General features: G+C 38.0%; 1 protein-coding gene and 1 long non-coding RNA gene across 17 annotated transcripts; both read left to right on the top strand.

Moving 5' to 3' along the window:
• Nucleotides 1-36,215: 36,215 nt before the first annotated feature.
• LOC145012622 (uncharacterized) lies at nt 36,216-36,907 on the top strand. The gene is made up of 5 exons (XR_013664602.1): nt 36,216-36,283; nt 36,389-36,454; nt 36,542-36,600; nt 36,667-36,712; nt 36,780-36,907. It is a non-coding gene; the product is annotated as an uncharacterized LOC145012622 (long non-coding RNA).
• A 239-nt stretch (nt 36,908-37,146) lies between these two features.
• On the top strand, nt 37,147-40,300 carry LOC145012513 (glutamine synthetase, chloroplastic/mitochondrial-like). Of its 16 annotated transcripts, XR_013664551.1 has the most exons (8): nt 37,149-37,575; nt 37,658-37,720; nt 38,052-38,074; nt 38,859-38,962; nt 39,182-39,235; nt 39,312-39,349; nt 39,488-39,771; nt 39,907-40,300. XR_013664551.1 is itself a non-coding variant. In XM_078971312.1 (6 exons), the coding sequence occupies exons 1-5, from the start codon at nt 37,275-37,277 to the stop codon at nt 39,549-39,551; spliced, it is 234 nt and encodes a 77-aa protein (XP_078827438.1). In that variant the 5' UTR covers nt 37,150-37,274; the 3' UTR covers nt 39,552-39,618; nt 39,907-40,300. The 16 variants fall into 16 exon arrangements, 3 of the variants coding, with proteins under 3 accessions (XP_078827438.1, XP_078827439.1, XP_078827437.1); XR_013664547.1 differs by having other exon boundaries at nt 37,147-37,575; nt 38,859-39,235; XR_013664554.1 differs by lacking the exon at nt 38,859-38,962 and having other exon boundaries at nt 37,150-37,575; nt 37,658-37,753; nt 38,052-38,094.
• The last annotated feature ends 31,789 nt before the right edge of the window (nt 40,301-72,089 follow it).

Raw genomic sequence — 72,089 nt, 5'->3', positions numbered from 1 at the left:
CTCGATCTTGGCGGGGTCAACCATTATTCCCTCCTGGTTAACAACATGACCCAAGAATTGGACTTCCCGTATCCAAAAGTCGCATTTGGAGAACTTTGCAAAATGCTTCTCCTTCTTTAACACCTCCAACACTTCTCGTAGATGCTTGCCATGCTCCTCCTGGCTTTTCAAGTAAATGAGAATGCCGTCGATGAACACTATCATAGATTTATCGAGGAATGGTTTACAAACCCTATTCATCAAATCCATGAATGCTGCGGGAGCATTGGTTAGTCCGAATGACATAACCAAGAACTCGTAGTGTCCATATCTTGTTCTGAATGCAGTCTTCTCAATATCCTGCTCTCTCACCTTCAACTGATGATATCCTGACCTAAGATCGATCTTTGAGAAGTAGCTCGAACCTTGCAGCTGATCGAATAGATCATCAATTCTCGGCAATGGATACTTGTTCTTCACCGTTGCCTTATTCAACTCTCGGTAGTCTATGCACATCCTCATGCTTCCGTCCTTCTTCTTCACGAATAACACCGGAGCTCCCCAGGGTGATGAACTAGGTCGAATGAAACCGCTGTCCAACAGCTCCTGAAGTTGCGTCATGAGCTCCTTCATCTCCGTCGGTGCTAATTGGTAAGGTGCCTTTGCTATCGGTGTTGTTCCTGGTAATAAGTCTATACGAAATTCTAATTGCCTATCAGGTGGTAATCCGGGAAGATCTTCGGGAAAGACTTCCGGATAATCGCACACAACCGGTATATTCTGCACCTCTTTCTTTTCTTTCTTAGCATCGATTACGAATGCCAAGTACGATGCACATCCCTTGGACAAACATTTCTTGGCTTTCATCAAGGAGATGATTCCAGAACTCACTCTGCGTTTGTCCCCGTACACCATAAATGATTCCTTTCCGGGTGGGTTTATCCTAACTATCTTCTTTCGGCATAATATCTCGGCATCGTTGGCGCTAAGCCAATCCATACCCAAAACGATGTCGAAACCGTTTAACTCTATGGGTAATAGTTCCTCCTGGAATGCGTTTCCGTTTAGGTCAATGACGATGTTCCTAATACGATTACTAATAGGTACGAATTTGCCACTGGCAACTTCTACAATTAGGGCGTTATCAAGTTTTTCTACAGGTAATGCTAATTTCGCACTAAATTTATGCGACACAAAGGAGTTGTTGGCTCCGGAATCAAACAGTATATTTGCAGGCAAACCATTTACAAGAAAGGCACCTGAAGCAACGTCTGCTACCTCCTTTGCAGCCTCGAGCGTCATCTGGAAGGCTCTCGCCTTCGGCTTTGGTGGTATGTTGGGTCTTCCTGCCTCCTTCTTCTTCGGGTAGTCCTTCAAAATGTGCCCTTCTTCATTACACCCATAACAGGCCTTCTGGTTGAAGGTGCATTCATTGGCATAGTGCCCAGGCTTTCCGCATTTGTAACAAGTGACCCCTCCATCACACTTCCCAAAGTGCTTCTTCTTGCACTTGTCACACCACTTTGCTTCTGATCCTCCTCCTCTCGAACCAGGTTTCGAGAATCTACTCTTCTTGTTGGACTTCGAGGATCCATCGAACTTCCGTTTCTCACCGACCCCAGCCCTTTCCAAACCTCTTTCCTTTTGTTGGGTCTCCACATTCTTAGCTGCTCGAACAGCTGATTTCAGAGTGGTTGCCATCTTGACTGTTGGGCCAAATTCAGCCGGCAGTCCGTTTGCGAATTTGTCAATTTTAGAAAGTTCGGTTGGCACTAGGTATGGAAACAACTTCATCTTTTCCGTAAATGCAGCAGCATAGTCATCGATGCTCATTCTCCCCTTCTTCAAATTTTGGAACTCATTGTTCAGATCAATCAGGTCTATCTCTGAACAGTACTGCGCCTTTAGTTGTTCCAAGAACTCATCCCATGACATTTTCAGGGCTTTTCCTCGTGGCATCGTATCTGCCAATAGCTTCCACCAACTCAAGACTCCAGTTTTCAATTGTCTCACAGCGAAGACAGTCTTCTGCTTTTCGTTGCAGTCGCAGCTCTCAAACACCATCTCCATCTCGGAGATCCAGTCCATAATCTCAACATGCTTTGGGCTTCCTGAGAGACTTGGTGGTTTTGCACCCAAGAAATTTTTGTACATCCGCCCATCCTTGTTGTTTCTTCCTTCTGGGCCATCCCTTTGTTTACCTTGAGTCCCTATTTGACTCACTTGACGGCTATAGTTCCCTTCCTCAGATGGCACGGGAACTGGCTCCGTCGGTTCAACATGTATGGTAGGTTCGTCTTTATTCTCGCGGAGTATCCGTCTCATTTCTTCCCTTTGTTCAGCTAGCATAGCCTGAATCATGGCTTGAACTCCAGCCATGGTAACTGGCTCAGGTGCAACTTCTTCAACAATAGGTATTTGCTGAACTACTGGGGGTTGGTTCCTACCTCCATTTGCATTCACGTTTCTGCTACGGGTCCTTGCCATCATGATCTATACACCGAATAAGGTGAATTCAGATCTTTATTTAGGAGAGACGTTTTAAATCGTCCTTATCACTCCGAAACATTTACATGCTAGTTCTAATATCGTAGTCGTACATTTAGAATCCTAAACACATAAGGTTTCCAGATCCAGTCGGCAACAGACCATAGATCCGAACAAAATAACGGCATATCATGCATAAAGCATTTAGCACATAAAAGCATTTTAGGCACAATTCCTAAAATAAGCTAGTGTTCACACCTCACAATCATCGCTTAGCATTTTAAGTTTAAGTCTAGAAATCCTACAAATTCCTAGTTCGCTTAAACTAATGCTCTGATACCAACTGTGACATCCCCAAAATCACGGCCAGAAAAGACCGGTTTTGTTTATACTTTATTTCAAAATCAGAGTTATCTTTTAATAAAAGGGTTGCGGAATTTGTCCCAAAACAATAATATGATAAAGATTTATCAAAAGCATTTCCATAGAAATGTATTTCATTAAAAGACTCGGGGTGTCATGTTCGTACAGATCAAAAGTATAAACAGTACAATATAAGCCTTACTACATTATTTCATATCTACAGGCCTATATCCGTAATCCCTCGTCCAAAACATCACACCTATGCTCATGCGTCACTACCTGTAATGCATAAAACTGAGTGGGTCAGGCTTGGGAGCCTGGTGAGCACATAGGGTTTTCAACCCACAATAAATAAGTTTATTAATTTCATCAATCAACAATAACCCGATTACCCGTTCCCGTTATCCTCACTTTACGTCCCTAAACACCTATCATAAGGGACCTAGCCTAAGGATCATCATCGGGACGGACACTACTGCTAAGGGGATTCCTCAGCGATAAATGTCCTAATAGGCAACCATGTGGGGGATGGAGTACACCGGTGAACACATCGTTCACAACACCTACAGGTTGCGAGCCTGCTAGTGTTCCACTGGACTGTCTAGAAGAGTCCGTGGTCGTCATCTATACTCCGCTAGATGACTGGATCAACAACAACAACATCGAGGCCTCTCATCATTTTATCACACATTACCTATTACATCTACCCATGTTTTACCCCAACATTTTCGTAGATATAAAATGCATATACAGTTTAAATCATTGAAAACATGTATAACAACGTTCATCTAGCATAGATAGCAAGTATTCAGATAATATGCACACATAGCACGTAATTTATATAAAATACTTCATATCTATGTGTAAGTTGAAAGTAACTGTGCACTCACCGGAAAAGGTGGTGATTCCGAACTCAGACAGCGCTTCACTTCTTAAAAAGAATTTTTCTTCGACGAAACCTAGTATTATTACCACTAGAGTTTAGTTTATTATTCGTCGAGACTAATTAATAGTCTAGCTATTATTATTATTATTATTATATAAGCATCAAAAAAAATACTTATATAACCCATAATAATAGCCCAAGTATTTATTATAAGTTCCTAATAACGTTACTATAATTAAATAAAAGTTATATTAAAAATAGCGTAGGCGTAGCTCACTTACAGCGGGTTTTATAGAAAACCGAGCTTTGCTTGGAGCAGCGTTCCCGAGCCGAAAAGCGCTTCTTCTCAGAGCCTTCAAGCACTCCAGGGCTTCCGCCTCGTGCTAGGGAGGTTCCCTAGGCTTTTCGGGGGATTTCGGGGCTAGAGAGAGGTTCTAGAGAGAGAGAGTAAAGAGAAGAAAGAATGGGAAAGGTGTGAAGAAAATGAGGGTGGGAGAGGTGGTATTTATAGGGTGAAATGTGGTTGAACTTGGTGCCACATGTCACCATCTTGTGGCAAGCCTTGGGGAGAAAGCAATGGCCAAGATTGTGCCACATCACCCATTTTGGCACAGCACACTTCCGACTTCTAAAATCCGTAACTTTCATATACGACATCCGTTTTTGACGTTATTTATATCCACGCGTAGGTAATAATAAGATCTACAACTTTCATTTTGACACCGTCAGCTAATTCTCGACCGATCTTAAATTTAACAGTACAAGGAGATTATACTGTTAAACGTCTGCGTAAAATTAATAACTTCTACATACGGACTCTGTTTTTGTCTGTCTTTTTACCGTTGATTTCCTATTAATGAGATCTTCAACTCTTATTTGCGTTGCGTAAGCCAAAAACCGCTCGAACTAAAATTCGAGTTTCAGGCCGTGCACTGCTAAGCCGAATCTTAGAAAAATCATAACTTCTTCATACGAAGTCAGATTTGGGCGTTCTTTTTATCGATGTTCTTAGTTTAACATATTCTACGACTTTTGTTTAGATTGCTAAGGCTAAAAAGTCTTATATCGTAAATTCACTATTTACGTCTCCCGGTGTCGTGCCGGTTTTGCCGTAAAACTTCGGCGGGCCACAACTTCTTCGTTATAGCTCGGATTTCGGCATTCTTTATATGTACGGAAACCTTGAGACATTTTCTACAACTTTATGTAGAGATATCGGGATTATCTCACACTTTAATTTTGACACTCATTTTTATTCTTTATTAATTATACATTTATAATTAAATAATAAACACATAAACACACATAATTGACATAATACTCAAATATTTCATATTTATTACTTCAAAAAGAGTTACAATAGTTGACCTAGACTATTACATTGACAAAAATGCTTAGCCCTGAAAACCCGGGCGTTACAACCAACAAGTTCTTGAAAAGTTTAAAGTCACTCGAGCCCTATTGGCAAGTAAAGGCCTTGGTGTGGTTACATCGTGGAGATGTAGTCACATATTGACAAGCCGGGAGAGTTGGGTATCAAAGTCTTGAGAAAGTTGGTGGTTCAATCACTTTCTAAGTCACATAGTGAGTTCTTTTGGAACACCTATGAAAAATACTATGACAAGACCCTTAATGATTTTATCTATTTGTTAAGATCAACTTCCTCAAAACTAGATGGACATTGACAATAGTGACATAGGAAATCCAGAAAAGCATTCTCTTCCCAATGGAAAGGGATCGGCCATAGTCAACTCGGTTGACCAAATGGTAAAGAGAAAAACTAAGTCTGTGATAGTCCCGTGTACCATTATCAAAGGGTCCATATGTTTATATTGCCAAAGAAAGGGGCATTGGCTGCAAAGCTGCCATAATTTACCTAAGGATGTTAAAGTCGATAAGTTTGACTCTACTTCAGGTAAAGTCCATTATCTAACTCTGTTAAGTTTCTATTATGAGATTCCTGATACATGATGTGACTGGGTCACATGGTAATGTTTTAAGAATCAAAGAAAAGTGAAGAAACTTAAAGAAAGAATATGCTGAATCTGATTGCGTAGGTGGATTTCTATCGCGTAGTTTGAAGATCGGATTCTTGAGCTACTTCTTAGGAGTTATAATATATTGCTTGTGAATAGATAAAAACAAGGTTTTCATGTGGATTGTAAGGATAAGTTTTTCCGCAAAGTTTTAAAAAAAAAAAGAAAAAAAAGGGGGTTTTAATTTTATTTATTTTAAAAAAATATCCTTACAATGGCATCTGTGGAAAATTGTTGCTTATATGTTTCTAGTAATAGCAATCTTGGAAAGTGGATTTGATTCTTTCATTTGTGATAGTGTCTGAATTTACCAAATGAAGGAAGTTTTTCATCACCCAAGTTTCAATTGGACAAAAACTTGGAATCATACAAGTTGTATTGTATGATGAATGAGAATTTTCATCTTTGAAAATTAAGACTAATTCTTTGATCACATGTATACGTGAGTCAATTGAAGGACTAAGGAATTAGGTACACTGGGTGTGCGCTGGTCAAGGTCCACCACAAAGATTGATTTGTCATGATTTACTAAATATTAGTAAATATGATTATACTTATAAGGTTAAGTATAATTCTGTAACATTGGAAAGGTTACAATGTATGACAAAACAAATGAGAAGAATCAACTTAGGCAGAAAGATAACAGTTTCTCAAATCTGAAAGGATGGGAGAGTACTTTAGTATCATATTTCATGATCATCTTAATGATTATGAAACCATATCACAAATTCATACTCTAAGGACGTCTTAGTGCATTGTTATGGCTAAGAAGAGAGGTCATGAATTGTTGGATTGGTTAAAATCAAGAAGATGAGTCATACTTCGTTCCAAAACAATTCTTAGAGTCATACTCCAAGATTGTAACCTTGAGTGACATAAAGGAAGATTTATTAACACTAGTCAAATGTAAGAGTAAAATGTTTTCTACTCTTGTACATTTGAGATTGGTAAGTTGTGATGTCTTGGATGAGACAAAGACCACTAAGACCAATTGTGTGAAGTGTTAGTGTTGATAAGAATCCGCACTATCCCTTGAATATTTGTTTTGTCAAGGAATGGTTCTTGACTGGGGAAACTTATATGTCAAGTGGACAGTGGGAGCCTTAAAGATCCTGAAAGAGTTTCAAGATTTAATCAAGAGTGAAACCTATAATTTATCACTAGCACACGACTTAAGGTTTGCAACCTATCGTGTTGACATAATTCTTATTTCTGTACCTACTTCAAATAAGTTGAATTTGCATGTGAGTTATCAGAGTTCAACTTGGAAGCATTGGTGGGCCTTGTGCTACCAAGGTGACAAGAAAGTAAGATTGAATAAGTTTAATCCATGTAAGGCTGAATTTGTCACTAACCTTATCTTGTGATTATGGTTTTGACAAATTCGCATGGATAGGAACTCATACACTATAAAATCTAAGTGTCTTTCTCTCCGATTCATGAAAATGATGGTGAGGAAACGCTTTCACTAAGTAGATTTTACGTAGATAGCAATTGTGTTATTTGCATTTTCAAAAGTCGTTAGTGGAGCGCGTGTGGTTAACCGGCACGCTAACATGGACTTGTGTGAAATGGCAAATGTCTAAGCAATTGAGACTATGATTACGGCATCCCTTTTCATAGTTCTGAAAATTGTTTAGACACACATTTGAGCTATCTAAGAAAGGATGTATGAATCTAAATTTCAGAAGTCCAGCAGATTTCTGAAAATATGTCAGAGCTAGTAAGAGCATAAGTGTTATGCTGATAATCATCATGTTAGTGGGAGCATGATTATTATGATTAGTATTGCAAGCTAGCAATGTTAATTATAGAAAACAATGTTTCAATTCGTGAAGTTGCAGGGGTTGAAAAGTTGTTTTGCTATAATTAAGGTAGAGGAAATTATACTTCATTTCAATTCTAACGCTTAGATTGAGATTTTAATCATCTTTAGTCAAGAATATATATGAATTTTGTGTTGGAATGGTTCAACTTGAAGAAATTCTATATATATTGCGTTTTCAAATTCGATTATGATTACAACATCCCTCTTCATAGTTAAATTTTGAAAAACATGGCAAATAAAAATATTGTAGTAAAAGAATGGTCTAGTATCATGTCTTTATGTGACACATCATGAATCGTGTCCCATATGCTTCGGATATAGGATCAATTTCACATGCTATAATATTCATCCTTTCTAAATTTTCCAAATGCTTAAGGCATTTAGAAGGGAAAAGTCTAGAACTGGATATGACTAAAGTGATTAAACAATTGTTGAGGACAATCTAAGGTTTACCAAAGATTGGTTTCTCAAGGACAATTGGAAGTATAGTGATAATTCTGGAAGGACCATATTGACATAATCTGTAAGGAGGTAACTCTTGTTCGGAATTGATAGTCAAAATGGGACTATGGAAATGTCTCCGTAAGTGGAAGTTATTCAATCTATGCAAGATTAGGAAACTTAATGAAAGAAGGATGTTTCCAAGGAGCTGATCTCCTTTGGAATGCTCTGTAATGGTTGTTGTCAAGTCTTTCTGACTTTGTGCATAATCATTACAAGAGGATCAATGCATATAAGTTTAGAATCTAACAGATTTTAGTAAATAACATGAATTTGGAATTCTTGCATTTACAATAAGGATTTGGGATTGTGAAATGAGTATCATTGGAATCATGTTCAATTGATCTACATCACAATGTAAGGATCATAGATAAACATAGTGTGCATACTTGGAGTATGGCATAACTATTGTTTAGAAAACAAAGTGTACATGCCAGGAGCATGGGATGACTGTTGTTTTTATTCAAGTCTTAAGTTGATTATTTGAAACATTGAATAATGTGTAATCAATATGCTGATAAATAAAAAGTGGTTTTATTTATATTCAAAAGGGTTCTGAGACCATATTAGATTCGATTATTATTGTGTTTCACTTTGCATGTTTTGACTTCCAAAATAGCTAGGTTATTCTTTCTGAATGACTAAGTTATTTAAACACTCCACAGTCGTTCATATGTTGGAAGTAAGTATGAATCAAGACTGTCATGAATCGGGTTTGTAGATGGCTAAATGGGTTTAGTCATGGCAATGGTTGCTACAACATTCATGAGTGCTCATAAGTTATGAGTATTGGAATAAACCCACGCTCACTTGTATCACTTCATGGAATTTATCTCGAGTGATCGTGAGACGGTAATATCATATAAATTTTCAAACCTAGAGATATGAGTTGTTACCTATGAGTTGGTTGTGCATTGATTACACGTAAACGCATCAGTAACTTGATGTTATAAAACGTGCCTTTGTGTACAATTCAACAAGTAGTAGAACAAGCAATTGAGTCGAAGGTTATCTGTTCCTTCTATAAATAGAAGCGATATCTGGGCCCCTCGATGATTTTTTTGTGACCTATGTACCGGCCGGTCAGAACTGAATTGATGTGTTTGATTAAGTTATTTGTCAACCAAATCGAAAATCGGGAAACAAACTGCTGGACAATAAGTACGACGTTGTTCCATGTATTTGCCCGGCTGATATCATGAGAACAGGGGATTATATGATCCCTTATCTAATGGACAAGTCATTGACAAGATCAGAGTTCATCTACAAGGTTAGAGTTCGACAGAAGCTTTTGAGAGCTACGATTGCCAGTTGGTTCCTGAAGTCATATGCAATAATAGTTTTAGCCTTATCCAAGTGGGAGACTATTGGATTAATGTCTAAGTCCATAACTATAATTGGTAAGACTTGACCCGACCCGGCATGGTCCATTTGGGTTGCATACCATCATGCACTTGGATAGACTATAATGAGAGAAATAAGACACTTATGGTTATTAATATATTATAAGTTCTAGTATATTAATAATAAGAATAATAAGATTATTTAATTAGTATTGATCAAGAATTAATCTAGGATTAATTAAGTGATCAAAAGAAGACTAATTAAATATATGGGTTGATTGTGTAAATCATCCATACTTATATAGTGGGCTAATGCTCCATGGATAATCAAGTTGGGCTAAAACCCATAGGATGGTCCATGGATGCTCCATGGTATATTTGAACCCATGGATCCAAGGAAATGGAAAGCCATGACAATTAAGGATTTACCCTAATTGTAACACTATATAAAGATATTATTCTTGACAAAAATCGGCGACTAGAATCACATTAGAAAGTGAAGAGGAGGGCTAGCCGATTTCATGAAGTGTAGAACTCTCTCAAGTTATTCTAAGTGTTTTGATGATTGTGATTCCATTTGAGGCTTCCACACTATTGGGGCTAGGCACTCAAGCTTCATGAAGACTTTCTACATCAAAGAGGTATGTATTCTATCTTGTTACACTCATTGTTTTGTATGCTAGATTAGGATAATACCTTGGATGATCTTATTTGCATGTATAATAGAGAAAACATATATCCAAGGTATTTAGGGTTGCATGTACACTTAAGAGTGTTAGAATGCTCAAAACCCAACACATAGTACCCTCACGTATGCATTGAATAGTAATAGGTGGGCTGTATTCGTCCATAGCCACTGTGCTCGAACTTGTCCTTTTGGACGAGTGGTACCTCGTGACGGTCTGCGGACATCCGATGATAAGGCTTCAGAGGAAAAAGTACTCTTTGCACGAGTACTTCGGGGTTTAGAATACAAAAGATAAAACTGAGGTTTATGTCAAACAGTCGATACGAATGACGAAGGTTTCAGGAACTTGACTTTCGAGGCGACATAAACATCTGAACCTAGTATGGTGAGGACCACGCCAATTCATTACGAATGATAGTAACGGACTCTTTACTGAACAATGTTTTGGCCAATTTGAAAGAAACGTCTGTTATACGATGATGTATCCCTAGTGTGTTCGACAATGTACTCCTAGTGTGTTCGACAATGTACTCTTTGTAAATGTGCTAGGGCTTTCTGGTTTTCCCTTTTATGTTAACACTCCTACATATCGTACCGCTATGTGTGCATAAATACACATGAAAGTGCTTTGATAACTGGTGATGACACTTCATATCATGATCCTCCTCGGTACCACTACGATCACCTTTCATATACAAGTTATGAATATTTAAGATGAATAAAACGGTCGACTCAGTAACTCTACCTCAAATCCTCAACCAAATAAGGAGCAAGGATTAAGGCGGAATCACTCACTCTATGCCTACAACCTCTTAGTTATTTACAACCCTGATGTATATGCTCAGCCATCATAGCTACACTAAACGGATCTTTTAGTTCTCTTGAATACTGTGATCTATTTCAATACGTGAGTTATTATGATTACTTTTTAAGTGTTTTCCCCAAGTTTTAATCTTATGTGAATATAAATTAATTTTCAAAGTAATTACTATTTCGAAAACGTACCGCTGCACGCTGACGACTCTGGGGTTGATTCTACGGTAGTGATCATCAGAATTCGTGCGTTCGCTCCTAAGTTCTTTGTTATTGGGCAGTCCCTCTGATAGTGTCCAGTCTCACCACAGCCATAACATGCTTGGTTTTCTTCAGCTCCGTGGACTTGGGAGATCAGTTGAGCCGGTGCCCTGCAGAAACGGACTGTGTGTTCCTTTCTGTGGCAGCTCAGATACTGTATTTCCCGGCATACTCCGATGTCGTGATAGCTGCACTTTCTACACTTTGGTAGGGTTCCAGCATATCGATTGGCAGGTGCTGGAGCAGCAGGAGTTGTAGCGGCGTACACAGACAGATTTCGAACACTTTCATCATATTTTGTACTCTTACACTTTGTACTTTTTTAATTGATTAGATCATTACACATATAATACAAAAAATTTGCCAGAGCATCTCCTTAGCACACACACACACACAAAAAATCAAAGTGCAAAATATATTAATAATTCAAACGTAAGTACATAAAAAAACACATTTTCGTTTTCTGAAGACTATTCTTTAACTTTAGATATACACTAGTACAAAAAGAATAACCATTCTACAATCATGGTTATACTATATTTATACTGATCAGACGTTATATTTCTTCTATACATAGATTTACCTATAGACACACATAATAATTATACACACAACTAAATGCTATTTACGTTCAAAATATTGTTTTTTTTCAAAGACAAATCATATTTTGACACACATATTAAAAGGCAGATGACCATAGATCACTACAAGAAACTTGTTTTCTTTGTTTTACTAAGTGACTAGTAAAAATCACCATATGGACACATAAATATTTAATGGTATCATGTGTATCACCTTTTAGCTACATTGGATTTCATGTGTCTAAAAGCCACCAAGGTACATAAACATATACAATTGTCTCATCTCACCATATATATATATATATATATATATATATATATATATATATACATATATATATATATATACATAAATATATATATATATATATATATATATATATATATACATACACATATATACATATATATACATACATATATATATATGTATATGTATATATATATATATGTATATATATATATATATATGTATATATATAGTCTCATATAAAAAAGTATCACAATCTTAATCGGTTATCGTGACTGATGGTGACATATGGCTCCAGTATTCGAATCTGGCTAATAATTGTCACATTTGGTATAATTAAGTGTAGTTAAAGTTCTGATTCTCTACAAAATGATGATACAAACTAATTTAAATGTATCCAAAATTCGTCTCTAAATTATTTTAGTGACCTTTGGCCACACGTTTAATAAAATGTAGGATAGACTGTTTTTCGAAAAGTTTGACCGTTGGTCATTTTTATACTAGTGATTTTCATAGTTGTTATGCTTTAATATATGAACTAGGGAAGAATCCCGCATTGCGGGTGTTAGAGTTGCGAGGTTGAAGGATATTTCATAGTCTTTTATTATGAAACAAGAAATAACAACAAACTTTAGAATGTTTTACCTATACTCCGTCTCAGTCACTTCTGACATGACAAAGCCCTCTTAAAACTCAAGGAGGACACCTTATTGCATACATAAATGCCAACTGGACTTGAAGTATGGGCTAATAACATTGACTCTCTTTTTCAAATAATTTCCTAGTCCCACATCTAATAATAATAATAATATAAATAAATAAAGACTTCCCATATGAAAATGCAATACACAAATTAGTTAATTGCCCTAAGAAAATATTTACAAATGAGAAAGTGGTCATTTTGCTAAAAAAAAGTTGTCAATTTTATTAAAAAGGTAATCAATTTTTTTATATCTTTAATAAATATATTTCTATTGTGTGTGGTACAACTTTAATTCGTTAAGGTTCTATGCGAGTCTCATCCAGTTGAATTTGTGTCGTATTTCCATTACTGCCAGTCATCCAGATTTGACGAACGGCCGGAGTATGCATTTGTGAAACGTCTATTCCAAGAATTATTCACCCGTGAAAGTACTTTTTGTGGTAATTTTGGTTTTTTTATATTAAGATAATGTATTTTAATAACTCTACCGAATTATAGCATTGTGCTTATAACACTTTTTATAGGGCGTTATAATTTAAAAGATTTGTGTGATTATAGCACTGAAAATTACTTTGAATTTTGATGACATTGCTATAGCTGAGTAGATTTTTCAAAGTAAAATGTTGTAATTGGACAAAATGAACGTAGTATGTTGCTTTTTCTTGCAGGGTTTAATTTGGTTACATCTATGATTGGAAATTCTCGATCAAATGTCACAAAGCAGTAAAACTCAGCCACATGTATTGGTTAGTGCTCTTACATTATATTTACTAGGTGTGAAACCTGTGTATTACACGGGTTTATTAAAAATAAAAAATTTAATATCAATATATAAATATGAAATATTTTATAATGTAATACTTTACATAACAAAATGTAATCTTCTGAAAATTTGCAAAAGAAATTAAATCTTTTGAAGTATTTATGAGAATTTATTACCAAATTAATAGGATGATTTTATTTCCTTATAAAACCCATTATAATTTTATGGAATTTTATTTTAAGAAAATGGAAATCCCATAAAAATTACAAGTGGAAAATAAAATTTCTAAAATTCTTACAAAATGATAAGTGTCAAAATGAAGGAGAAAATGACATGTCGCTGAGCCAGGCGTTTAGCGCTATCGAATGTGGCTGGGTTAGAAGACAACACATCTCCTTGGGTCGGAGCAGTTAGACCCCAAATGTATCTTTCTAATTTCTTGCTCTCTGAGGTAACCATCCCGGGGCATAGCGCTACTAAATCATTAAATCTGTCAGTGTAGGCCACTATGTGTGAGCCGACCATAGTGAGCTCATAGTTCTTGTTCCAGTTTTTGAACTTCGTCCCTCGGGCAGTATTCTTCCAGCATCATCACTTTTAGGTTCTCGCAATCTATTGAGTTAGCCACTGATAGGGTCAGTGACTTAACATGGTTGCTCCACCATGTCAGGGCTCTGCCAGAGAGGGTGCAGGCAGCAAACTTCACTTTGCTCTCTTCCGGGCACAGACAGATTTCGAACACTTTCATCATATTTTGTACTCTTACACTTTGTACTTTTTCAATTGATTAGATCATTAACATATAGTACAAAAAATTTGCCAGAGCATCTCCTATCACACACACACACAAAAAAAAAATCGAAGCACAAAATATGTTAATAATTCAAATGTAAGTACATATAACAACACATTTTTATTTTATGAAGACTATTCTTTAACTTTAGATATACACTAGTTCAAAAAGAATAACCATTCTACAATCATGGTCATACTATATTTATACTGATCAGACCTTATATTTCTTCTATACCTAGATTTACCTATAGACACACATAATAATTATAAACATGACTAAATGCTATTTACATTCATAATATTGTTTTTTTTCAAAGACAAATTATATTTTGACACACATATTAAAAGGCAGATGACCATAGACCACTACAAGAAACTTGTTTTCATTGTTTTATGAAGTCACTAGTAAAAATCACCATGTGGACACATAAATATTTAATGGTATCATGTGTATCACCTTTTCGCTACATTGGATTTCATGTGTCAAAAAGCCACCATGGTACCGAAACATATACAATTGTCTCATGTCACCATATATATATATATATATATATATATATATATATATATATATATATAGTCTCATATAAAAAAGTATCACAATCTTAATCAGTTATCGTGACTGATGGTGACATATGGCTGTAGTTTTCGAATCTGGCTAATAATTGTCACAATTGGTATAATTAAGTGTAGTTAAAGTTCTGATTATCTACACAATGATGATACAAACTAATTTAAATGTATCCAAAAACCGTCTTTATATTTTTTTAGTGACCTTTGGCAAAACATTTAATAAAATGTGGGACAGACTGTTTTTCGAAAAGTTTGATTGTTGGTCATTTTTATACTAGTGATTTTCATAGTTGTTATGCTTTAATATATGAACTAGGGAAGAATCCCGCGTTGCGGGTGTTAGAGTTGCGAGGTTGAAGTATATTTCATAGTCTTTTATTATGAAACAAGAAATAACAACAAACTTTAGAATGTTTTACCTATACTCCGTCTCAGTCACTTCTGACATGACAAAGGAGGACACCTTATTGCATACATAAATACCAACTGGACTTGAAGTATGGGCTAATATCATTGACTCTCTTTTTCAAATAATTTCCTAGTCCCACATCTAATAATAATAATAATATAAATAAATAAAGACTTCCCATATGAAAATGCAATACACAAATTAGTTAATTGCCCTAAGAAAATATTTACAAATGAGAAAGTGGTCATTTTGCTAAAAAAAGTTGTCAATTTTATTAAAAAGGTAATCAATTTTTTTATATCTTTAATAAATATATTTCTATTGTGTGTGGTACAACTTTAATTCGTTAAGGTTCTATGCGAGTCTCATCCAGTTGAATTTGTGTCGTATTTCCATTGTTGAATTTGTGTCGTATTTCCATTACTACCAGTCATCCAGATTTGACGAATGGCCGGAGTATGCATTTGTGAAACGTCTATTCCAAGAATTATTCACCCGTGAAAGTACTTTTTGTGGTAATTTTGGTTTTTTTATATTAAGATGATGTATTTTAATAACTCTACCTAATTATAGCGTTGCGCTTACAACATTTTTTATAGGGCGTTATAATTTAAAAGATTTGTGTGATTATAGCACTGAAAATTGCTTTGAATTTTGATGACATTGCTATAGCTGAGTAGATTTTTCAAAGTAAAATGTTGTAATTTGACAAAATGAATGTAGCGTGTTGCTTTTTCTTGCAGGGTTTGAGTTTGATTACATCTATGATTGGACAATTCTCGATCAAATGTCACAAAGCAGTAAAACTCAGCCACATGTATTGGTTAGTGTTCTTACATTATATTTACTAGGTATGAGACCCGTGTATTACACGGGTTTATTAAAAATAAAAATTTAATATCAATATATAAATATGAAATATTTTATAATGTAATACTTTACATAACAAAATGTAATCTTCTGAAAATTTGCAAAAGAAATTAAATCTTTTGAAATATTTATGAGAATTTATTACCAAATTAATAGGATGATTTTATTTCCTTATAAAACCCATTATAATTTTATGGAATTTTATTTTAAGAAAATGGAAATCCCTTCAAAATGACAAGTGGAAAATAAAATTTCTAAAATTCTTACAAAATGACAAGTTTCAAAATGAAGGAGAAAATGACATGTCGCTGAGCCAGGCGTTTAGCGCTATCCAATGCGGCTGGGTTAAAAGACAACGCATCTCCTTGGGTCGGAGCAGTTAGACCCCAAATGTATCTTTCTAATTTCTTGCTCTCCGAGGTAACCATCCCGGGGCATAACGCTACTAAATCACTAAATCTGTCAGTGTAGGCCACTATGTGTGAGCCGACCATAGTGAGCTCCCATAGTTCTTGTTCCAGCTTTTGAAATTCGCCCCTCGGGCAGTATTCTTCCAGCATCATCACTTTTAGGTTCTCCCAATCTATTGAGTTAGCCACTAGGGTCAGTGACTTAACATGGCTGCTCCACCATGTCAGGGCTCTGCCAGAGAGGGTGCAGGCAGCAAACTTCACTTTGCTCTCTTCCGGGCACGGACAGATTTCGAACACTTTCATCATATTTTGTACTCTTACACTTTGTACTTTTTCAATTGATTAGATCATTACACGTATAGCACAAAAAATTTGCCAGAGCATCTCCCTATCACACACACACAAAAAAAAAAAAAAAAAAAGTCGAAGCACAAAATATGTTAATAATTCAAACGTAAGTACATATAACAACACATTTTTATTTTATGAAGACTATTCTTTAACTTTAGATATACACTAGTTCAAAAAGAATAACCATTCTACAATCATGGTCATACTATATTTATACTGATCAGACCTTATATTTCATCTATACCTATATTTACCTATAGACACACATAATAATTATAAACATAACTAAATGTTATTTACATTCATAATATTGTTTTTTTTTCAAAGACAAATCATATTTTGACACACATATTAAAAGGCAGATGACCATAGACTACTACAAGAAACGTGTTTTCATTGTTTTACTAAGTCACTGGTAAAAATCACCATATGGACACATAAATATTTAATGGTATCGTGTGTATCACCTCTTAGCTACATTGGATTTCATGTGTCAAAAAGCCACCATGGTACCGAAACATATACAATTGTCTCATGTCACCATATATATATATATATATATATATATATATATATATATATATATATATATATATATATAGTCTCATATAAAAAAGTATCACAATCTTAATCAGTTATCGTGACTGATGGTGATATATGGCTCCAGTATTCGAATGTGGCTAATAATTGTCACATTTGGTATAATTAAGTGTAGTTACAGTTCTGATTATCTACACAATGATGACACAAACTAATTTAAATGTATCCAAAAACCGTCTGTAAATTTTTTAAGTGACCTTTGGCCACACGTTTAATAAAATGCGGGACAAACTGTTTTTCGAAATGTTTGACCGTTGGTCATTTTTATACTAGTGATTTTCATACTTGTTATGCTTTAATATATGAACTAGGGTAGAATCCCGCGTTGCGGGTGTTGGAGTTGCGGGGTTGAAGGATATTTCATAGTCTTTTATTATGAAACAACAAATAACAACAAACTTTAGAATGTTTTACCTATACTCCGTCTCAATCACTTCTGACATGACAAAGCCCTCTTAAAAGTCAAGGAGGACACTTTACTACATGTATAAATGCCAACGGGACTTGAAGTATGGGCTAATATCATTGACTCTCTTTTTCAAATAATTTCCTAGTCCCACATCTAATAATAATAATAATATAAATAAATAAAGACTTCCCATATGAAAATGCAATACACAAATTAGTTAATTGCCTTAAGAAAATATTTAAAAATGAGAAAGTGGTCATTTTGGTAAAAAAAAAAAAAAAGTTGTCAATTTTATTAAAAAGGTAATCAATTTTTTTTATATCTTTAATAAATATATTTCTATTGTGTGTCGTACAACTTTAATTCGTTAAGGTTCTATGCGAGTCTCATCCAGTTGAATTTGCATCGTATTTCCATTACTGCCAGTCATCCAGATTTGACGAACGGCCGGAGTATGCATTTGTGAAACGTCTATTCCAAGAATTTTTCACCCGTGAAAGTACTTTTTGTGTTAATTTTGGTTTTTTTTTATATTGAGATGATGTATTTTCATAACTCTACCTAATTATAGCATTGCGCTTTCAACATTTTTTATAGGGCGTGTGACATCTCCAATTTTCACGGCCAGAAAAGACCGATTTTGTTTATGCTTTATAAAAATCAGAGTACTTCATTTAATAAAAAATGTTACGGAATTTTTTCCCAAAAAAACATGGTAAATACGTTATTAAAACATTTTCGAAGAAATGTATTTATTTCATTTTAAGACGTTTGGGTTGTCATCGTTAATACAGAAAAATAAGCATACACAGAACTTACAATTATTTACACTAGTGATCTACATCTCTTTAAATCTCTCAGTGTAATGTCACCTCATATCGTCACCTGTGATATAAATAAACTGAGTGGGTCAGGTTGGGAAAACTGGTGAGTACATAGGGTTTTCAACCCAAAATAATATAATTATTATGTTTAAAGAATCAAACAATCAACCCAATTACCCATCACCATTATCTTCTTTTACTCTTAAGGATTTAACGTAAGAGTCATCTATCCTACATTCGTTTATTCCTAAGTCCCTTACTTCCAGGGTTATAGGACTGGCACTAAATCCATAGCTGCCGATGTTCATTTGTAAAGCACTAATTCCATAGCTGCTATATCCTACTCATCGGGTACTAAATCCATAGCTACCAGTGTTCAATAGGTACTAAGTCCATAGCTACCAATTCCTAACTGGTACTAAATCCATAGCTACCAGCGTCTAACTAATAGGTACTAAGTCCATAGCTACCAATTCCTAACAGGTACTAAATCCATAGCCACCACCGTATAACAGGTACTAAGTCCATAGCTACCGGTGTTTGTCCCATAGGCACTAAGTCTATAGCTGCCAATGTATACTCACATCATCTTCTGTCTCTCATCATTCATCTACCCATCTCATACCCAACATATTCGTATATATAAAATACGTATACAGTTTAAATTCTTTAAAACATGTATAAAACGTTCATCTAGCATAGACAGCAAGTATTCAGATAATATGCACATATAGCACGTAGTTTATATAAAATACTTCATATCTATGTGTAAGATGAAAGAGACTATGCACTCACCTCAGAGGTGCTGACTAAGCACTCGGACAACACTTCAATACTCTCAAAACAATTTCCTTCGATAAAACCTAGTACCAATACCACTAGGGTTTAGTCTAACGATAACCGCGGCAAATTAATTAGTCTGAATATTATTATTATTATCATATAAGCGTTAATAACACTCAATATAACTCATAATAATAGCCCAAATAATTATTTTAAGGACCTAATAACATTCCTATAATTATTTGAAAGTTATATTAAAAATTGCGTAAGCGTAGTACACTTATAGCAAATTTTATCGAAAACCGGAACTTAATTGGAGCAGCGTTTCGAAACCGAAAGGCTCTTTTTCTCGACACTCTGGGAGCCTCGGGGCTTCCCTCGGGAGCTAGGGATTTTATCTAGGGCTTAGGGGTGGTTTGGGAGCTAGAGAGAGAAAGTATTTGAGAGAGAGAAGGAGAATGGTGTGAAAAATGAAGGCTGCCCTCGCAGCTATTTATACGCTGCTGGCTTCGGATTTACGTTGGGCGTACCGAGGGTATGCTGGGCGTACTCCTCGGATAAGATTATCAGCCTCAGTCCAGTTGTCTCGCACTCATCTCAGAAGAATCAGACCGAAGATACGCAGGGTGTAACTTCTTCGTACGCGGGGCGTAATAGCGAGGGTGACGCATCAAGATCCGAAGCGAAGCCTTGGTCAGCAAGCAACGACTGAGATTTGGCCACGTCATCTTAGTTCGCAATTTTCCTTCTTGATGGTCTTTATATCCACGCGAAGGTGGGAACATACTCTACAACTTTTGTTTAGACTTTGTCGGCTAATTTTGATTCTATTTTAAATTTTATATTATTAACAGGCCGGGACAGGGTTGGTCCGTTAAATCCTCATAACTTCTTCATCTGATGTCCGTTTTTGCCCATATTTTTCTCGTTACTCTACTCTTAACGAGATCTTCAATTCTGGTTCAGGTCGTGTCGGCTAAAACTGCCCGATTTAATATTCGAATTTCGGGTTGTACACTGCTACTCCAAAACTTCGAAAAATTATAACTTCTTCATACGAAGTCAGATTTGGGCGTGCGTTCTTTTTATCGATATTTCTTAGTTTAACGTATTCTACGACTTTCGTTTAGATTGCTAAGGCTAAATCTCGCTCTATCGTAAATTCACTATTTACGCTTCCCGGTGCCGTGCCGGTTCTGTTGCGAAACTTCGACGGGTCATAACTTCTTCATTATAACTCGGATTTCGGCGTTCTTTATATGTACGGAAACCTTGTGACATATTCTAAAACTTGGTTAAGATTATTTATTTGAAATAATCTTTCGTCAAAAAGTCGTTTTCGACCCCTATTGCCTCTAAATTGACTAGCCCGGATTTGCGGGCATTACAATTATCTCCCCCTTAGGACTATTACCTCCCGGAATCATCAATGAAACAGGGCTCGTATAATGACTCCATACGTCATCTCTTCATCCTAGGTAAGAATTTATAACTTCTATATTCCTTCAAGTCTATCTCTTAGACTCATTGACTGCAAGCAGCACTCGATCGTGCACCTGCTCTCTACCTAAGGTTAGACTCCAAATTATGACCTACCATCATGTGATGCACGTTTGGACTCAGGTTTCTTACTGTCAAATTTTAAAACAATCTATGCCTTCCTTCATGTTCTAATGTGATATAATCACACTACCAACTTCTTTAACAACGAGTGCGATACTTCTATTGATCGCTTTGATTTCAATCGTTTGGTTTAAGTTGGACGCTACATCAATCTTGATTTTCTAAGCCACATAGCATACTTAGCGTAGTCAGACTCAATTCGATATGACCACTAAGGTCGGAATATCAACAATCTTCTTAGTCATTACCGAAACGATGGTAACAACACACTTGAATAAAACGAAATCAATTACTAGCTTCTTGGTAACCTTGTGACTTTCCCTGATCCGAGTGTGAGTCTTGTGCTTCCGGTAGTATAGGCCTCTACTACCATTCACACCTATTTATACTTGTCCCAAGTATAGTCTCATAGTTTTCCAAGTCACCATACAAGAAAATCACATAACAATTTAACAAACCAGATAACAAAATGAAGATTTTATTATTTCTTGAAACTATTACATAGGTGTTCAAGTTCACCCTACACTATGCCTATAATAGGCTACATCATAAAATACTATGGCTACTACATAACTTGATCTTCCGATATGAAGTCCTCATCCTTGATTCCTCGTACGTTTTTCTGCTTCGTCGAGGATCATGTGAAATGCCCTTGGCCTTGGTGGCGTTTCTGGTCTTGCTGCTTTATTTTTCCTTGGGCAGTCTCTGGACATGTGCCCCTTGCCTCCACATCCATAGCATACTTTATCATTATGTGTGCAGTCTTTGGAATAGTGACCAATCCTCCCACACTTGTAACAAGTCACTTCTTCGTTGCACTTCCCACCATGCTTCTTCTTGCATTTATCACACCATCTCGCTTCACCTCCATCTCCTCCTCCAAGCTTTGAGAATTTGCTTTCCTTGTTCGACCTCGAAGATCCTTCAAACTTCCGCTTCTCTCATGCCTTATCTTTTTCTAGACCCTTTTCTCTTATCTGGGCCTCTACGTTCTTAGCTGCCCTAACAGCTGCTTTCAAGGTAATTGCCATTTTGACCATTGGGCCAAAGTCAGTGGGCAGTCCGTTAGCAAACCTATCAATCTTGGAGAGTTCAGTAGGCACCAAGTAGGGGAATAGCTTCATCCTCTCGGTGAATGCGGTGGCATACTCATCAACACTCATCTTCCCTTTCTTCAGGTTCTGAAACTCGTTGTTTAGGTCTATCAAGTCTATCTCGGAGTAGTGTTGCATTTTCAACTGTTCCAAGAACTCTTCCCATGACATCCTTAAGGCTTCTCCTCGTGGCATCGTATCTGCCAATAGCTTCCACCAGCTCAAAACTCCAGTCTTCAGTTGCCTTACGGCAAAGATGGTCTTCTGTTTCTCGCTACAGTCGCAGCTTTCAAACACCATTTCCATCTCAGATATCCAATCCATAATCTCCACAGGTTTTGGGCTTCTTGAGAGACTTGGGGGTTTTGCACCCAAGAAATTCTTGTACATTCGCCCATCCTTGTCGTTTCTCCTCTCTGGGCCATCTTGAGTCCCCACTTGACTCACTTGGCGGCTGTAGTTCCCTTCCTCCGATTGTTCGGGAATCAGCTCGGGTTGCTCAATGGGCATAGTAGGTTCGTCCCTATTTGACATCCTCCTAATTTCTTCCATTTGTTCAGCTAGCATAGCCCGAATCATGGCTTGAACTCCAGCCATGCTGATTGGTTCATGTGCAACTTCTTCTACAATAGGTATTTTCTGAACCGCTGGGGTTTGGTTCCTATTCTTATTTGCATTCACGTTTCCGCTACGGGTCCTTGCCATCTTGATCTATACAACGAATAAGATGAATCTAGACCTTTACTTAGGATTGACGTTCAAATCATCCTTATCACTCCGAAACGTTTACATGCTAGTTCTAATATCGTAGTCGTACGTTTAGAATCCTAAACACATAAGATTTCCAGATCCGGTCGGCAACAGACCATAGATCCGAACAATTAACAACATATCATGCACAAAGCATTTAGCACATTAAAGTAATTTAGGCATAATTCCTAAAATAAGCTAGTGCTCACACCTCACAATCATCGCTTAGCATTTTAAGTCTAGAAATAAATCCATATTCCTAGTTCGCTTAAACTAATGCTCTGATACCAACTGTGACATCCCCAATTTTCACGGCCAGAAAAGACCGATTTTGTTTATGCTTTATAAAAATCAGAGTACTTCATTTCATAAAAAATGTTGCAGAATTTGTTCCCAGAAAAACATGGTAAATACGTTATTAAAACATTTTCGAAGAAATGTATTTATTTCATTTTAAAACGTTTGGGATGTCATCGTTAATACAGAAACATAAGCATAAACAGAATTTACAATTATTTACACTAGTGATCTACATCTCTTTAAATCTCTCAGTGTAATGTCACCTCATATCGTCACCTGTGATATAAATAAACTAAGTGGGTCAGGTTTGGAAAACTGGTGAGTACATAGGGTTTTCAACCCACAATAATATAATTATTATGTTAAAACAATCAAACAATCAACCCAATTACCCATCCATATTATCTTCTTTTACACTTAAGGATTTAACCTAAGAGTCATCTATCCTGATTCATTTATTTTGAAGTCCCTTACTTCCAAGGTTATAGGACTGGCACTAAATCCGTAGCTGCCGATGTTCGTTCGTAAAGCACTAATTCCATAGCTGCTATATCCTACTCATCGGGTACTAAATCCATAGCTACCAGTGTTCAATAGGTATTAAGTCCATAGCTACCAATTCCTAACTGGTACTAAATCCATAGCTACCAGCGTCTAACTAATAGGTACTAAGTCCATAGCTACCAATTCCTAACAGGTACTAAATCCATAGCCACCAACATCTAACAGGTACTAAGTGCATAGCTACCGGTGTTTGTCCCATAGGCACTATGTCTATAGCTGCCAATGTATACTCACATCATCTTCTACCTCTCATCATTCATCTACCCATCTCATACCCAACATATTCGTATATATAAAATACGTATACTGTTTAAATTCTTTAAAACATGTATAAAACGTTCATCTAGCATAGACAGCAAGTATTCAGATAATATGCACATATATCACGTAGTTTATATAAAATACTTCATATATATGTGTAAGATGAAAGAGACTATGCACTCACCTCAGAGGTGCTGACTCAGCACTCGGACAGCACTTCAATACTCTCAAAACAATTTCCTTCGATAAAACCTAGTACCAATACCACTAGGGTTTAGTCTAACGATAACCGCAGCAAATTAATTAGTCTGACTAATATTATTATTATATAAGCGTTAATAACACTCAATATAACTCATAATAATAGCCCAAATAATTATTTTAAGGACCTAATAACATTCCTATAATTATTTGAAAGTTATATTAAAAATTGCGTAAGCGTAGTACACTTATAGCAAATTTTATCGAAAACCGGAACTTAATTGGAGCAGCGTTTCGAAACCGAAAGGCTCTTTTTCTCGACACTCTGGGAGCCTCGGGGCTTCCCTCGGGAGCTAGGGATTTTATCTAGGGCTTAGGGGTGGTTTGGGAGCTAGAGAGAGAAAGTATTTGAGAGAGAGAAGGAGAATGGTGTGAAAAATGAAGGCTGCCCTCGCAGCTATTTATACGCTGCTGGCTTCGGATTTACGTTGGGCGTACCGAGGGTATGCTGGGCGTACTCCTCGGATAAGATTATCAGCCTCAGTCCAGTTGTCTCGCACTCATCTCAGAAGAATCAGACCGAAGATACGCGGGGCGTAATAGCGAGGGTGACGCGTCAAGATCCGAAGCGAAGCCTTGGTCAGCAAGCAACGGTTGAGATTTGGCCACGTCATCTCAGTTCGCAATTTTCCTTCTTGAATTCTAAAAATCATAACATTCGCATACGAGCTCCGTTTTCAATGTTCTTTATATCCGCACGAAGGTGGGAACATACTCTACAACTTTCGTTTAGACTCCGTCAGCTAATTTTGATTCTATTTTAAATTTTATATTATTAACAGGCCGGGACAGGGTTGGTCAGTTAAATCCTCATAACTTCTTCATCCGATGTCCGTTTTTGCCCATCTTTTTCTTGTTACGCTACTCTTAACGAGATCTTCGATTCTCGTTCAGGTCGTGTCGGCTAAAAACTGCTCGATTTAGTATTCGAATTTCGGGCTATACACTGCTAGTCCGAAACTTCGAAAAATCATAACTTCTTCATACGAAGTCAGATTTGGGCGTGCGTTCTTTTTATCGATATTTCTTAGTTTAACGTATTCTACGACTTTCGTTTAGATTGCTAAGGCTAAATCTCGCTCTATCGTAAATTCACTATTTACGCTTCCCGGTGCCGTGCCGGTTCTGTTGTGAAACTTCGACGAGTCATAACTTCTTCGTTATAACTCATATTTCGGCGTTCTTTATATGTACGGAAACCTTGTGAAATATTCTACAACTTGGGTTAGATTATTTATTCGAAATAATCTTTTGTAGAAAAGTCGTTTTCGACCCCTATTGCCTCTAAATTGACTAGCCCGGATTTGCGGGCGTTACAATTATCTACCCCTTAAGATTATTACGTCCCGGAATCATCAATGAAACAGGGCTTGTATAATGACTCCATACGTCATCTCTTCATCCTAGGTAATAATTTATAACTTATATATTCCTTCAAGTCTATCTCTTAGACTCATTGACTGCAAGCAGTACTCGATCGTGCACCTGCTCTCTACCTAAGGTTAGATTCCAAAGTATGACCTACCATCAAGTGATGCACGTTTAGACTCAGGTCTCTTAGTGTCAAATTTTAAAACAAGCTATGCCTTCCTTCATGTTCTAATGTGATATAATCACACTACCAACTTCTTTAACAACGAGTGTGGTACTTCTATTGATCGCTTTGATTTCAATCGTTTGGTTTAAGTCGGACGCTACATCAATCTTGATTTTCTAAACCACATAGCATACTTAGCGTAGTCGGACTCAATTCGATATGACCAATAAGGTCGAAATATCAATAATCTTCTTAGTCATTACCGAAACGATGGTAACAACACACTTGAATAAAACGAAATCAATTACTAGCTTCTTGGTAACCTTGTGACTTTCCCTGATCCATGTGTGAGTCCTGTGCTTCCAGTAGTATAGGCCTCTACTACCATTCACACCTACTCATACTTGTCCCAAGTATAGTTTCACAATTTTCCAAGTCACCATACAAGAAAATCACATAACAATTTAACACACCAGATAACAAAACGAAGATTTTATTATTTCTTGAAACTATTACATAGGTGTTCAAGTTCACCCTACACTATGCCTATAATAGGCTACATCATAAAATACTATGGCTACTACATAACATGATCTTCCGATATCAAGTCCTCATCCTTGATTCCTCATATGGTTTTCTGCTTCATCAAGTATCATGTGAAATGCCCTTGGCCTTGGTGGCATTTCTGGTCTTGCTGCTTTATTTTTCCTTGGGCAGTCTCTGGACATGTGCCCCTTGCCTCCACGTCCATAGCATACTTTATCATTATGTATGCAGTCTTTGGAATAATGACCAGTCCTCCCACACTTGTAACAAGTCACTTCTTCGTTGCACTTCCCACCATGCTTCTTCTTGCATTTATCACACCATCTCGCTTCACCTCCATCTCCTCCTCCAAGCTTTGAGAATTTGCTTTCCTTGTTCGACCTCGAAGATCCTTCAAACTTCCGCTTCTCTCATGCCTTATCTTTTTCTATACCCTTTTCTCTTATCTGGGCCTCTACGTTCTTAGCTGCCCTAACAGCTGCTTTCAAGGTAATTGCCATTTTGACCATTGGGCCAAAGTCAGTGGGCAGTCTGTTAGCAAACCTATCAATCTTGGAGAGTTCAGTAGGCACCAAGTAGGGGAATAGCTTCATCCTCTCGGTGAATGCGGTGGCATACTCATCAACACTCATCTTCCCTTTCTTCAGGTTCTGAAACTCGTTGTTTAGGTCTATCAAGTCTATCTCGGAGTAGTGCTGCATTTTCAACTGTTCCAAGAACTCTTCCCATGACATCCTTAAGGCTTCTCCTCGTGGCATCGTATCTGCCAATAGCTTCCACCAGCTCAAAACTCCAGTCTTCAGTTGCCTTACGGCAAAGACGGTCTTCTGTTTCTCGCTACAGTCGCAGCTTTCAAACACCATTTCCATCTCGGATATGCAATCCATAATCTCCACAGGTTTTGGGCTTCCTGAGAGACTTGGGGGTTTTGCACCCAAGAAATTCTTGCACATTCGTCCATCCTTGTCGGTTCTCCTCTCCGGGCCATCTTGAGTCCCCACTTGACTCACTTGGCTGCTGTAGTTCCCTTCCTCCGATTGCTCGGGAATCAGCTCGGGTTGCTCAGTGGGCATAGTAGGTTCGTTCCCATTTGACATCCTTCTCATTTCCTCCCTTTGTTCATCTAGGATAACCTGAATCATGGCTTGAACTCCAGTCATGGTGACTGGCTCAGGTGCAACTTCTTCTACAACAAGTATTTGTTGAACCACTAGGGGTTGGTTCCTATTCTCATTTGCATTCACGTTTCTGCTACGGGTCCTTGCCATCTTGATCTATACACCGAATAAGGTGAATCTAGACCTTTACTTAGGAATGATGTTCAAATCATCCTTATCACTCCGAAACGCATTTCCTTGGGTCGGCGCAGTTAGACCCCAAATGTATCTTTCTAATTTCTTGCTCTCCGGGGTAACCATCCCGGGGCATAGCGCTGCTAAATCACTAAATCTATCAGTGTAGGCCACTATGTCTGAGCCGACCATAGTGAGCTCCCATAGTTCTTGTTCCAGCTTTTGAAATTCGCCCCTCGGGCAGTATTCTTCCAGCATCATCACTTTTAGGTTCTCCCAACCTATTGAGTTAGCCACTGATAGGGTCAGTGACTTAACATGGTTGCTCCACCATGTCAGGGCTCTGCCAGAGAGGGTGCAAGCAGCAAACTTCACTTTGCTCTCTTCTGGGCACGGACAGATTTCGAACACTTTCATCATATTTTGTACTCTTACACTTTGTACTTTTTCAATTGATTAAATCATTACACCTATAATACAAAAAATTTGCCAGAGCATCTCCCTATCACACACACACAAAAAAAAAATTGAAGCACAAAATATATTAATAATTCAAACGTAAGTACATACAACAACACATTTTCATTTTATGAAGACTATTCTTTAACTTTAGATATACACTAATTCAAAAAGAATAACCATTCTACAATCATGGTCATACTATATTTATACTAATCAGACGTTATATTTCTTCTATACCTAGATTTACCTATAGACACACATAATAATTATAAACATAACTAAATGCTATTTACATTCATAATATTGTTTTTTTTCAAAGACAAATCATATTTTAACACACATATTAAAAGGCAGATGACCATAGACCACTACAAGAAACTTGTTTTCTTTGTTTTACTAAGTCACTAGTAAAAATCACCATATGGACACATAAATATTTAATGGTATCATGTGTATCACCTTTTAGCTACATTGGATTTCATGTGTCAAAAAGCCACCATGGTACAGAAACATATACAATTATCTCATGTCACCATATATATATATATATATATATATACATATATATATATATATATATATATATATATATATATATATATATATATATATAGTCTCATATATCACAATCTTAATCAGTTATCGTGACTGATGGTGACATATGGCTCCAGTATTCGAATCTGGCTAATAATTGTCACATTTGGTATAATGAATTATAGTTAAAGTTCTGATTATCTACACAATGATTATACAAACTAATTTAAATGTATCCAAAAACCGTCTCTAAATTTTTTTAGTGACCTTTGGCCACACGTTTAATAAAATGTGGGACAGGCTGTTTTTCGAAAAGTTTGACCGTTGGTCATTTTTATACTAGTGATTTTCATACTTGTTATGCTTTAATATATGAACTAGGGAAGAATCCCGCGTTGCGGGTGTTGGAGTTGCGGGGTTGAAGGATATTTCATAGTCTTTTATTATGAAAAAAGAAATAACAACAAACTTTAGAATGTTTTACCTATACTCTGTCTCAATCACTTCTGACATGACAAAGCCCTCTTAAAACTCAAGGAGGACACCTTACTGCATACATAAATGCCAACTGGACTTGAAGTATAGGCTAATATCATTGACTCTCTTTTTCAAATAATTTCCTAGTCCCACATCTAATAATAATAATAATAATATAAATAAATAAAGCCTTCCCATATGAAAATGCAATACACAAATTAGTTAATTGCCTTAAGAAAATATTTAAAAATGAGAAAGTGGTCATTTTGGTAAAAAAAAAAAAGTTGTCAATTTTATTAAAAAGGTCATCAATTTTTTTATATCTTTAATAAATATATTTCTATTGTGTGTCGTACAACTTTAATTCGTTAAGGTTCTATGCGAGTCTCATCCAGTTGAATTTGCATCGTATTTCCATTACTGCCAGTCATTAAGATTTGACGAACGGCCGGAGTATGCATTTGTGAAACGTCTATTCCAAGAATTATTCACCCGTGAAAGTACTTTTTGTGGTAATTTTGGTTTTTTTATATTAAGATGATGTATTTTAATAACTCTACCTAATTATAGCATTGCGCTTACAACATTTTTTATAGGGCGTTATAATTTAAAAGATTTGTGTGATTATAGCACTGAAAATTGCTTTGAATTTTGATGACATTGCTATAATTGAGTAGATTTTTCAAAGTAAAATGTTGTAATTGGACAAAATGAATGTAGTATGTTGCTTTTTTCTTGCAGGGTTTAAATTTGATTACATCTATGATTGGACAATTCTCGATCAAATGTCACAAAGCAGTAAAACTCAGCCACATGTATTGGTTAGTGCTCTTACATTATATTTACTAGGTGTGAGACCCGTGTATTACATGAATTTATTAAAAATAAAAATTTAATATCAATATATAAATATGAAATATTTTATAATGTAATACTTAGATAACAAAATGTAATCTTTTGAAAATTTGCAAAAGAAATTAAATCTTTTAACATATTTATGAAAATTTATTACTAAATTAATAGGATGGTTTTATTTCCTTATAAACCCATTATAATTTTATGGAATTTTATTTTAAGAAAATGGAAATCCCTAAAAATGACAAGTGGAAAATAAAATTTCTAAAATTCTTACAAAATGACAAGTGTCAAAATGAAGGAGAAAATGACATGTGACAAAAAAAACCTTCATTTATTAAAGAAGATTCTATGATATTTTGCAGTGTATTATTTTTAGTATTTGCTATAATTTACATTATCCATTTTTTTGCAACCAGTTCATGGAGAAAGTGCACCCATTCAAAAAGATATGGAAAAACATCTAGGTAAGAGATCAAATACCAATGTAGTTTCTCTAAGTGGTCATTTTTGTTATTAATAAATTTAAAAATTTAAGAGATTCTTTTTACTACCTCCAGTCAAGATATCAATGTCATCTAAGTAATGGCTCTTGCGTTGACCAAAAGCAGGAGCTTTTATTATTCCCTTGAGTTTGCTCCTAATTATTGGAGCTAAAGCTTCCTTGAGCAATTATCACAATTGGATAGTCCTTTTTAACTGCAATGTCCAATGCTTTATAGTTAATAGTTTATACACCTCCTTTGGATTTGTAATTATTTTGTAAACCAAAAGCAACTGCAATCAACAAAATTTCACATTTTTCTAATTACTTACGTTAAAAGTCAAACAATACCACTTTTTGGAATTGTGGGATTAAAAAATCAAGAATCTTACCTTGCAATCTTGAAATTCTACTTTCATGGTTTTATCGTTTAATCTTCTTGTTTGCCATAATTTCCCATGGAACAGAAACCATTTTCATATTTACCCAACATTTAAGTCTTTTCCAGCATCTGATAGGATAATAACATTCAAACAATAATTGCTTGTGGGAATCCCTTTGTTTTTTACAAAACATACAACAAAACAACTTACCTCATAATTCCTTTTCCTAAAGTTGTAATCTGCCTTGTGAGTTTATAAACATACAACCTACCTGGCCTCTTTTTATATATTTCCAAGAGTTTAATTCCTGGCATCAGTATCACTGTTTGCCAATCCAACTCTAAATTCACCAATGCCCTAGCTTGTATCCTAATAGATGTAAAATTAGGCTATTAAAAACTTAGGGTTCTTAGAAACCTGGGAAAACCGGTGCCAAAAAAATTTGTAAAAGACAGAAAGGTCATAGGAAAAATTTTAAGAGGTATAAATTTCAATACAGAAGGTACAACTAAACTAAGTAATATATTTGTGTTTAAACGATATCATCTAATCAATCAATATCTTTCCTTCTTTATTCCCCCTCAATCTTTGCTAGCATCTCGGCCCTTACCTCATTTTCTTATCCTTTATATTTTTGGTAGAAACGGGATGTTTTGAATTATATAAGGCTTTAGGCTTTAGGGTTTGTAACCATCCACTGTCCTCCTCCTTAGCCTCTAATATTCGTTCACATACACACACAAACTCTAGAACCATCACCATTTTCTCAACCCAGTTTTCTCTGTATTTCTTATGTGATTATATCAACTGACAAGAATCGCTAACATATCTATTCTCTTGTACACCATTTTAATTTCCCAACTCAAGTTTGAATGTTTGTTACTCAAAATCTAAGGAAACTATATATACAGCCTCACTAGAATCAAACATGTTCTTGTGAAGTCTATTTATTGGTTATTTTGGGGATTTCGGTAACGGGATTATAGAGAAATAGGTGAAATAGCTTTATTTTGGACGTCAGAAGAAAGTAATATATGGTGTTTTTCTCAATACCACCATCTTCCTCAACGCCATCACGATCGGCCATCTTGCTTTCTCTTTTTCTCTCTGCGACTATCACCAAGCGTTCATCTCTTTCTGGCTTTCAATCCTAGACACCCGCCACTATTTTTGGATCACGATCTCCAATCGATGAACATGTGCTCACTATTGTTGGATTCAAATCTACAACGAAGACCATCCAATGGTTAAGCGGTAAATATATATTGATTTGGGTCTCAATATTTGATCAATTAACTGCCATGATTTGTATGTGTATGGATTTTTTTTCATCTGAATAGTTCATGTGGTTTTTTGGAGTTTTTCTGTCTCACACACTTCCTCGATCTTACAGTGCCCCCACCAACGTTAAGATTTGTTCAAGCTTCACCATAACTCCGAGCTGTCTCCATTGCCATCAAGATTGACGTCGACCTATTTTAGATTTTGTTCTATCTCATCCATCTGCTTTGGTGACTTTCTGGTAGCTGTTATGGTGTCTTTCAGGTTACAGAAACAAATATTTATGATAACTAATTTTATTTTATTTTGTATTTTGTGTATATTTCAGTAGATCTGGGACCCGTTTTCTAAGGATTATAGAAGCAGCGCCATTTTCATATCTTAATTTTCACTCTGCATGCTAATTTCAAGGTAAGCATTTGTTCTTTCACATTTTTGGAATTTGCCTGACTTTTTAAGCATTTGTTTTATAATTTTTTTTTTTTTTTAATATTTGCATGACTTTGGTCTAAACATTGAATCTATTTATGAGTCTTTAATATTTTTTTGAATACACAATAGATTTCTGAGCAATTTTACATTGAATATATTTTTGAGTCTTTAATATTTCGGTAGATAAGGAAACAAAGAACCCATTTTCAAAGGATTATTTTCACTCTTCATGCTAATTTCAAGGTAAGCATCTGTTCTTTCACATTTTTGGAATTCGCGTGACCTTTTAAGCATCACTTTTATATATATATATATATATATATATATATATATATATATATATATATATATATATATATATATATATATATATATATATATATATATATATATATATATATAGAGGTTCAAATGAGAACCAAAGTTTTGGATTCAACTTTGATGAATCCTTGTTATGAACAAGGAAGAAGAACGACAAACAAAGGAATAAAAGAAACTTGGAAATTTCCTTAAGCTGCTAGTATATTTCTTATTAAGGCAGAAAACTCAATTATAAAACTTCAATTACGTAGCCCTACTTATACTAAACAAAACAAGAGTTTGACTCTAATACAAAAACTTGGAAAGAAAGTAAAAAACAAAACTTTCCAAAAATACCCCTACACATAATATCCGATTAACCCAACAATCACCCCCTTAATCGGATTTGTCATACGAGCCACTCGTCGTTCAAAACAAAGCCGGTTCCTCTTCGATTAGACCCACTTCTTCCTTTTCCCATTTAGGACACTCGTTTTTATAGTGACCAAGCTCACCACATTTGTAACATCTAACGTGACTTTTATCCCGGACACGTTCATTACCATCTCGACTTCTCCCGGACCCCCAACCTCTTCCCCGGCCACGTCCAAAGTCATCCCGATTTGAACGTCCATTGCCACAATGCTTACAAACATGTGACTTTTCATCACTAGCCAACAACAACCCACCTTGAGTGTCCTCCACTTTCTCAGTTCCTCTTATACGCTCCTCGTACGCCTTCAATCTACCAACCGCTTCATCGAATAACATTGAATCCAACTCGAAACATTGCTCTATTGAAGCCACGATTTGGAGAAACGACTTAGGCATCGAATCTAGTAACCTTTTTACCAAATCACCTTCTTCAAGCTCATATCCAAGACTCCTTACTTTTGACGCTAAACCGGATAATTTTGTCACAAAATCATCAACCGTTTCATCCTCTTTCATGCGTAAACTTTCAAGCTCCCTTTTTAAGGTTGCAAGTCGAGCCGTTCTTACCCGATCCACTCCCAAATATCGTGTTTTTAGCCCATCCCACACTTGCTTTGGGTCGGTGTAACTCGCCATTTGCAACACCATGTCTTCGGGTATCGCTTGAAACAAAAAAGCAAGAGCTTGTTTTGACTTCTTTTGATCTGGTGCTTTATCTAACGTCTTCGGTTCGACCGTCTCCCATATGCCATGTGCATCCATAATTGACTTGACTTTAACCGCCTACACCGGATAATTCGTTGGAGTCAAAACCGGAACTTGATATGTCAACGAACCTCCTTCTTTAACCAACGCCATCTTTTTCTCCTTAACCCCGACTTCTTTAATCAAGCTTGTTCCGAGAGCACTCTTCCACCGGACAACAAGACAAGGTCACGACCACCTTTACCGTCTTCCGTCACCTGCAAAACGAACCGAATCAAAGCCACCCGCTTTGACGTCTTCCCGTTCGTTTACTCCGGGCCTCCGGTTAGTCTCTCACAAGCCCGATTAAAAGAAACCGGGGTTGTTTCTAATCAACCTCGAATCACACCCCCTTCAACAAAACCACGCTCTGATACCAAGTTTTGGATTCAACTTTGATGAATCCTTGTTATGAACAAGGAAGAAGAACGACAAACAAAGGAATAAAAGAAACTTGGAAATTTCCTTAAGCTGCTAGTATATTTCTTATTAAGGCAGAAAACTCAATTATAAAACTTCAATTACGTAGCCCTACTTATACTAAACAAAACAAGAGTTTGACTCTAATACAAAAACTTGGAAAGAAAGTAAAAAACAAAACTTTTCAAAAATACCCCTACACATAATATCCGATTAACCCAACAAAAAAAGGTTAAGTACCATAAAAACATCTAATTTTAGATGCTTATAAAAGGTTTAGGGTTTAGGGTGTTTATAAAGGGTTTAGGGTTTAGGGTGGTTATAACAACTTATGGCTTTTTCTTTTACTTCTAGCAATTTTTTTTCACTTCCCACCATCGAGCAAGCAGAGAACAATGATTGTGTACTTCTTTTCACCGAACGATGACTTGATCAGCTCATGTCCCTTGACCGGCGACTCTGACTCTTCAGCCTCACAGTGTCGTCGAGTAATTCTTATTCACTTCCCACGATCGACCAAGTAGAGAACGGCCAATGTAAGAGTACTTCTTCTCACCGAACGACAACCTGATCAGCTTACCTCTCTTCACCGACGATTGCGACTCTTCAGCCTCACAACGCCTCCGATGCCACTTCCCTTCTATGTTCGCCTCTCAAAAAATAGCCAACGCCATTGATACCCTTATGTCTTATTTGAACATCCATAGAGAAGATTAATGTCAAATTCGTAACAAGTATTATTTTTTTAGTTGTTTTCTTAAAATTAACTCTTATATCACTACTAGAAACTTGATCTTTAGCGACGGAATCAGCTACGCATTCTATCCGTAGCTAATCAACGACGACTTACCAAGGGATCAACGATGGAATGCACTGATATTTCGACCAAAATACTTATATAATTTAAGAGAGGTATCAACGAGGGATCATCGACTGATTTCTAAGCATTTCTCTACAAAAACATTTCATCGTTAATCCATCTCAAATTAAAACCTCTTAGCGAGGGAATAACGATGGATTGCTAAAAATCACAGGCCTTGCCCTCGCAAATCGCTCGCAGAAAATTGGTGCCTCAATTTTTCATTCCCCACATTTCTTCTTTTCTCGCCTCATTTTATTTTCATTCCAACCGATTTCTTTCCAAAGCCTTAATTTACCTATCTATTTCTCGCCTCAAATCCCTCTCACATCCTCTTTGGCTTCCGATTCGTCTCCATTCCTCATTGTCTCTTCAGATCTCCTAGTATAACTGATCAGCAATCTCCACCTCTATCATAAACTCGAGAAAATTAATCTGAAGTGGTCTTCATCAACTTTATGATAATCAAACTATTCTGGATTTGAGTATAAATTAGCATATGGATTCTTTTCTAGATTTGAACCGATATGAATTTGGTACCGTGTGTAGGTATTTGACAAGGGGCTCAAATTCAAAACGGAAACAATCATAAGTCCCATAATTTCTGTACCTATTGTGGTAGGTATTTTTGTTCCAGTACTCTTCTTTTCTCTATGCTTATCTTCTTTGTAGGATCCATGTTTGACTTTTCGGTCAAGGATATTGCTCTTGAGTTAGAGGTTTGTTCATGTTCTGTGATATCTCAAGAGTTAACATCCTGAATTTCCATGGACAAATTCAATTTTGATTTTTAAACTGGATTTTATAATTCCAGGAGTGCTCAAGTGGTCGATCTCGTGGTTTTGGATATGTAACCTTTGCAACAGTTGAAGATGCCAAGGCAAGTTATTGTTTATTACTTTATTTAAAATTTCTTATTATATACAAGATTAATAGATCTTCATACTTGTTAATTTAAATCATTTTATGATGATAATTTTTATAGGCTGCACTTGCGAGTGAACACTTCCCAAGGAATAGAGCACTTGAAGTAAAAATAGCCACATCAAAGGTTTTTTTTTCCAACACTTTATCATATATTACTTCTGAAATTTTCATAATTTTAATCAAATTTGCTGTTTTTTTTCTTCTTTTGGAGGAAATGAGAGCACCTTCAAAAAAAAAGTCACCAGGATATTTGTTGCTAGAATTTAGGAGGTAGATTTAATCATTTTATAAACTCTATAGTTTTATTTTGCTTACAAAATGTTTGTTTTTTTCCAGCCATTTTGATAAATTTGGTGAAATTACCGATTTATACATGCCCAAGGTACATAAATTTTTATATTTTCTTCTGTTAATTTGTTTTATAGGAACTTAATATTTTATTTATTTAGGATCCAAGTACCAAAGGGAATTGTGGAATTGGTTTCAATACTTTTGCAATTGCTGGTAATTCCATTAAAGATTTTAAAATTTGTATTCATTAACTTTTAGTTTTTCCTAATTTACCCTTTTTGGGATTCTTTATGTTTTAGTACTAATAATCCGCAGGGCCGGTCCTAACGGTGGGCGACCCGGGCGACCGCCCAGGGCCCATGTCTCAGAGGGGCCCAAAATTCTTAGGTTAAATAGTATATATATATATATATATATATATATATATATATATATATATATATATATATATATATATATATATATATATATATATATATAAAATAATCTAGATACATGTTTTTAAAAAGGGGCCAAGTTAGTTCAAGCCCAGGTAAATATATAGCCTGGAACGAATGTTGAGCATGTCTGGGATACGAAAGAAGAAACTAGCGACAAGAATTAGGGCGCCATCTGGACGGAATGGAATCGCCTCCTCGTGAATCGCTAATTCGATGATGCCTCGTGAATCTCGACATCAGAAGACGTTGTAATTTCTCCCTCTCCTTTTCGCATCAACAAACTCATTCTTTCTCTTGCTCTTAAAATAATTCTTTCTCTCATTTCTATCTTGCTCTTATAGTCAGTCATTCTCTGCTTCTCACTCATCTTTCTCAAATTAAAATATCGCATTCTCTTTCTGTGTTGATATGCTGAAGTGCTAATTTCTCCCCTTTCTGTGTTGAACTTATGCTTTTGCCTTCCCTTATGTGTCGAGTTGTTGATTTCCGAAGTGATTGGGAGATGCCAAATAAGGTTTGATCAATGTTAAAGTTTCTGAATTTTTTTGTCTTTGATATGTGTATTGTTCCTCATTCTCAGTTTGTTTGTAAATCAGATTTCTAAAGTTTCTTCAAGTTTCTGTCTAAAACAGTGAAATTCAATGTTTTTCACTCAATCAGTAAGTGCTATTTTTGTAGATTTACGTGATAAGGTAATATTCATTCTTTATTTTTGACAGATTTATGACTTTTGTCATCGATTTTATTTTGCAAACCTCCTTTGATATTAGGCTTCCACAAACACACGAGTTTAAGACATACATATGGTGTAGTACTTTTGTTAAAGTAGTTTGTAGTTATTGGAAATCATATACTATGTGTTTGATGTGGTTTTTAAAGTGTTGCAAATACTTTGCCTCTAATAATATGGTTTTTGTTAAAGCTTTTGATTGTTATCCAATAACTTTTATTTCATATTGCATGTTATTAACCATTATTTTTATGTTGCAGAAAGAAGTTTAATAAAGCTACAGGTATTGAAGAAGTATTCAAGGTTATCAATTTCACAAGAAAGATAGAGTTTAACAATAGTATTATGTATACAAAAAAAATATCTGTAGTGCATCAGAAAAAGATAAGTGTTTTCTTTTTATTTTTTTATTTTTTAAATTTGATGTTTTTCTAAATTTGATGGTTATATTTGTGTTCATGATAATATTATTAGTGATTTCTTGTAAATAATGCGTCTATTTTTGAATGGATATGAAAATTTTCAATTTGGGGGCCTTTTTTTCTAATTCGCTCAGCCTTGATAGTCCGATGTTTTTTGTTTTTGATATAACTACCAGAGGATTAACCACCTATAGATCCTAATCCTAGATAAGGAATGATACATGAACATCTTCAGTTTTTCCATTTTCTTGGAATTATACTCGGAAAGGTAAGCTAAATGCTATTTAGTATTCTTAGGATCATTACTAACTTCATGCAATTACTTATACAAATATTTTTATGATTATTATGGTTTCCAGTGTGCTCAATATGTTGAGTGGTTGTTTTCTTTCCACAATTACTGATTTTTTTTAGTTTCATAAAGTTATCTGCTTTTAATTTTGGGATTGTTGGACTTTTGAATTTATTATGTTATGATCTATATTAACATAGCTTTCTTTCATCTTTCAATTCCAAATATATAGTTCATGTGCATAATCTTGTATATCTAGGAGTACCTTTTTGTTAACCTTATCTGTTCTATGGCACATTTTAAAATCATTCAATGCAAATTGAAGTTTTTCATTTGTATGCATACATTTTCAGTGCTCCTGCTATCTAAAAGTTCCATGTATGCATACAAATCTCACTATCAAAGGGAGTAATTTGGTAGCATTCCATATCAACTTTCTGTTCAATACATACAAAAAGTAAGTAAGCAGAATAGAAATAAAAAAAGACACAATAAAGTAATCAAACTATAGGCTTGACTGTGATGATTATTCTCTTTAAATATGATAATTAAAATAATGGGATGCCCTTTGCAGAAATTTTTGATGTTTCCCTGTTAATATAATATAAGTTTTGGGCTTCTTTCATAGGAGATTAGTTTTTTGAATACTCTTTTTTTTTTTTTTTTCTTAAAATAGAGAATTATTGAACAAGCTGGTGTTGTTTTGACACTTGACCCTAAGCCAATTGAGGTAATCAGTAATTGAGTTTTTGTGTATTGACTTTTTTATCAGATATTGTAATTAAGTTTTTTTTTTATGTTGACAGGGAGACTGGAATGGAGCAGGATGCCACACTAACTATAGGTACTTATTTTTTATTTTATTTTTGGTTGGATGGAATGGAATGGACCATTCCATTCCTTCCCTGATTCCATCATATACCAAACACTACCATTTTTCTTACATTAAAATTCACTTCCATTTTCCTTTCAATTTTTACAGCACATTAAGCAAAAAGATGATTCTCAACCATTCCCTTCGCCACTCAGACCACATCAGTGCTTAGGGTGAAGGAAAATGAAAGAAGATTGATTGGAAAACACGAAACTGCCAGCATCAACACATTTTCATGGGTATCTAAAACCATAAAAAAAAAATTTATACCAAATTCAAAATATATAAAACCAATAAAAATTCATGTTTTTAAATATCATTCGTCTTACCGGGTGTTGCTAACCGTGGTTGCTCAATCCGTGTGGGGTGTGACACTGAGAAGGCAGGAAAAGGTAAAATATAATTTTACTTAATCTTCTTTATTAGGTTGTTCTTTTTATATTAAGTAAAAAAGAAACACATCTATATATAGCTTACTAAATTGGGAACTACTTAATGAATGTTTTTCCATGGTTTGTTGTGTGTAGGTTATTTGGAAGACAGGTGTCCAACATCAAACATGGATCCATACATAGTGACTGGATTACTTGCAGAAACTACTCTTGAGGCTGAAGCACTTGCTGCTCAGATATACCTTGTTTTTTTATATATTTTTTGGTCGGAATCGGAATTCAATTCCATTTTTGTCCTGTATTTAGTTCGCCTAATTCCATGGGAATCGGAGTCCAATTCAATTATGTTCATTCTTTCGGATGCAACGCAAGATATGAAGCAATGGAGAATATGTATGTGGAAATGCAAAATATGAGACAAAATTGAGATTATGGTAAACATTGATATTTGATGTTTTTTGATGTTTTGTTAAACTTTGATATTTGATATTGGCATTTTAATATTAGTGTTTGGTTTTGGATTGTATAATTATTTGATCATTTGGTATTAATTTGTTATTGTTTAGTTTGGGATTGTATAATTATTTGATGTTTTTAGTATTTTTGTAATAAAAAAATTAATATTATACATTTGCGAGGGATCAGCGACGGAAACAAAAAAAAAAATCACATTTAGTGATCAGCGACGGAATATAAGAAGACAGATATAGAGGTTTGCAAGGGATTAGCGACAAAATATTTTTGTTGTTGATGTCCTAAATAATGGTATTATGGGACCAATTTGCGATGGATATTTGGTTGCTAAATCTCTAGCTAAGTCATTAGCCACATTCTATTTGGCTATGGAGTAACTCTGTCACAGATCCGTCGCAAAAGACCTTAACTGACGGAATCATCCGTCGCAAAAACCCATGTTTGTAGTAGTGTATGAGGTTTATTTGTTCTGATTTACATACGAAATTTGTATCCTTATCAGCACCATTTCTAATTTTTTTTTGAAATTGTTGAATCCCCTACAATGAGGGTTATTTGTTCTAACTTTTTGGGTATATAATATGTTCGAACAATAACCTAAATTATTCCTCTTGCTATTGTGTCAAAATTTTATTCTCTCAAGTCCACAATGTTTATGAAAACTTTTCCATGTTTGGTTCTACTACCAACCTCAGATGATAAACACACACAACCCAAAGATAAAAAAACCAAAATGTGGTACTTTGAACAAATAACCTATTCTCAACCCATATTGTTATTGTTATCCTTACATTTATAAAAAGTAGAGGCATTAATAACCTGATGCAACTACAACAACCTCTGTCACCATTTGGAAAATGATTGCATCATATTTCAAGCATTATTGGGTTTTTTATTAAGTTTTGTGAGGTCTGGAGTTATATGGAAAATGATTTTTTAATCCTTCTGTTTTTTTATTAAGTTTTTCCAAGTTATATGCCTCTCTCTGTTTTTATTGTAGTGCGGTTGTGTATTCGGATTTTAATGTAGTATTATACAGTTAAAATTTTTTAAACTTTCTATTTTTGATGTACGTCTGTGTTACTATGTATTGATGAGGCATGAAATAGCAACACACTTTCAAAATTTTATAATTTAAAGGAATGGTTCCTGTTATATTGTCTATAATAATACTTTCTCAACTTCAATTTTTTTGGTTTGGATTTTATAATAGTATTATGCAGTTAAACAATTTTAAACTTTGATGTTTTTAGTTGTTATTATGTGTTGATGAAGCATTAAATAGCAACGTACCTTCAAATTTGCACAATTTATATTCAATGGTTCCTATTGGTGTATGTGTCTCTTATTATGTGTTTGGATTTAGGTTTGTATTATCGAGTTAAAATTGATTAAATTTTAAAACTTTGGATGTGTAGAAGTCCGATACTATTTGTTTTCATATGTTTCATATATCATCCTACTTTGGATTAACACATGACACTTTTTAAACATGTATTAAATACATTTCTATAATATTATTTTCATTTGTTTATACATCATAACACTCTACTTTCATTCCTACCTTTCAGATAATGACCAACTTGGAGGAAAAGAAGCCAATTACAGGTTAGTATTTCTGTTTTTTTGTTCTTGTACATTTTTTTTTTCTTTTTTTCATATTTGTTTTGATTTATCTCAACTATCTCTATTACTTATGTCTATAATTTATGCTTAAGCCATATTTCTATTTTTTGCTATTCTATAGTTTTTTTTTTATTCGTTTGGATTTTAATATTTCTACTAATTATGTCTATACTATACTGTATACTTAAGCGAACTTTATGTTTTCTGGCCATATACACCTTTGGTCACTATAAAGTTTTGTCCCATGTATAGTTTTTACCCTGTAATAATTTTGGTCATTGTAATAGTTTTGAATTTTTGGAGTTTGGTCGTAGTATAGATTTTAAAATTGTTTTGTATGATAAAAATGAATTAAATACATTTTTTTCATTATGCTAAAATTGAATCAACTAGTACTAAATATTAGTTTTAGTTTTTCTTGTATTGATGCCTACTCGTTGTTGGTATGAATACTTTACAATTATGTAGGTCAGTAAAAAATGGTCAATGGATAAATCATGAATTTCATCTAATAGATTATCAAATGTATATGACGAAGGTGTAGAGGGAATTTTAGAGATTGCACAAAGTAATAATCGAAAATCAGAAGTCATTCCATGCCCTTGTGTAAAATGTATGAATTTGTGTAACCACTCAACAGACAATGTATGTTACCATTTGTTTTCCATGACATCAATGAAAGTTATAAGAGCTGGTCTTTCCATGGAGAAAAGAGATAAACTTGATTGTACACACCACCATAACATATATTTGAAAAGTTTACATGATTGTATCTATTACATGTTTAAAAGTCAAAATACATAATGATGAATTCCAAAAGATGATATTAACATCAGAGCGTTAATCCCCCAAAGTAGTTACTAAACTTGATTAATGGTTTCCTGAGAATACAAGTTATTTTCAAAGAAAAAGTGTAAACAATTAAGTTGGTGAGTTCATAAGTAGTGATTTGAGTAAAAGTATGCCATTTGAAAGTTCGTGTATGTTTTCTAGAAAATATGATATATTCTTACAAAATGAGTCATGAGTTGTTATGTGTATGAAATGAATGTATTTAACCAGAAAATCCTATATTTTCCTGAAAGTGAGGAGCAGTCTTAAATGTCCAAGACTGTAACTTGTAAGCAAATATGTCATGCTTAAAATTATGATGTATAGTTCTATTATTAAAATAGTAAAACCACTGAAAGATATGTTTAAATCAGATCCTAAACGTGGTAATAATATCCTACTATGACTACTTAATACAAACGAGTTATATAAAAGCATTCCTAAAGATACTACTCCATGGGTATGTTCAATAAGTGTAATACTACGTGCATCAATCATTGTTTCCTCGTTGCGCGTCTCTCATAACCATACTAGACGTAGTACCTAATATTGATATTTGTCACCCCGGGTCGACTGTAGCTAACAGCCAGGGTGCGGAGTCGTCAGCCCCGTATAGATCTATACACAAATTCACACTCTCCCTCTAGGAGACTCTGGTTATAGAAGCAACTTTCGTTTGATACTAAAAAAAGCCTTTTGCGTCACATGATTGCTAACAACGAGTTCACGAGTTATACGATGAAAAATCTTTTGACAATTCAAGATAAAAATTGAGTCACGTATTCAAAAGTTTGTATGTTTGTTACTGAAATGATTACCCTTTCTACAGTGTTGACAAAGGCATAATAATGATTTGTATATTCTGTAAATATAAAACGTTGTAGTTGAAATGTTTGCTCTTGATATGATATAGTATGCACATTTATAAATAAAACATATTTCTATTTATAAATTATGTAGTACCCTAATAGAGTAAAGTTGTGTTTGTGAAGCATTTTACATTGTAATGGCTTCATATGATAGTATAACAATAACATGAAAAGTATAGCAAAAGATTGGTGTTTCACACGATTTTAGTCGTGTGTTTACTTGTATTCCCCCTCCCCTAAAAGTGTTTAAAAGCATTTGAAAAGCATTTGAAAATATAGTGATAGGGGTATGAACTCACTTGATAAGTGGTGAATCGGGTCGTGTTTCGATAAGGATGATCGTTCTTGACGTAACCATGGGTTTCTGGTGAAAACTGGGCTTCACGTGAGCAGTACCTTGACTGGAAAAGATTTGTTTCTCGGGAACTTCGGGGCTTCGGGACTTGTGTCTTGTGCTAGCGATGATACCGGAGCTTCAAGGTGGTTTAGAGGGGCTCGAGAGGTGTTTCGAGGTGAAAGAATTGAGAGAAAAGCAAACAATTCTAGGAAGCTTCGCACCCTTTATATAGGGTTGTGTAACATCCCGTTTATTGAGTAAATGAGTAGAAAAAGATTGATAAATGAATAATAATCCTAGAATAAATAATATTTAGGAGGGTGTTGGTGTTGGGGAGCTAATTGATATAATTTTTGTAGTTTAGGTTTAAAAGAGTAAGTTATGGATTTTAATTGAGAAGGGTTTCAGAAGTCAGGGTGTGTATGGTAAGTTTTGGACCTGATTTGAAAGGGGTCCATAAAATCAGGGGTTAAAGGGTAAGTTTTGGAATTGCTTTGAAAATAAATTAGTGGGGAGGGGCCAAAAGTGTTTAATATGCATCATAGTTTGGGAGGAACACGGGTTAATCCCGTATACTAGTTTTCCTTTTGTTCGGATGGGATTAGGAACCCTAGCGCTACACTATTGCATATCGGCCACCACCATGCCTTTGAAGCACCTTCAGTTGTCATGAGTGAGTCCTTAGCGGCCACCCATCGTCTCCATCGCTATTCCAATCAGGCGATGTGCCGCTTGCTGCCACCATTGTGCGCCACCTCATACTGTTGCCGAGAACGGGACGTGAAGCCGGATAGAAACCACTGAGGGGCGTGATGCACGATGTGTACATCGTGCGTGAGTTAGGAGCCATCGCAATTGCTCAGTAAGTCCAACCGCAATCTGTTTCCTCTTCCTTTTACCATTTGTTGCGTATATGGCGTTTTGACCACCGACGATGGTCGTTGGTGGCCAAGGGTCGCCATTGCTATGCCATTAAATGTCGTCTGCCACCTGTGAGGTTGATTTGGTTATGTTTGTGTGCTCAAATGACATCTGTGAGCGTGTTTATGGGTTTGCACAGTTAAAATCAAAGAGACCGCTACCACCACCACTTCAAGGTGGTGGCTGCCACCCATTTCGTTTTTCTGACACCATTGGCCACCACCAGTCACTGTGGGTGGTGGCTGTGGTTGTGTGTATTCTATATGGGAGGTCATTTATGCACTTTCTGGGCAGGAACCATCACCACCTCCATTAGAAATGGTGGTTGCCGCCATCCCGCCACCATGAGCCGCCATGACCACCACTACCCGAGGTGGTAATGGGTGGTGCTTGGCATAGTGAACCCTAACTGGCCCAAATGCTTGATCTGGGCTTGATGGATGGCTATTGGGCTAAAAATCCTAATTTTTGGGCTTGTTGGATTGGGCCTATTGGGACCCGCATTTGGACCAGTGACTGAAGATATAACTCATGACAATTCTATTATATGATGTCTTAGTGGAATGATGGGCTTAATGGTTTAAGTCCTTAATGGGTCAAGTGAGAAACACTTAACCCTAATCGTCATTTTATGTGAAAACCCTAATTTTTCTTGGGGCCTTGTGTTGGGCTTTCCTATTGGGGTTGGTGTTTGGGCCATTTATGGGCCATCCAAGAGCAGTCATGTGAACCAGAATATTTAGATGGGCTGTAGGGTAAGGACCATATGAGGGTTTGTGTAACAGCCCGGAAATTCAGGTATTGTTATAATATTGTTTTGGGGTGTTTTGGGAGGGGACTCGGCGAGTTGGAGCCAGACTCGCCGAGTAGGACCACAGACTTGGTCGCGGGTTCGCGACTGGACTCGACGAGTCCAGATATGGACTCGGCGAGTCTGCGCTGTTCAGCGGAAACCCTAGCCGTTTGGTTTTGGAACGTATATAATACACTTATAGGCCGTCATTGTCCGTCTTTAGTCGACTGAGAAGAACCCTAATCGGCTGTGGGCATCTAGAGCAAGATTGAAGGCCATTGGTGACCTTGAAGAAATTGTGTGCAAGGAGGAGAAGAGTTTTGGCTAAAGGAACAGCAAGGAAATCGAGTTCTGAGGATTGGGGACACAGAGAGTGCATTATTCAGGTAATATTTCAGATCATTTATGCTATGTTGATGTGTGCATGAATTTAGGGTTTATGGAACCCTTTTGGTGATTAGATTGATTGTTATACTTGATACCCAAACGACTATAACCCTGTATTAGGACCTTTAGAGGTCCAGAAGGTCCCATGCCTGTGTATTTCAGGACAATACGTATCTCAGGAAGTAGTTTGATCGACTGCATGGCATGGACTCGCCGAGTCCCATGAACAGACTCGGCGAGTAGCTTGGAGATTGACTGGGACTCGTCGAGCTATTCTTCAGACTCGGCGAGTGGAGTCGGGGTGGCCCCGCGATTCTTCCACAAGGAACTCGTCGAGTCAAGAGGGATACTCGACGAGTAGAAAGGGAACATCAGGAATTGGTGAGGACGTCTAGACTCGCCGAGTCCGGTCAAGTTGACCGTTGACCGTTGACCAGAGTTGACCTACATGTAATTTCTTAGGGTCAGTTGTCTTGAAAGATAAAAGTATTAATAAGGGGTATATGATATTATAGGGAGTCTGCAGCGGCGGATCGAGTGCGAGTGATTTCAAGAGTCGCTAGTTTTCATTACCCACGAGGTGAGTCTTCTCACTATACTGTACCCGGAAGGGTTTGACTGCGTGACCGGAAGGTCGGATATGATATGTGTTATACGTGCTATAAATGGAAAGGTAATTGCTATGTGTGCTATGTATGTGTATATGGGCCGGAAGGCAACATGTTATATGACTGAAAGATCAGATTTGCTATATGATATATGTGCTATATGTGGTAAGTTAAATGTATTATGTGCTGTGTATGTTCATGGGCCGAAAGGCAATATGTTATGGGCCGGAAGGCAATATGTTATAGGCCGGAAGGCGAATATGTTATGGGCCGGAAGGCGAATACGTTATGGGCCGGAAGGCGTTGCGTTGTAGACCGGAAGGTTAGGGCCTGGAAAGGTGTATATGCGTAAGTAGTATACTGGGGAACTCACTAAGCATTTATGCTTACAGTTGTTTTGTATGTGTTTCAGGTACTAGCGATGACCGTGGGAAGGCGCCGGCGTGACGCGTACACACTGTTGACATTTTGAGATCTTGGGGTTTTATGATTGTATTTTGATATGGAACTTGGAATAATGATATTTAGTTGAATAAAATCACTTTATTTTAAATGAAAATTTTGTTTGAAAATTTGTGTTGTTTCAATTGGTATCAGAGCCTTGGTTTGAGGGATTCGGGTGTACCTTCGGGTGTAACTGAACTCAAACCGAGGATTTGAGGAAAATCTTTTAAAAATAATAAAGGCATAAATTTTTATAAATGGTAAAGTGGTAAACAAGAAAGAAGCAGTGTGTACGAACAGCCAGCGCCCGAACGGTAAAGATCCCCAGAATACCTTACAATGTTATGTTATGCACTGAATTATGAATTGTTATGCATGCTAGAAGACTAGGTATTCATGATAGGACTAGAGTGGCCTGATTTGTGATGCCTTAGTCTAGGGAGTTTGCCTATATGAGATATTTGATAGCGTGCAGGTAGATAGTGCATATAAAAAGTAGAGTACTCACTTTTCGGGGTTTGGGGAGGAAGATTTGGGACGAATGCTGATACGGTGTGGTCGGTAGTATTGGGCCCGTACTACCGAAGACACCGGGTCGGTGGAAGACCCAAGTAAGAATCCCTGGATATCGGAGACTGAGTAGGGTTGCGTCATCGAGTACAATTGTACTTGACGGAGTCTCTGATAATTTTATGTTGTATTTCAGAGACATCATGGTTACCACACGTCATGGGGCGAGTTCGAGCAGTGTGAGCGACGAGGATATTCGTCAGATGATTCAGGAGGAGGTAGCTGCAGCGATCCGGGCTGAGATCCCGGAGATGTTTGGGTCTATTAAGACCACTCTGATGGAGACGTTTGAAGAGCGGTACGCCGCATTGACTGAGGCTGCAGCCGCTGCCGCTACCGCAGCTGTGGCCGCTGCCAGGCCGCAAGGGGGCGATTCGTTGCTATTCCGGGAATTCAGCAACACGAAACCCCCTGAGTTCGATGGGACGCAGGATCCGATTGCTGCGATGAGGTGGATCGCCGACATTGAAGGGTGCTTCTACACTTGCTCATGCCCGGAGCACCTGAGGGTACGGTTCGCCTTGAACCAGCTCCGTCTGGGAGCGAAGGATTGGTGGAAGTTCGTGACGGCGAACTTCACTTTGGCAGAGATTACAGCAGTAACATGGGAGAGGTTTACCGACATGTTCAGGGAGGAGTACATTCCCCCGGTGGAGAGGGAACAATTGATTCAGGAGTTCTTGACCCTTAAGCAGGGTACTGATTCAGTTGCAGTGGTCACACGGAAGTTTCACGAGAGGGCGATGTTCTGCCCCGAGCTGGTGTCTACAGAGCAGTCACGGATGAGCCGGTACTTAGGTGTTTTGAGGAGGGATATCCGGGAGTTTGTGTCAAACTCCACCTATCGTACTTTTACTGAGCTTTAGGCGAATGCCAGGAAGCGCGAGATCGAGTTGGAGACCCAGGCCAGGGAGGAGGCCGAGTCTCGGCAGGTGGACCGGCGGCCGGCTCAGTCTCAGCCGGCAGCCAAGCGGATCAAATCCGCTGATGTGAGGATGGGAGGTCCGAAGGGCCGCACTTGCGGAAAGTGCGGCAAGGGTCATGAGGGGGCGTATCGAGCTGGTGGTTGCTACAAGTGTGGCAAGGAAGGACACATTGCCAGGGATTGTCCTAAGGGGTTCATGGTTTGCTTTCATTGCAACCAGACAGGCCATCGGAAGGCCGAGTGCCCGCAGCTTCGTCAAGGATCTACACCTACTACCAGGACTACTGAGACCCGACCGGCGAAGGTCGAGGCCCCGAGGGCTCGCGGGAGAGCCTTTCAGCTGACTGCGGAGGAGGTCCGCGCTGCGCCCGATGTTGTGGCAGGTATGCTGTAATTCACGTACTTATTTTAAAGCCGAAATGTTATGCTTATGTTAATATATGTGTAGGTACTTTTCTTGTGAACTCTATGCCTGCTCTAGTGTTATTTGATTTGGGTGCGAGTAGGTCCTTTGTATCTTTAGCTTTTAGTCAGCATATCAGCATTAGTCGTGAGCCGTTAAGTCGGCCTCTGAGCGTTTCTATAGCGGCCGAGAGTGTGGTTTGTGCCACGGAGGTTCTTCGGGGATGCGTACTAGAGATTTTCGGGGTTGAGTTTCCGATTGACCTAATTCCTATTGCGATGGGTGATGTCTGTGTCATCGTGGGCATGGACTGGTTGAGCCGATTCAGCGCTGTCATCGACTGTGAGCGCCAGCTGGTGACTATACGAGACCCTAGCGGGGGAGTTCTTACAGTGTACGGCGAGGGTACCCGTTCGGGATCAGCTTTTTGTTCGGCCGCTAGGGCGAGGCAATGTCTACAGCAGGGATGTAAGGGTTTTGTGGCGTATGTGATGGATACGCGGGAGGCTTCCGAGAGACCGAGGTCAGTGGAGGAGGTTCCAGTGGTGTGCGAGTTTCCAGATGTTTTTCCCGAGGAGTTGCCAGGAGTACCTCCTGCGAGGCAAGTATTGTTTGGTATCGATCTGGTTCTAGGGGCTGCGCCTATTGTGAAGGTGCCTTACCGTCTCGCACCTCCAGAGATGCAAGAGCTATCCTCGCAACTCCAGGAGTTGCTAGGGAAGGGATTTATTCGGCCGAGCAGCTTGCCGTGGGGAGCACCGATTCTATTCGTCAAGAAGAAGGATGGTTCATACCAGATGTGCATTCATTACCGGGAGCTGAACAAAGTGACGGTCAAGAACCGTTATCCGTTACCGAGGATCGATGATTTATTCGATCAGTTGCAAGGGGCATCTTGGTTTTCCAAGATCGATCTGAGATCAGGGTACCATCAGGTAAGGGTGCGGGATGAGGACGTCCAGAAGACAACATTTAGGACGCGATATGGGCATTACGAGTTCGTGGTGATGCCTTTCGGGCTCACCAATGCCCCGACAGTGTTCATGGACCTCATGAACAGGGTATGCAGGCCGATGCTGGATCGGTCTGTGATTGTATTTATCGACGACATCCTAGTGTATTCGCGATCTAGAGAGCAGCATGAGGGACATTTGAGGGAGGTCCTGGAGGTACTGAGGTCGGAGAAGCTATATGCAAAATTCTCCAAATGTGACTTCTGGTTGCGGGAGGTCCAATTTCTTGGACATGTTGTTAATCAGGCAGGGATATTGGTCGATCCGGCCAAGGTTGAGGCAGTGATGAGTTGGGAGGCATCGAAGTCACCTTCTGAGATCAGGAGTTTCCTTGGGTTGGCGGGGTACTATCGGAGGTTTATTAGGGACTTCTCCAAGATCGTAGTACCGCTCACCAAATTGACCCGGAAGGGTGTTGCATTCTCATGGGGACCCGAGCAACAGACTTCCTTCGAGACACTCCGCCAGAGACTGTGCGAAGCCCCGGTATTAGCTCTCCCGGAAGGGATGGAAGATTTTGTCGTATATTGCGACGCATCGATTTCGAGACTGGGTGCAGTGTTGATGCAGAGAGGCCATGTGATAGCTTATGCATCGAGGCAGCTAAAGCCTCACGAGGCAAGATATCCCACGCATGACTTAGAGTTGGGGGCAGTAGTGTTCGCTCTCAAGATTTGGCGTCACTACCTGTATGGGGTTCGATGTACGATATATATGGACCATAAGAGTTTGAAGTATTTGATGGATCAAACCAACCTAAATATGCGTCAGAGGAGATGGTTGGATGTGGTCAAGGATTATGACTGTGAAATCCTATACCACCCGGGCAAGGCTAATGTGGTAGCCGATGCATTGAGCCGCAGGGCGGAGAGCACTCCATTGCGAGATGTATGTCTGAGACTGACGGTGATGACTCCGGTATTGGATGCTATTCGTGGGGCACAGGCCGAGGCTGTGAGATCCAAGATGCAGAAGAAAGAACGGGTCGTTGGGTTAATTTCAGAGTTCGTTAAGGATGGATGAGAACTTCTGATGTTTCAGGGTTGGATTTGGGTACCGTTCGTGGGCGGTACGCGTGCTACTTTGACGGAGGAGGCTCACAAATCGAAATTCTCGATCCATCCCGGTGCCACAAAGATGTATTTGGACTTGAGGAAGGAATACTGGTGGCCTTGTATGAAGAGAGATGTCGCCTGGTTCGTTGAGAGGTGTTTGACCTGCCGTAGGGTTAAGGCCGAGCACCAGAGACCGCATGGTAAGTTGCAGCCTTTGGAGATTCCTGAGTGGAAGTGGGAACAGATTACTATGGATTTCATCACCAAATTGCCGAGAACTGCCAGAGGAGTCGATGCAATTTGGGTGATTGTGGATAGATTGACGAAGAGTGCACACTTCCTTGCCATCAGCGAGAGTTCATCAGCGGAGAAGTTGGCGGAGCTATATGTGAGAGAGGTGGTATCTCGGCATGGAGTGCCGATCTCGATTGTTTCGGACCGTGATGTACGCTTTACTTCCAGGTTCTGGAAGAAATTCCATGAGGAGCTGGGTACTAAACTGCATTTTAGTACCGCATACCATCCCCAGACAGACGGTCAGAGCGAGCGGATGATTCAGACATTGGAGGACATGCTTCGAGCGTGTGTGTTAGACTTCAGGGGTAGCTGGGATGCGCATTTACCCTTGGCAGAGTTTTCCTACAACAACAGCCATCATTCGAGCATTGGTATGCCACCTTTTGAGTTGTTGTATGGTAGGAGGTGTCGGACCCCCATTTGCTGGGGAGAGGTGGGACAGAGAGTGATGGGCAGTACGGAGATCGTACTTCGGATGACAGAGCAGATTCAGCAGGTTAGACAGAGGTTATTGACCATCCAGAGCCGACAGAAGAGTTATGCGGACAGACGCCGGTCCGAGCTTGAATTTCAGGTTGGCGACTTCGTTCTCCTAAAGGTTTCCCCTTGGAAAGGAGTGATCTGGTTCAGGAAGAGGGGCAAGTTGGGGCCCCGGTTTATAGGTCCATTTCGTGTGATTGCAAGTGTAGGCCGGGTAGCTTATCGGTTGGAGTTGCCAGCAGAGTTGGGACAGATCCACAATACCTTTCACGTATCGCAGTTGAGGAAGTGTATAGCCGATGAATCGGCAGTGGTTCCATTAGAGGATATTCAGGTGGATGCGAGCCTGAATTATGCCGAGAGACCAGTAGCTATCAGGGATCGGAAGATCAAGGTTCTGAGGAACAAGGAGGTACCTCTGGTGTTGGTTCAGTGGCAACACCGGAAAGGATCGGAGATGACTTGGGAGCCGGAGCATGAGATGCGGGAGCAACATCCGGAGTTATTTTCAGAGTGAGACTTCAAGGGCGAAGTCTAGTCCTAGTGGGGGAGAGTTGTAACAGCCCGGAAATTCAGGTATTGTTATAATATTGTTTTGGGGTGTTTTGGGAGGGGACTCAGCGAGTTGGAGCCAGACTCGCCGAGTAGGACCACAGACTTGGTCGCGGGTTCGCGACTGGACTCGACGAGTCCAGATATGGACTCGGCGAGTCTGCGCTGTTCAGCGGAAACCCTAGCCGTTTGGTTTTGGAACGTATATAATACACTTATAGGCCGTCATTGTCCGTCTTTAGTCGACTGAGAAGAACCCTAATCGGCTGTGGGCATCTAGAGCAAGATTGAAGGCCATTGGTGACCTTGAAGAAATTGTGTGCAAGGAGGAGAAGAGTTTTGGCTAAAGGAACAGCAAGGAAATCGAGTTCTGAGGATTGGGGACACAGAGAGTGCATTATTCAGGTAATATTTCAGATCATTTATGCTATGTTGATGTGTGCATGAATTTAGGGTTTATGGAACCCTTTTGGTGATTAGATTGATTGTTATACTTGATACCCAAACGACTATAACCCTGTATTAGGACCTTTAGAGGTCCAGAAGGTCCCATGCCTGTGTATTTCAGGACAATACGTATCTCAGGAAGTAGTTTGATCGACTGCATGGCATGGACTCGCCGAGTCCCATGAACAGACTCGGCGAGTAGCTTGGAGATTGACTGGGACTCGTCGAGCTGTTCTTCAGACTCGGCGAGTGGAGTCGGGGTGGCCCCGCGATTCTTCCACAAGGAACTCGTCGAGTCAAGAGGGATACTCGACGAGTAGAAAGGGAACATCAGGAATTGGTGAGGACGTCTAGACTCACTAAGTCGCATTAGTACTCGCCGAGTCCGGTCAAGTTGACCGTTGACCGTTGACCGTTGACCAGAGTTGACCTACATGTAATTTCTTAGGGTCAGTTGTCATGAAAGATAAAAGTATTAATAAGGGGTATATGATATTATAGGGAGTCTGCAGCGGCGGATCGAGTGCGAGTGATTTCAAGAGTCGCTAGTTTTCATTACCCACGAGGTGAGTCTTCTCACTATACTGTACCCGGAAGGGTTTGACTGCGTGACCGGAAGGTTGGATATGATATGTGTTATACGTGCTATAAATGGAAAGGTAATTGCTATGTGTGCTATGTATGTGTATATGGGCCGGAAGGCAACATGTTATATGACTGAAAATCAGATTTGCTATATGATATATGTGCTAAATGTGGTAAGTTAAATGTATTTTGTGCTGTGTATGTTCATGGGCCGGAAGGCAATATGTTATGGGCCGGAAGGCGAATATGTTATGGGCCGGAAGGCGAATACGTTATGGGCCGAAAGGCGTTGCGTTGTAGACCGGAAGGTCAGGGCCTGGAAAGGCGTATATGCGTAAGTAGTATACTGGGGAACTCACTAAGCATTTATGCTTACAGTTGTTATGTATGTGTTTCAGGTACTAGCGAGGACCGTGGGAAGGCGCCGGCGTGACGCGTACACACTGTTGACATTTTGAGATCTTGGGGTTTTATGATTGTATTTTGATATGGAACTTGGAATAATGATATTTAGTTGAATAAAATCACTTTATTTTAAATGAAAATTTTGTTTGAAAATTTGCGTTGTTACAGTTTGGGCACAATTTGGAAAATTGGGCCATGATTGGGCCTTGGTGGGCCTAATGGACTTCAGATATTATGGACCAGATTGGTGGACTATATTTAGACCTAATAATGTTAAGGTGGTTCTTAGAACCTAATGGGGTTATTTGTGAGTGTAACTTAGTGATAGAAGCCAGAGTGTAGCAGCAGCATGTATATGATCTGTTCGCCATTCTAGGTGAGTCGTCTCACTATACTTATCTGTGTTGTAATTTGTGTTTGACCGGAGGGTCTTATTCTTGTTGATGAACAGAGGGTCTTATTTGCACTATTGACTAGAGGGTCTCAGTATATTATTAACCAGAGGGTCTCAGTACATATAGACCGGAGAGTCTTAGTACACTATCGACTGGAGGGTCTTATTTGTTTATTATGTGTTATGTGTTATCGTGCATACTGTCACTATGACTTATACTGTTATGGTAATATGTGTATATATTGATCTTATGTGTTTATTTGAGTACTGCGATGTCCTGCATTATGTCAATGTAAATTATGTTATGTATTTATTATGAGCTTATAGAGTTAGGACTAGAGGGTCCACCGAGTTAGGACCGGAGGGTTCACAAAGTTAGGATCGGAGGGTCCATTAGAGTTATGGGACTGGAGGGTCCCACTGAGACACATTGACCAGGGGGTATTACAGAGTTATAGTCTCGAGTGTCTAATATGTATTTGTGGTATTTTGGGGAACTCACTAAGCTTTGTGCTTACCGTGTCATGTGTTATGTGTTTCAGGTACTTCTCAAGATCACGGGAAGGCGCCGACTTGATTGTACACATGAGATAAAGAGTTATCTTTTTTAGGATCCTGGATTATTAATCAAACAATTATGGAATTGTGTTTTGTTAAATTGATAATTGGGATTTTTAAGAACTACATTATGAGAATTTATGTAATTTAAAAATGAAAAATTTGTTCGAAAATTTACGATGTTACAAGTTGGTATTAGAGCCTTGTTCGAAAATTTGAGAAATTTTTTCAAAAGAAATGATTTTTTTCTAAATCGAGCAAGAGGTTTTAAGAGAAAACGAAAAGAGCAGTGTGTACAATCAGCCAGAACCCGAACGGTGATTTCCCAAAATATCCTTACTTATTGTGTTATGAGCTATTATTGAGATATTATTGATGCATGCCAGAGATAGGCTAGGTATTTCATATTTTAGGACTAGAGTGGCCTGATTTATGATGCCTTAGCCTAGGAGTTGTTGTTAGTTGTGATTTGCTTTTGAGTATGTATAGAGTAAGAGTAACTAGTGGGAATCCTTTTTAGAGAAGGATTTTAGTAGGGGAGTAATCTAGGAGAGATACCTAGATTAGCATTTGAGGAGTCTACTAGGAGGGTGGACAGATGCCGCACGGGGAGAAGATAATGGAGTTCGGTGATGTCCTTCGAGTATGAGCAGAGCAAGTGGGATAATAACCTAGAGTGGTTTTACATGCTAGTAGAGATTATTCAATGCCTGAATGCTGCTTGCTTTGTGCTTTGTGGAACTCTCGATGATGGGAGTCAGCTACTAAGTGAATATGACAATATTCAGGAGGTAGATGACTGGCATCATTAGGATTTCTTCAGCAGCTGATGGCGGAGAAGTGTGAGGGCCTAGGAAGAGCCTAGGGAGTGATAATGGTCAGATTAGTGTGCTGACAGGGTAGAACACTTCGCTGGGGGCGAGTACGCGATCGAGATTGGTAATCGAGAAGGTTGAGTAGCTACTTAGGAACTCTGGGATGGTTCGTGTAGAAGTATGGGTAGATGTGGCAGGTAGTATGGGCCCATACTACTAAAAGCATGGGACCCATACTAGATGCAGGGAGCATTCTGGAGGTTCTAAGTAGTAGATTGAGAGGTGATCACATGGTTCGAGTACCATGATTCAGAGCAGATTGAGAGGTGATCACATGGTTCGAGTCCCATGATTCAGAGCAGATTGAGAGGTGATCACATGGTTCGAGTACCATGATTCGTGGCTGTTAGTGTTTCTAGGTTTACCAGTTATCCTGTTGTGTTTGAGTAGTCTGAGATCAGATATGGGAGGTTGTGGGGCCAGAGGGCCATGTCGATTGATTTTAATGGGGTATGCTCGGAGTGGGAAAATCTGAGTTTAGATCTCGAGGGTGTTGACTGTTGAGGTGTCAGTTGGAGTCACAAGACTCAAATAAGGGTGGAGATGATGCACCGTGGAGGGTTGCAGTGTGAGTTGAGTGGTCAGGTGATATCCTGTAATTCCAAGTTTCTATTTGAGGATTATTTATCCCTTTTTCCTATTTTGAGAGGATGTGGGCGTGAGTTTATGGTGTCAGAGAATAAAAGAAGACCCTGTGAGGTACCAGAGAGTTGCGATAGTGGCACTAAGAGTAATTTTGTTGTAAGAGAGCATTGGGTTACATTCTTATGTTGGGAAGAAGTTATAAGTGGGGAATGTGACAGCGAGGGTTTGAGTATGCCTTGTTTGAGTTTGGTACTTTGTATATCAACAATTGTTTCAGGGAAACGAGAGGAGTATATTGAGTTGTCGACCTTCGTGGCTATGCAATAGATCGACTGTGGGAGTGAGGTCTCCCGTGCTACGTCGAATCTTGCAGTGGGGTGATGATTGAGGATTCTAAGAATGAAATATGTGATAGTCGGGTATCTCCAGGGAAGGAGATCGTTCTTTTCTAGGACCGTCGGATTAAGTGTATGTGCAACCAGACGAGGTTCTGGGTGATAGGGGAGAGCAAAAACCGAATCGCAAACCAAAAAAACCGAAAAAACTGCATAAACCGAAACCGAAATGAAAATCGATGGTGCGGTTTTTAGTTTTGCAAAAACCGAAAAACTCGGTGCGGTGCGGTTTCTAGTCTCGTAAAAGCCGCAAAAAACCGAACCGCACCGCATATATATATATATATATATATATATATATATATATATATATATATATATATATATATTAAGTGTTGATATTTATAAGAACCAAGAACATATGACAATTAAAATTTCTATAAATGTAAATATCTATCTTATCTATCGGAGGATGACTTTATATTTTTAATCATACATTCAGTGGTATTTACAATAACAAATAATGTTTATGACATTTTTTTAGCATTTAAATATGAATAGTACTAATGATATAGTATCATTTTTAAGAATACACTAATTGATAGAGTAAATTACTGAAATCGTCCCTGTGGTTTGGTCAAAATTGCACGTTTGATCCCTAACTTTTTTTTTGCACTCGGCCGTCATTGTGGTTTGATTTTGTTGCGTTTTTCGTCCCTATGGTTTGGTAAAAATTACATGTTTGGTCCCTAACTTTATGTATCTAAGGGACAAAAAATGCAACAAAATCAAACCACAAGGACGAAAAACGTAACCAAATCAAACCACAAGGACGATCCGAGTGCAAAAGAAAAGTTAGGGAGCAAACGTGCAATTTTGATCAAACCACAGCGACGATTTCAGTAATTTACTCTAATTGATATTATCCTATGTACTTGTGAAACAAATATTATATTAATTTCGTATTATATTGAAGCGTTAGAAACATGTTGAATGAGTGGTTACGTAATTTTATTTCAAACCAACAGGTGGTGGTATCGATTTATATCCAATAAAAGATTAGCACTCCTCATCTGTGTCAAAATAACTCGTTAAATTACTTGAGTTTTAGTAAAAAGATAAAACAAAATAAAATCCGCAAAAAACTGCAATAAAAACCACAAAAACCGAACCGCATAAACCGAACGGTGCGATTTCTAAATTTCAAAAAACTGAAGTTGCGGTTTTCGGTTCAATGTTGACCAAAAACCGCACAGAACCGCACCATGCTCACCCCTACTGGGTGACTAGAGATAGTCACATGGGGAGGAATCCGGAATTTTCATATGGGGTTCAGGGTAGTTGGAGTTATTTGGTTATTTTTCCGAAAAGACATCGAGTGTTATGTGGTATGTTCCCTGGGTGTGGAATGATACATCTAGAGAGCCAGTCTACAGTGAAGTTGATTGGGTGTGACATTAGGCGATAGCTCGAACCCTATGTAGGGGAGAGCAAGGTACTTTGTTGGGCGAATCATCAATTTGTTCAATTTGTGAGTAGAGTATTTCGAGGATATGAGTTGTGCGAGAAGAAGATCAATGGTCGTAGCAAGAAATTATGAGATTCTATGATGATGTATCGAGGCATCCGAGTATGATGTCGTGAATGGAAGATTAGAGGTTGAGACAAGCGAGCATGAGATTTGACAATGGTGTATCGGGGTATCCGAGTCTGATGCCCTAATTTGTTGGGTCACTTTGAGACTCGAGTTTATGATATGATAAGTGGAGTATCAGATAGCTATTGTTCCAGTGGGAACCCATCAAGTAATTGTCATCGGACGGGGATTGTCAAAGAATGTGAATTGTATCGAGAGAAAGTGCGTTGTTACTTCAATGGGCATCAGGAGTAGTGATGCTCAGTCGGGGTGGGTGAGTGCACCTGTCCATGATGGATCGCGGAGAGTGAGTTCAATGAGCGCAATATGGTGAGGGCTTAATGATGAGATTATGTGGTGGTAAGAGAGTGGAATGATCCAGGTGGGAGTAATCACTTTGTTATATCAGGGAAAAACCATGGGGAGAGCCTATGGCGAGTGAGTGAGTGATGTAAGCCTGCAGGGAGTCTAAGCATTCGCGAGTGAATGAGTAAGTGATGTAAGCCTGCGAGGAGCCATAGCATTCACGAGTGAGTGAGTAAGTGATGTAAGCCTGCGGGGAGCCATAGCATTCACGAGTAAGTGAGTAAGTGATGTAAGCTTGCGAGGAGTTCTAGCATTCACGAGTCAATGTGAGAGTATTGTAAGACTACGGGAACCCGTAGTATTCCCTGGTTAGAGCATGACACAGAGGAGTTCTTAGGCTTAAGTAGCCTTGACGATTGAGTCTTGGGGGACTTGGTGGCTGGACCAGGAGCGAGACTGGGGTCTCCATGATGGTCGGGATCTGTTATATCTTAAATTGGAGGGAGTTTGTCATGAATAGAAGGGAAGTGGAAAAGTGATGTACGCATAGATTCGCGGATCACGGGCCATGAGTCGAGTATCAGATTGGATATGGGTGGTTCCAATGTTGTTGTTGAACCAGACTCTTGAGTTTAAGTGGGCCCTAGTTGTGTAAAGGATAGATGAGTTGAGATTTTAGATTCCTGATGGATTTCATGTTAAGTGGTTGTGGTTGGTATTTGATGTTGTGGACCTAGGAGGGTCAGTTCGTTTGGGTTGAGTAGGACCGCAACACACATCGAGTTAGTGAGTGTTAGACGACAGAGGTCAGGGGTGTCATGTGACTTAAGAGCGGTTGTAATAGTTGCTTGGAGTTAAGTGAACTTAGTAGTTGCACGTGCCATATGGTTGGTTGAGAAAACTCTGTTGGATTGAATGATTGGGGTTATGCTCGAGCTTGGGGCTAGGTCATTCAAGTGTTAAGGCATGTAGGGGATGCTGAGGAAAGATTTCAAGGGCGAAATCTTATTTAAGTGGGGGAGAGTTGTAGCATCCCGTTTATTGAGTAAATGAGTAGAAAAAGATTGATAAATGAATAATAACCCTAGAATAGATAATATTTAGCAAGGTGTTGGTGTTGGGGAGCTAATTGATATAATTTTTGGAGTTTAGGGTTAAAAGAGTAAGTTATGGATTTAAATTGAGAAGGGTTTCAGAAGTTAGGGTGTGTATGGTAAGGAGGGACCAAAAGTGTTTAATCTGCATCATAGTTTGGGAGGAACACGGGTTAATCCCGTATACTTGTTTTCCTTTTGTTCGGATGGGATTAGGAACCCTAGTGCTACACTATTGCATATCGGCCGCCACCATGTTGTTGAAGCATCTTCAGCCATCGAAAGTGAGTCCTTAGCGGCCACCCATCGTCTCCATCACTTTTCCAATTAGGCGATGTGCTGCTTGCTACCACCATTGTGTGCCACCTCAAATTGCTGCTGAGAAAGGGACGTGAAGCCGGAGGGAAACCGCTGAGGGACGTGATGCACGACGTCTACATCGTGCGTGAGTTGGGAGCCATCGTAATTGCTCAGTAAGTCCAACCGCAATCTGTTTCCTCTTCCTTTCACCATTTGTTGCGTATATGGCGTTTTGACCACCGACGATGGTTGCTGGTGGCCAAGCATCGCCGCTGCTATGCCATTAAATGTCGTCTACCACCTGTAAGGCTGATTTGGTTATGTTTGTGTGCTCAAATCACATCTGTGAGCGTGTTTATGGGTTTGCATAGTTAAAATCAAAGAGACTGCCACCACCACCATTTCAAGGTGGTGGCTGCCACCCATTTCGTTATTCTGACACCATTGGCCACCACCAGTCACCGTGGGTGGTGGCTGTGGGTGTGTGTATTCTATATGGGAGGTCATTTATGCAATTTTTGGGTAGGAACTATCACCACCACTATTAGAAATGGTGGCTGCCGCCATCCCGCCGCCATGAGCCACCATGACCACCACTACCCGGGGCGGTAATGGGTGGTGCTTGGCATAGTGAACCCTAGTTGGCCTAAATGCTTGATCTGGGCTTCATGGATGGCTATTAGGCTAAAAACCCTAATTTTTGGGCTTGTTGGATTGGGCCTATTAGGACCCGCATTTGGACCAGTGACTGAAGATATAACTCATGACAATTCTATTATATGATGTCTTAGTGGAATGATGGGCTTAATGGGTTAAGTCCTTAATGGGCTAAGTCCTTAATGGGTCAAGTGAGAAACACTTAACCCTAATCGTCATTTTATGTGAAAACCCCAATTTTTCTTGGGCCTTGTGTTGGCCTTTCCTATTAGGGTTGGTGTTTGGGCCATTGATGGGCCATCCAAGAGCAGTCATATGAACCAGAATATTTAGATGGGCTTTAGGGTAAGGCCCATATGAGGGTTTGGGCCCAATCTGGAAAATTGGGCCATGATTGGGCCTTGGTGGGCCTAATGGACTTGAGATATTATGGACTAGATTGGTGGACTATAATTAGACCTAATAATGTTAAGGTTGTTCTTAGAACCTAATGGGTTATTTGTGGGTTTGACTTAGTGATAGAAGCCAGAGTGTAGCAGCAGCATGTATAGGATCTGTTCACCATTCGAGGTAAGTCTTCTCACTATAGTTATCTGTGTTGTAATTTGTGTTTGACCGGAGGGTCTTATTCTTGTTGATGAACAGAGGGTCTTATTTGCACTATTGACCGGAGGGTCTCAGTATATTATTGACCAGAGGGTCTCAGAACATAAAGACCGGAGGGTCTTAGTACACTATCGACTGGAGGGTCTTATTTGTTTATTATGTGTTATGTGTTATCGTGCACACTGTCTTTCTGACTTATGCTGTTATGGTAATATGTGTATATATTGATCTTATGTGTTTATTTGAGTACTGCGATGTCTTGCATTATGTCCATGTGAATTATGTTGTGTATTTATTATGAGCTTATAGAGTTAGGACCAGAGGGTCCACAGAGTTAGGACTAGAGAGTCCCCAGAGTTAGGACCGAAGGGTCCACAGAGTTAGGACCGGAGGGTTCATTAGATTTGTGGGACTGGAGGGTCCCACTGAGACATTGAATGAAGGGTCTTACAGAGTTATAGCCTCGAGTGGCTAATGTGTATTTGTGGTATTTTGGGCAACTCACTAAGTTTTGTGCTTACCGTGTTATGTGTTTCAGGTACTTCTCAGGATCACGGGAAGGCGCCGGTTTGATTGTACACATGAGATAAAGAGTTATCTTTTTTAGGATCCTGGATTATTAATCAAACAATTATGGAACTGTTTTTTGTTAAATTGATAATTGGGATTTTTTTGAATTGCATTATGAGAAATTTTGTAATTTAAAAATGGAATTTTTTTTCGAAAATTTATGGTGTTACAGGTTGGCTGAATCCTCGTACGCAGGGTGTACCTGTGAGGAACGCTAGGCGTTCTGGAGCGGAGGGCGTTCCCTGCTCGTACGCAGCGTGTTCAGCAGCTTCGGACATCAGCGTTTACCTCAGCCTTGGACAGTGAAAAAAATGCGACTAGTGGGCAAAGTGGACTAACCAAGAAGAAGACATTCCGAACGCGAGACGTCCCTTTGGAACACAGGGCATCCCTTCAGACCAGTCTCGAGATTTAAGCCCAAAACTTGTAAAATCCGTAACGTTTGCGTACGATCTCCATTTCTGACGTTCTTTATATCCACGCGTAGGTGGGAACATTCTCTACAACTTTCGTTTTGTCACACCCCGAAAACCGAAGGCGGAAAACATTTCCGGGGTTGACTACCACGTTAAGTATCAAATCCAATGCACATAGTAAGTAAAGTAAAACAACCATTACATTACATAATAAAAGTTTTACAGTTGTTTCAAAAGTAAAGTTTGTACAGTTGTGATACATAGTATATATAGACAAAATGAAACGGATCTTCATGTACTCCGTCTTCTGATCAAAAAGGAATCTTCGGGTACCTGTTCTAACGCTGACCTGAGAACACAAGCGATTTGAAAATCAACATAAAGCTGGTGAGTTCATAAGCGGTTTTTGTTTGTGAAAATGTTTCGAGTTCCTTTCTGTTTCTGAAATGTTATGTATACCAAGAAAATCCCTTATTTTCTTAAAAGTTGGTTATTGTTTCACAAATGTAAAGTATGGTAAGTTTATACACTGAAAACATGTTTATTCATATGAAAATGTATAGTTGGTTATCTGACTGGTTAAACTGTTCTGTTTACTTATCATGTATTACCAGGAAAGTCCCATACTTTCCTTATTGTATGTTACAAACTGTAAAAGATGTAATGTTATCCAGTTTGTTACTCTTTCTAGTTATGTAAGTGTTACCCAGGAAAGCCCCATGCTTTCCTGCATGTAGGTTCTAATGTAAACGATGTTAAAGATGTAAAAGATGTAATCGTGATTAGGTTCCATGTTTTCCCCAGGAAAGTCCCGTACTTTCCTGATTGTTAGTTACAGAACGTGAAAGATGTAAAAGATGTAAAAGATGTATAAAGTGGTTCATTATTACTGTGAGTAAATCTCTGTTATCCTAATTGCGAGTTCCATAACCATACAATAGACTAAAACCTGTGGCAATAAGTAGTCCACATGTGGCAATAAGTCGTCCACATACTTATGACTTTCGTCACCCTTGAACCATTTCGGTTCGGCTGTAGCTAGCAGCCAGGTGTGGGGTAGTCAGCCCCGTATAGATCTATACACTCAAGTCACGCTCTCTAAATACCAGAGATTCTGGTTATGGGTGTAGTCCTCCACTCGCGTAATCTGGGTGGAGTGTTCTCTGAGGACGTGTCTCCAATCATACAGGAATAACAAATTTACTAGTAATAATATGATAGTCCTCCACTCGTGTATGTGTGTGGAGTGTTACCAAGGACAAAACAGTGTACATGTATTATGTTCAAATGTTTTAATGTCATGCTTTTAACTGATAAAATGTGGAAAGCCATTTGTGAAATATATGCAAAACATACTAGTTTAAAGACCTATTTCACAAATATATGTTACGTGATCTGTATGTTCAATCTGTTATCAGTCATAGTAATCAGTTATAAAAGCATAAGAATATGAAACACACATTTGAAAACATGTTTTGAGAACAAGAATTCCCTTGTACTTTGCTTGTGTTCCCCCCTGAAAACAGTGAAAAACAGTGAAAAAGGGTAGGGGTATGAACTCACTGGACTCGGAAACGCGTCGGTTTTGAATGCTAGACGTTGGTTCGGGGTTTGATTACTCGCGATGTCCCTATGTAAAATGAAATAATGTCCATATATATGCAATTAGGGATACATTGACTAATCATATGGAACATTACACTCCAATGAGGTTAAACACCTCAAAACGAACGTTTGGAGTGACCCGGGTGACATCTTCGGAAGTGTAATGGCACTAGGGAGTTGGGACTTGAGTTTACTCCCCAAGAGTAAACATTTTAAAGAGTTTATAGCTATGGAACACACACATACAAGAGTTTACGGCCGTAAACTCATGTGGATGTGGTTTTGATGATTTAAGGGCTCAAATGGACATAGGGATTGCTAGAATGGATTATCTAAAATGCCTTGGAACACTTGGAATGAATTTATACCATCTAAAACATGAGTTTACGGCCACACTCATAGAGTTTACGGCCGTAAACTCACCCATGGCTAAGAATGGTTAATTTGAACTATTTAGGGCAATCACATGTGATTCAAACTAATTTTCTAAGCATTGTTATGAATTTAGATTACCATTTTACAAACTTATAGGAGTTTACGGCCTAGGAGGAGTTCTTTGGCCGTAAACTCACTTATGTTGGGTATATGTTGTGTTTAAGGTCTCCAAATCATTTTTAGATGAATCTAGGATTTACCACAAAGCCATTGGTTGAGTTTGAAAGCATTTTGACATGTTTAAAGGCACTAAATCATCATTTAAGAGGAGTTTACGGCCCAAGAGTATGTCTTGGCCGTAAACTCATTTTTATTACTCAAAAATCATGTTTGAAGTGTTCCAAGTCTAGATTAGCAAGCCCAAAAGTCATATCTAAGTCCCAACTATGATTTAGAAGGGTTAATTGGCTCAAAAACCCTTTGAATATGAGTTTACGGCCCAAGAATGATCCTTGGCCGTAAACTCCTTCAAACCTCATAAAATTCATGTTTTAATTGTTTAGAGTCCATATCTTGAAGTCCCTTGGCCATATCTAAAGTCCAAATGAGTTTAGGAAGGAGTTTAAGGGCTTAAAACCCATCAAATTGGTGTTTACGGCCTAGGCATGCTCGTAGGCCGTAAACTCACATATGTTGTCCTATTTTATGATTAAATGTCGAATTTGGAAGCCAAACATGCTATAGATTAAGGCTAGGAAGGTACCTTAGAGATTTGAAGCCTTAAATTTGAGTTTTGATCTCTTAAACTTGGATGAGGAGAGAGGTGGGTAGTGTTTAGTGGTAAATTGACCAAAGGCTTCAAATGGAGTCTTAAACACGTTTATATAGTGTTTAAGTTTTGGACACGGTGGAATTCTACCCGATACCGGTGTTAGTCGAGGTTTTTGGTCGTACCCGATTGAGTTACCGTAACCCGATACGGTAATTTCTAGAAATATTCCGATCACTAAAGTTGGGTGTTAAAATGATTTCTAAATGTACTAAGACACCCATTAAATCATTTTAAATGTGTACCAGATAATGACTTAATTAAACGGAAGATCGGAAATCGAAATTGGAAACGACGATTGGTTGCGCGAATTGTACTACGAAAGAGTTACAATAAAATGATACGGAAATTTTGGGTTGTTACACGTTTAGACTTCGTCGGCTATTTTCAAATTTATTTTTTATATTATATTTTTAACAGGTCGGGACTGGAAAAGTCCGTTAAAAATTCATAACTCCTTCATCCGACATCCGTTTTCGTCTGTCTTTTTACGGTTGTACTACTAATGATGAGTCCTTCGATTCTCGTTTAGGTTGCATCGGCTAAAAATCGATCGCTCAATCTTTAATTTGAGTTTTTAGCTGTCTACCGCTATATCTGAAACTTCGAAAAATCATAACTTCCTCATGCGAAGTCAGATTTTAGCGTTATTTTTATGTATGTTTATGGTTTAATGATACCTACGACTTTCATTTAGATACTTAAGGCTAATAAGTATTTTATAGGAATTTCGTATTTTATGCTTAATAGTGTTTTACCGGTTTTGTCGTGGATCTTCGATTGGTCATAACTCCTTCGTTATAACTCGGATTTTAGTGTTCTTTATATTTTTGGAAACCTTGTTACGATATCTACCACTTAGTATACTCAAACTGAGCTTTTTGAACATATCATTTTTGACCTGAATTTGACTGGTGTTACATTATCCCACCCGTTAGAGAGAATTTCGTCCCAAAATTCGTGTTTTGACTGCCACATCAATGGTCGAGGAAAGGTGAGTGTACTTCTGTTCCATTTGATCTTCTTGTTCTTTAGTCAATCCGGATCCTAGCGTGGGTGTTCCAACGGCCTTCATTATTCCGTCTGTTGTTTGGATCGGTAGAGGTCGTGTGGATTTGGGTTTATTTATCTATGTTCATCTAAATTTTATCAAAGATCACTCGTAATACAGGTCAGATTTGTCTTGAATTTCATTGTTGAATCCATACTTGGTCCATCTATCATCTCCTTGCGTATACAAGTTGTATATACACTTTGTAGCGATACGTTAACCGTAATTATTCTTAGCTTTTGCGTTTGAACTTGACTCACTGTACGCATGTTTATTCCTAAGTGGTCTTTCGGGAATACTTCGGGTAAGTTGTAAAAGGGATAGTACTCCTCACATGAGTGCTACGGGATTTTGAACCAGAGACGATTTGGAAGTTGTGTTGGGTTTGTCGTTATAGGTTAGAAGAGTTTCATTAGTCGGTGGTTAACACAAAGTGTCTTTTCATAGCACATGCAATTGGTATGGTGAAGACCAAGCCAATGCATTTATAGTAGCTATTTCAAAACTTCTTATCGTGACAATTGTGAAGTCGATCAGGAAAAGTGTTTGTTAGTGGGATAGTACATTCTACATAAGTGTTTTCAGTGCTTTTAGTCTATCTTTGTTATCACTACTATGAAGGTTTCGCTTAATGATTGGGGTGTTTGTTTAAGAAGAGTTTTAAATTTCTGACTTACGGAACTCCTCTCCACTCCTATTATCAAATGGAATGCTTGTAAATGAGTTATCGAGGAGAAACGTACCTGTAACAACCGTGGGATCTGCGATGTTCTAACTCGTACATATACCTTTCCTGTGCCATCTGACGATCTCGCAGCTCTCTAACTTTGTCTTGGGATGCCGCCAGTTCTCTCTGCAAGAAGTTGACACGTTCCCTTGTTGCGTTAGGAATGCCTTCCAGGTTGCGAAGACGAACAGCCTTGGCTCCAGTGGTAGCTTCATTCTGCATAACGCGATCGATGATAGCTCTTCCTTGTTCGGTGTTACAAGAAACACGACAGACCAGTATGGGAAACGCCCTATCTGCCAAACCACCGACTTCTAGATTGTAGAAGCTTCGGTCTCCTAGGTAGGGGTGATTCTGACCTTGTTCATCACTCCACCTGTCTAAGTTTACAGCCCATAGAGGCATCCGGCCTTGAAATTTCTGACGAGGGTTAGGGTTCTGAATAACTTGGGGTGGATTGTAAACTTCTGATCCAGAATCATCGTCCTCGGGAAAGTCTTCAACCAAATCATCGTCTAAGGGGATTGCAGGCTCTTCTTCTGGTTCGGCACCGAGCCAACCAGCATCTCCCTTGTTAGGAAAGTACAGATCTCCGGGAGGGTGGAATCCATCCATTGTTTATCTAAGTGAGAATAAGGATATGAGAATTGTGTAGAAGTTAATGTATATAAGATGCCAATTGAAGTTAAACTATTGAATTTAAAAAATACTCCTATAATATTCTAAATGTTATGTTTGATTCTATGGTTTATAAGTTTAGTAAGTTTTAGAATTTTTGTCTACTGTAGCTATCCCCTTGCATATGCTGGTGGACTCTTGGATAAATATAGTTGATCAGGCTATATTCGTCACAGTCCCGATTACATGTTCCAAGGCATACTTGTGGTGCACAACTTAACTATCATACTTCTATGTTGTTTTCATTATGATACTGATCCTGTTATGTAATGTATGCATGTTTACTTTTGTAAAAATTTATTTTAAAAAGTATAACTCTTAGTCAGAGTGTTTTTGCCAAGCTTTGGTTATAGTTGTATATCAAAAATGGTTTTGATATACTTAGTTCACTATAAACAATGCTCTTATACCAATCTGTCACACCCCCAAACCTGAACGACGGAAACGTTCGGGGGCGGAGGACGTCATGTGTAGTACCATAACAAATGAATACTAAAGAAATTAAAGACCACCATAATGTATATTTGAAAAGTTTACATGATTGTATCTATTACATGTTTAATATTCAAATTCAATGTGATGAATTCCAAAAGATGATATTAACACAAAAGCGTTAATCCCCAAAAGTAGTTGCTAACCTTGATTAACGGTTTGCTGAGAATACAAGTTATTTCAAAGAAAAAGTGTCAACAATTAAGTTGGTGAGTTCATAAGTAGTGATTTGAGTAAATGTATGCCATTCTAAAGTTCGTGTATGTTTTCAAGAAAATCCGATATTTTCTTACAAAATGAGTCATGAGTTGTTATGTGTATGAAATGAATGTATTGAATCAGAAAAATCCTATATTTTCCTGAAAGTGAGGAGCAGTATTAAATGTCCAATACTGTAACTTATAATCAAATATGTCATGCTTAAAATAATGATGTATAGTTATATTATTAAAATAATAAAAGTACTGAAAGATATGTTTAAATCAGATCCTGAACGTGGTAATAATATCCTACTATGACTACTTAATATAAACGAGTTATATAAAAGCAATCCTAAAGATACTACTCTATGGGTGTGTTCAATAAGTGTATTACTACGTGCATGAGTCATTGCTTCCACGTTGCGAGTCTCTCATAACCATACTAGACGTAGTACCTAATGTTGACATTTGTCACCCCGGGTCGACTGTAGCTAACAGTCAGGGTTCGGAGTCGTCAGCCCCTTATAGATCTATACACAAATTCATGCTCTCCCTCCAGGACACTCTGGTTATACAAGTGACTTTCGTTTGATACTAAACAAAGCCTTTTGCCTCACATGATTGCTAACAACGAGTTCATGAGTAATATGATGAAAAATCTTTTGACAATTCAAGATAGAAATTGAGTCACGTATTCAAAAGTGTGTATGTTTGTTACTGAAATGATTACCCTTTCTACAGTGTTGACAAAGTCATAATAATGATTTGTATATTCTTGTAAATATAAAACTTTGTAGTTGAAATGTTTGCTCTTGATATGATATAGTATGCACATATATAAATAAAACTGTTGGGTCTATTAGATTGCGTCATGGGCTCGGTCCTTAGCCCCGTTTGAATGCCGGTATTCGGCCTGTCCAACTGTGCATGTTTTTTTTGTACTAGGGTTTAGTATATAAGCTGCATGCGTGTAGACGTAGTAGTTATCACTTTCATTCTTTATTTGCTTCATAGTTTTGTAAACCCTAGCTCGCCTCTACAGTGGAAGTTCTTCATCGAGCTCTGCTGAGGCGTGACTCTGTTTTGAATCATAAGCTTACATTTGATTCAGATCTGTGCTCATTCTCTTATTGTTTTGAATTGTTTGATTTTTATAGTCGTACTTGTGAAAGATCTAATTGATCTAAGAGTTTTAAACTCATCAATTGGTATCAGAGATGGAGACTGTGTAATTCATACACATCTCTTCTGTCGAAGAAGTTCTTATGGTTTTTAATTCTGCATTGATTGATATTTATTGAGTCGTTACTCTATATTGATGTGTTTCATTAATTGTTGATCTAACCCTAATGATATATTAGAAGTCTGATCTTTTACAGGTTATCGATCAAAAGTATTTACAATGTCCATGGATGATTCAAAAACCAATCTGATCAATATCTCCAACAACATAGGGTCTACAACAAGAATACTGATCTTGTATACATAAGACTATGAAGTCTGGACGCATCACTTTGAAGACTACGTGATTGGATCGGAGGATAAAGGTTATTTAATCTAGGAAGCTATTACTGCAGGCCCATTCGTTCACACAAGCACCTCCAAGATTGTTAAAACACAGAAAGAATACAATCAGCTTGTCAATGATGTCAAAGATATTCCTCAAGATGAAAAGGAGAAGTTTCAATGCAATATCAAGGCCCTAAGGATGATAAGGTTTGCGCTGCAGTCGGATACGTTTCGTTTAATGTGTTCTTGTACTACAGCTAAAGAGATCTGGGATAGATTAAAAGAATTGTATTCCACAGAAGAAGACTTGGAACATTCTATCCAAACTTTCTTGATGTCTGAATTTGGTGACTTTAAGCAGAAGCCTGAAGAAAACCTTGTTCAAACTTTTGATTGCTTCAATCATCTTTTAAGTAAAATGATAAAGCATGGGATTGAAAGGAATTTTATCGAACAAAAGGTTACCTTCATGAATGGTCTCAGACCCGAATGGATGGCTGTTGTGTCAACAGTCAAAGCTCATGAACAATTCAAGTCTTATTCTCTGGCAAAACTAGTGGGTATTTTAAAATCCCATGAGAATTCTTTATCTAAGGAAACGAATGTGGTTTCTAGTATGGGTTCTTTAGCTCTTTTCTCCAAAGGAAAAAGTTCGTTTGAAGAAGAAGAGGAGTTAGATCTTGCAAATTATGATCTAACCGGTGAAGAATGCCCTGATGGTGTCCAATCCCAGAAAATTCATTAAGAAGAAATTCCCAGCCAATGAGAACCAAACCCGGCAGGGTAGTTACAGCACCGAAAGGATCAAGGAGGAACTAAAGATGGGGTCAAAGTCTGAAGAGTCAAAGAAGGAAGCAAATGTTGGAGGAGACTCAGGATTCGACTGCCATTATTGTGGAGGCAAAAATCATTATTCTAAACAATGTATGTTGAGAAAGAAAGAAGAACAGTAAAACGAAGATGATGAGGAAGTGAGCCTCTTGAGAAGATTGGAGGAAATAAAGAAAAGAAAGTCTGCTGCTAATAACTCTACCATGAATGCTTTAATTGTGCAGGATACAAACAACAGTGATGAATTTGGTGGTGTGGAGGTCTGGTCCACATATTCAGAGGATGATGAAGTCAGGAGGCCCACTAATGGAAAGGCTATGATGGCAAAAGAAGAACATGCTATGGGAATATGCTTTGTAGTGACTGAGGGTGTGTCCCAAATGAGAGGATACACAACTGATGGGGTAGTTGCAGAGGTAAGGGAGCGAGAGGACAAATGTTTTGCCGCCAAGCCTGTCAGTGCTCAGATCAACGAATGTGACGAGTTGATCAAAAAGGTACAAAATATTCTCGCTTCTCTAAAAATACCTGTTAATAATTATGAAAAGTAATTAAATAACTTAAAATCAAAATTCTCAAGCATAAGTAGTAGTCTCTCCCAAACCCGTGTCACAAATTCTAACCTAACTGATCAAATCAACAAGATTTCTTCAAAGAGTGAGGAACGAAGAATGTGGATCGAGCAAAAGGAAAATGAGTTAATTAGATCTAAAGATGATACTATTTATTTGCAAAGAGACAATCTTAAACTTCTTAAACATCAAAATGTGTTTTGTTTGATTGCTAGAAATCTCTATTTGAACATCACTCAGTTGCATCTTGATTGTGTAATAAGGAAGAAGATACATCGTATGATTTTACCCTTCCTTGAATTAAAGGAGGATGAAATCGATGCTGAAGCCTACAACTGCGAAAGTGTTGTATCTTCTGATGAAGTGTCTCCAGTGTATAAAATAGGTCTAGACAAAATTGAATCTTATATTAAGTCCAAGGACCACAAGGACATGCTCAAAAATCTTTTAGACGAAAATGATAGATTGAAATTGAGAGCCGAAACTATACAAAACTTTGACTCATTAAATGCCAATTTAAGTTCAGAAAATAAAATTGATGTTGAAAATACATCTGAACTTAATAAGGACGATGATATGAGTGAAATCTCTGTAGAGGATTTGGTGGACTGTTCTGAATTAGCCGAAAACGAACCTAAGTCACACAAGAACCTAATTTCTGAAAACTACGTTGAGTTTGCTCGTTCGTCTATCGAAAAACCCAAAGTTCTCAAAGCTAAAGCTGTTGTATACCAAAAGGTTCAAACTACCCCAAACCAAGTCTACATAGTATCAGGAGTCACTCCACAATAAACTGCAGAGTTAAAAGATATGGTAGAAGAAGACAACGTTGGAGGATGTGACGAATTCTTCTGGTCAGCCCCAATAGACAACTCAGATGAGACGAAGGGTCTTTCTCAGAAAACTTCATGTTGAGTGAAAGGTAGATACATACCCAAACCACTAAATGATCCTACAAAGTATGATGTGCCGAGCACAAGTGGAACTAAAACCCCTTTGGACGAACCGATGCAAACCACCAGTGATACTTCTTTAGCAAAAAGTGAATGTTGTACCCATGCTTCGAAACGAAAGACCAACATTCACAGAAATCCA

This window comes from Lactuca saligna, chromosome 8, assembly GCF_052625555.1.
Source record: "Lactuca saligna cultivar CGN05327 chromosome 8, ASM5262555v1, whole genome shotgun sequence".
Classification (NCBI taxonomy): Eukaryota; Viridiplantae; Streptophyta; class Magnoliopsida; order Asterales; family Asteraceae; genus Lactuca; species Lactuca saligna.
The sequence above is the reverse complement of the archived record's forward strand: the minus strand, read 5'-3'. Positions and strand labels throughout refer to the sequence as shown.

Coding starts and splice junctions, on each gene's coding strand:
- LOC145012513 (XM_078971312.1), top strand. CDS start 37,275: ATGATGCCTCGTGAATCTCGACATCAGAAGACGTT. Junction 39,236..39,311: donor TTGACCCTAAGCCAATTGAG/GTAATCAGTAAT, acceptor TTATGTTGACAG/GGAGACTGGAATGGAGCAGG. Junction 39,350..39,487: donor GGATGCCACACTAACTATAG/GTACTTATTTTT, acceptor CAATTTTTACAG/CACATTAAGCAAAAAGATGA.